The 72,089-nt window shown below is 36.7% G+C and overlaps 4 protein-coding genes across 4 annotated transcripts; 2 read left to right on the forward strand and 2 right to left on the reverse strand.

The window, feature by feature from the left end:
- Positions 1 to 17,526: 17,526 nt before the first annotated feature.
- Positions 17,527 to 18,358, reverse strand: LOC110866359 (transcription factor MYB73). The gene has a single exon (XM_022115528.2). It carries the CDS (start codon positions 18,350 to 18,352, stop codon positions 17,612 to 17,614), a length of 741 nt encoding a protein of 246 aa, XP_021971220.1. The 5' UTR covers positions 18,353 to 18,358; the 3' UTR covers positions 17,527 to 17,611.
- A 16,530-nt stretch (positions 18,359 to 34,888) lies between these two features.
- LOC110869443 lies at positions 34,889 to 38,215 on the forward strand. The gene is made up of 8 exons (XM_035974954.1): positions 34,889 to 34,925; positions 35,013 to 35,126; positions 35,788 to 35,955; positions 36,047 to 36,214; positions 36,305 to 36,430; positions 36,513 to 37,306; positions 37,723 to 38,160; positions 38,207 to 38,215. The coding sequence occupies exons 1-8, from the start codon at positions 34,889 to 34,891 to the stop codon at positions 38,213 to 38,215; spliced, it is 1,854 nt and encodes a 617-aa protein (XP_035830847.1).
- A 1,159-nt stretch (positions 38,216 to 39,374) lies between these two features.
- Positions 39,375 to 41,411, forward strand: LOC118480222. Its single transcript, XM_035974955.1, has 4 exons — positions 39,375 to 39,757; positions 39,904 to 40,084; positions 40,165 to 40,413; positions 41,001 to 41,411. The coding sequence occupies exons 1-4, from the start codon at positions 39,375 to 39,377 to the stop codon at positions 41,409 to 41,411; spliced, it is 1,224 nt and encodes a 407-aa protein (XP_035830848.1).
- Positions 41,412 to 42,683: 1,272 nt separating this feature from the next.
- Positions 42,684 to 46,567, reverse strand: LOC110871826 (protein FAR1-RELATED SEQUENCE 5-like). Its single transcript, XM_035974956.1, has 6 exons — positions 46,534 to 46,567; positions 45,335 to 45,440; positions 44,640 to 45,284; positions 44,274 to 44,532; positions 43,600 to 44,163; positions 42,684 to 43,508 (listed from the first exon to the last, which is right to left on the reverse strand). Exons 1-6 carry the CDS (start codon positions 46,565 to 46,567, stop codon positions 42,750 to 42,752), a joined length of 2,367 nt encoding a protein of 788 aa, XP_035830849.1. The 3' UTR covers positions 42,684 to 42,749.
- Between the last annotated feature and the right edge of the window lie 25,522 nt (positions 46,568 to 72,089).

Genomic DNA, 72,089 nt, shown 5'->3' on the forward strand with positions numbered 1-72,089 from the left:
AGTAAAAGGCAACATAGATTCATAAGTTTAAAATTTATTCATTTATTCATGACATTCAAAGTCCAATAATTACATCACATACTGAACAACATTAAAGTTCAAATCTAACAATAACAGCAAGAATGAAGAAACTTTAGCTTCAACTCCATCGATTGCTGAACCTCTCGATGTATGTCCTTCAGCATCGCCATGAACTCCACGTCTCTATCACCGCACTCTATATTACTAACAACACAAAGCTCACGAACGGAAGTTGAAGGCATGCGCATAAGATCTTTGGAAACCTGCTCTCTAGTGAACAGGCCAACCTGCAATCCATCAAAACATCTATTCAACTCTTGAAGAGTAGCCCTGTCTTCATACACCTGTTCCTTGATTTGCCTGACAAAACGCTGCTTGAAATCGGATGATTTTTCATCTGTGAATGAGGCCATTTGAATAAACTATATTACTCGACTTTCCTGAAAGTATGATATCTTCTTAGGAAAACGTGATGAAAAACAGGTGAAGTGACTATGAGTTTATATACTGAACTTTGTAATTATGAAAACGTGTAGATTTAATATATATAAACATATTAATGTAAAATTCAAAACAGCAGTCTTTTAATGCAAAAACCTTTTCAAAACCCCAACTTTTATGGGAAAACCGTAAAATTAAATACCAAGAAACCCAAGGGACAAAATATCGAAATTCAAAGAACAAAAGCAGATTATGAAAATTACAATTAAACGATTCATTTTCCATGTAAACGCGTTTTTTAAACTCTATAAAAAACCGATGATTAGTTTTGATTCAAAACATCAGCAACTCGTCCTACAAATCACTTTCTGTCAAAAATAGTTCCAAATTAGAAAACCTACAAAAAACCTACATGGCAAAGTTCAGTTTCGACCACTGGTCAGACACCAGCGATCTTAAAACACAATTCTCGATGTGGTCACTCAAAGAACAAAGAACAGACCAAGAACTAAACAGGAAAGTCGACATAATCAACAATACTAATAACAACAAAACCTGGAACAGCATAGCATTGCTCGATGAAGTCCTCCATTCTCCTCCATCAGACTTCCAGAAGAATATAGAAGAGTTTCTTACACAACTTCTAGAACAGGATCAGAAAATCTGCAACATGCTAACTGACCTGAAATTAAAAAGAGAGCATGAAATCACATGGAGAAAGGCTAGAGTCTACGAAATCTTAGCAAGTGTTAACCCTAGCGTGTAATACTTTATAAATATTTCATTAAATTCCTATTTTTCTCTGTAGTACTTCATTTTAATAATATAAACATGCATCTTAACAGTTAATAAAAAATAAGAAACAAACCTATTGCAACTTTTCACGATGTTGCAACTCTCCCATCAAAGAATGTAACACATTACAACTTCTCACGATGTTGCAACAATTATATTGCAACATCGATATTGAAAGGTTGATGTGTGATGGCCAACATCATTGAAACGACGATGTTGGAACAATCATACCGGAACAATAACATGTAAACAGAATCATCAAACATTCGAACAAAGAAGTGTAATCGGAGAATAGCCGCTGAATCACGAGAAACATGCATTTGAGAGAGAGCGATACGCTTGCAGATATCAGCGAGAGAGATTTGAATGTGGAGCCAGATAATTATCTCTTATTTATAGAATTTTGAATATGGTTTGAATTTTGAATGTGGAGCCAGAATTTGAATTGGGAACAAATGTTGATTAGAGAGAGTAATTGATTGAAGAAGATGATATGTTATATATATGGAGCCACTGTAATTTTGAATTTTGAATTTGGAGCCATAAAAATATTGAATCGTCAGAGGTTTTGAAGTTTGAAATTTTAATCATCAGTGGTTTGGTTACAGTGGTTTGGTTACATTCATTTGAATGGGCAGACCTTTGAATGGACATTGGTTTTGATTACAGTGGTTTGAATGAACAGTGTTTCGTATTATAACATAGATTTTGAATGGGCAGACGTTTGTAATCTAAATGTGGGCCAACTTTGAATTTTAAACTCTTTTAATATTAGGCTTTATGATGTAATAATGAGATAAAAAAAAGTCTTGTTGGACACCCTCTCCTGCTGACACATCAGCTTTTCTTATGTCACTTGGATTTCTTCTTTTATAGAAAGTATAGATAACCAAATGAGATGTATTTATGTTATATTTAAAATCTATCGTTATACCAAATAATAATAATAATAATAATAATAATAATAATAATAATAAAATATGAAATAACTAATAAATAATAGACTAGCCGCTCAAGCCGAGCTTAAAATTAAAAAAGTACTCGCAAATGAAACTCGAACTCTCAACAAATATAGAACCTAGACAAGCACACCTCCATTCTCATTTCAAAATCATAGTCTCTTCTTCGTAATTTTCTTTCAGCACTCATTTTCACTAATTTCCGCAATATTAATGTAGTATACTTTTTTTTAACAGCTAATGTTACCCCCACTATATTTTACACTAAATACACCCTTTGCCTAAATTTGAACTTAGGACCTCTCACTTAAGAGGCATAAACCTCTACCAAGTGGACTAACCCACATTGGCTAGTATACTTCTTTTGCCGTGTTCAGTAGTCTCAACATGATATTTTATGCTTTCATGCTACAAATAAATAAAACAAAACAATTGATTAAAGGTTTAATTACAATTTAAACAAGTTAATTAGTTAAATCTCAATTTTATTGTAGATGTTAACTAAATAATAACAGTAAATCATATCTTATCATATCATATATCTAATAAACGATCCTAATTAATGATATGTGACACTTTCTCTTTCAACCTCGAAATTTGTACTTATATTTTATTATAATATATTTTTAATAGTTAATACATGGATATCACATATTATAAATGTTAAAATAGTTTTTTTCTCTGATTTATAATAATAAATAAGGAAATTTTTGATAAATCAAATATTCAATATTTTATGGTGATTGATTTAATATCAAATTTAAATTCATACCTAAATTATCTCCAAACTAATTTTCATTATTACTATTTAATTTCATAAAATGTTTAGATTATATAAAAAATAATATAACTTAAGAAAAATGAATTTAATTTGTTTTATAAATAATAATTTTTTTTTCATTTTATGTTGTATCATTTATTCAGCCTCAGTGTAATACACGAGATCAAGGAATACAGTTTTCTATCTTTGTATGTTTCGCGATAACAATAATTAAAAATTTAAGGATAATCGCTATCTAGAGTAATTTTATTTTAAAAATAACCGGTTTTTTCACATGGTTTGTACGTAGCTAGTTCCAAAATCGAAAGTAGAGATGGACTTAAACTGTTATTTGTTGATAAAAATGATATTCTTTCACATATGACATTCAATGTTGTTTATAAAGATGTTTTATAGATTTGTAATGTAACATTATTTTTTAAATTTTTATTATTGCATGTAATGCAATATGTAGTTATTTAATATAATTTTTTATTATATTATTTATTACACTCAACCTTGTAGTACACGACCTATAACACAGTTAAAATAATAAAGTTGTTAGAATACTATTGTATGTATTAATAGTTTATTTATGTTGTATTCAATTCAAAAATTAAAATATTGAAATACACCCGATAAAATACCTATAAACTTTTAAAGATGGTAGTGTTTTTCATTTAATATTTTTTTTAGAATATGAACGCACACATTTTATTTATTTATTTATTTTTTTGAACGGTTAATTTCTTTAATCCCTGTCGTCTGTGAGACTTGAACCCAAGATCTTCTCCTTCCCAACCTTGGTGATTTAAAGGCTTTGCCTTTGCCAATGGACCACCACCCCATTGATCGCACACATTTTAATTATATATCACTTAAAATTCGTCTAATTATCTATAATGAGATATGAATGCTCACAATTTGATTAAGTGAAATTCACTAATGCCAAATATTTAAATTTCATGAGTCCAAAATAGATGCAAATATTCTGAAGAAAATGGCTTGCTACAAGTTATTTGGCGTAACAATATTTTTATTTTTATTTTAAAGAATGTATCATACAGTGTTTAAAAAGGAAGGTTATTTATTAAGTAATTAAGAGGGTGTTTGGGATTACGTTTTGAATCGATTATTTGATTATTGCGTTTGTAAAACATAAATAATCTAAAAAGGTATTTTGATGAAAAAGTGATTATCTGCCTCCAAAACGCAGTTTTGTAGAAGCATGTACCTACATGCTTTTTCAAAACACAGTTTTGAAAACGCAAAATCTATTTTGAAAACGCATAATCTATTTTGAAAATGCAATACCAAACACCACCTAAATACGAGGTTATATAAGGGTGTGGGGGTCATGATTGGGACATGATTCGTCACCCAGAAACATGAATGAAAGGCTACACCACCCCCTTGTTTGATCCACCATGGTTTGCATGGATTAAACCATGGCAACCATGGTCCTCCTTTCCATTTTTCAAGAGATCATTTTCTTTTTCTTTAGACAAAGATAAATTAAAACAAATAAGGTGCTAGTGGTTTGGGTCATGACCACACCTTTAGGGTAGTGGTTTTAGATGGTGGATTAGAGGTAGGTTACATGACACTGACGTGGAGGGGCATGGTGGTCACGAAGGTCATGACCACACCCTATAGCCTTATAGTGGTATAGTTATTGAACAAATCATAACCACGCACTAGAACAGGACACAAGGTGTTGTTCGGCGAAAGAAGAAACATAAAGTCTTCATGCCAAAAAGGAAGGAAACAAACTGCACATGTACGGATAGAAATTATAACGTCATTGTAATAATGATAGAACAAAACTTGGTGGTTACATGTTCGGCGGAAGGAGAAATATCTTTCCTTCTGACATGTTAGAAAAAATATTTGCGTCACTGTATGATCAAAGAACAATACGAAGCATGCACGTCATGATATAAAGGTCATGCGTTAGAGAAATATGTATATTCTTTGTGTGACGTGTTAGAAAATATAACGTCACATTTTATTGTTTGGGTTAAAATTATGTGTTATGTTAGAAATACTTTGTATTCTTCCAGTTTCATATTTTTCTTTTAATCATGTTTGTTTATTTTTATAACACGTATTGATGAGGCTGGACTTGTAGCGGCTTGGATGGTTGTTGGGCTTGGAAGCTTCTTGGGCTTGTAGCAGATAGAAGAATGGGCCAGGCTGATTTCCAAATTTTTCGCATATGCTGATCAACTATCAAGTCAGTTCAAGAATTTATCTGGGTGCTATTTAAATGAATTCAGATATTTTCTAAAGTCATTTAGTCAAAATCATTTTGACTCTGTGTAGAATTTTCTCTCTCTAGGATTTTGCCTCGATCACTCTTGATTTAGGGTTGTTGGTCATTTTTTCTTCCTAACATGTTAGACTAGATTTAGAGAGTGTACAGATCATCGAGTTGATAATTTGTAGTGTGAGATTGTGAGAGTTTACAGTTATTTTTGTTCAAAATTGTTTGAATAAGAGTTTGTGGTATTTTTGGTCTTGAAGTTATGTTATAGCTGTTTGAATTACCATGTTTTGACATATAAATACTTTTACCATTATCAATCCACTTTAGTTGGGAATTTGGAAAGAAATTTTAGCAACAAAATCGGAAGCGAGGAGTGTAACAATGCCAAGAAGAGATTTAAGTTGTATAATTAACAATGAAGTTCATTACTAATTAAAGATTTGAAGTAATCATATTTGTTTTCAATGAGGCCTTCTGAAACTTAAAGTGTATGTTAAGTCTGCTATTGCTAGCGAGAGTGTCACATGAGTTTTCTTATGTTTTTTCTAAGTTCGGATTGGAATACATGTAATGTTGATTGGTTAAGCAAGATATGTACGTAAAGTATATTTTTGCATGTTACTAAAAAGTTTTGTTCATTCCACGTATATACGTAAAGTATATTAATGCATTAAGTAGTGATAGTATTAGCGGACTTTCATGTAAGGACCAAGTGTGGAGGGTTATATGTATGTGGCGAATATGGATAAGTTGAAAAAAAAACTTAAAGAGTAAGAAATGTGCCTGTATCAGGTTACAAAGTCCATGAATCAAGGATACCGATATTCCTTTCATTATCATATGTAAAAATAACATTCCTATATTCATTATATTCTTTTTGTCTCGGTCAAAATAATGTTTCAGTACCGTATCTCTTATGTTCATACAATTTAAATGCAAGTAGAAAGAAACTATAATGACAAAAGAAGAAGTTAGTTAACTAATGTAGCGGCGATGTCAAGAAGGGACTTAACTTGCATGATTAAGGAGCACCTCCAAAGCTTAAAGTCGACGTTAAGTTCGCACGTGGGTATTATGTGCTTTTTCCTAGTTTATGTTGGAATACATGCAATGTTGTTTAGTGAAACATGTTTTATATGTAAAGAATACTCATGCATGTCATCAGAAAGTTTTATTCAGGCAAAATATATATGTAAAGAATATTCATGCATTGAAGAGTAGTAATAGTGTTAGTGAACTTCCATGTGAGCATGTGTGTAAGGACCAGGCTAGGAGGGTTAGGGTTACAGGTATGTAACTGAATGCGGATAAGTTGAAACACTTGTGCATGCATCATGTTATATTTCCATGGGTCAAGGAAGCAAATGTTCATTTAATTCAGGAAAAATAACCCCACTACAATGATTATATTTCTTTTGATACAATTTAACTGGAAAGTATAAAGAAATCAACAGAAGGGGAAAACAAAGAAAAAGTTAAATGATGTCAACAAGGGATTCAAGTTGCATGATTATTAATGAAGTTTTAGATGACTAAAACATCTGAGTAAATATATTCCATTTTATAGTGGCGCTCGTATGCTTAAAATGGATGTTAAGTCTGCTAGTGAGAGTGCCACGTGAGTATTAATATGTTTTTCCTAATTTGGGTTGCGTTGGAATGCATGCAAAGTTGTTTAGTGAAAAATAAATTTATGCAAAAAGAATATGCAAGCATCTTTTAGGAAATTTGTGTTCATTCAAAGTATATACCTAAACAAATTCATGTATTAATAAGTAGTGATAGTATTAGTAACAGACTTTGTAACAAGTTACGTTGATGGTTCCGCTTCTTAAAAGAATGTTTTTATTCTTTTTATTTGTTCTTTGTCACGACTATGCGATTGTGTTGTTGAAAAATTACAAAACAAAAAAAATTGAAAATAACAAACTTTATAACATTTTATTTACGGTTTTAGGCGTTACATAGCAGGTGATTAGAACATATTTTATCACGTGAAGGGTAAGACACATGTGCGGCAGTCAACATTAACTGTCAACTTAAAATGTTTAATCCTTATTTTTTTTAAACGTTAACTTTTTTTAGTCTGAGTCATCTATAAGGCTTAATCCAAGACCTTTCTCTCTTAAACTTAAATGTTTAAAGACTTAGTATTTACTAAGTCAAAATGTTTTTTTTTTTGAAAGATGTGATTATTCGCGAATTTCGAGAGGTCTAGCATATGTTTTCTTAACGGGGTCCGCGCTAGAGAGCCCCTCGCACAATAGATTCCCAATTTAAACACTTAATGAGAAACCCCTATCACACAGACTCAAACTTGAGACCTGAAGGGGAAAACTCATCCGAACCCACCATAGGTGGAACTTAAATACCTATGGCCACCACTAGAGCACTAGTGATGGCTTAGTAACTTAAATGTTTAATTCTTATCTAGGGTAGTTGTTTGGGTTTGGCGGGGATAAAGTAATTCTACATAATCTTAAAGCACAAAGTCGGTGCCTTTGCCACCGACCAAACCAACTGCTTCAGTCTTATTGGTCCACGTCGCGCCTTCACATGAAAGCCATCTCCAAATCAGTTTCTACAGAGGCAGAGAACGAGAGATGGTCGGATTAGCTCTGTTCATCAAAAACCCTTAGCGGTCGTCCAGTGGAAGTTAGATGTTTTCCTCCAAAGCATTTACAAGAAAATCTCTGTTCATGAAAAACCCTCAGTTCAACCACCGCCTCCACCGAAGAAGAGACGAGACAGACAAATCGTCATCACTCTTCACTTACCAAACCGGTGTCGGCAGAGGTAAATCTAGGGTTCCGGGGATTGGGTCTCCGATGTAAATGTTGCGATTTTGGTTGTTCTAAAGAGATTTTTTTGTTGAAATTGGGAGCTCCATCTACATTCATCACAATCTTTGCAGGTATTCACATCGTTTTTTTTATTCCGGTAGTTGTGCTAATGCATGTAGTTGTCTTTCTTCATATATGTGTATATTGTTTATGCAACAAATATCTTTGCAAATGGTTAAGTGTGTATGACATGTATCATTGGCATCATTAGCGGCAATTAATCAATGTGCCAGATTCCCTACTGTATCCATGTTTGGCAACAAATTTGATCCCTAATTTTGGGTATTTCAATTAACTCTCTGGTTCAGATAAGATATTAAATGGCTTATATGCAATCCTCTTTGTTTTTCTGTGATAAATCCTTTGAAGAATGTTTAGGGAAATGATTTTACCGTTTCAGTTGAAATGGTAATGTCACTAATTCATTTTGTTTGAGAAATCAAAAAGAAGTTGATTTAACTTTATTGTGTTTTAGTTAATGTTCACTGAATTGTAGACTTGATAATTTGGGATTGTGTTTGAATTTATTTTTTTCTTTTACCTGTCTATTTCATGTCATTCATCGGAATTTGAGAATTTATTTGTTTAATTAGGGCTTTGGTCTTTTGTTGACAGGATTATCTACAGAAATAGAATAGGAGTTTGGTTCAGAAATTTTGCTACAGTGATGTTCAGGTAATTAATCTATGGTCTAATCTTCCTTTATAGCTATAGATGAACTAGGTTAGTAATTAAGGTTAAAAAAAGGGATTCAATTCATAATCGGGTCTTGACCCAAATGGTAAATCCAGCCAAGTATTGCCAGCGGTCTGTTGGTAGTTCGCTGCTGGTTTGGCTTATATAAGAACCTTATTTCCATTTAAAATAATAGAAACGTCTTTAGATTTAATTTTCCTTTTTATGTTGACCTTAAATTTTAGGTGTATACGGGTTGAAACTTGAAAACCAATGAATGTGCGAGAAAGGGAAATGAGCATTACATTTAAATAATAACAACTATAATAGCAAATTATTTGGGTTCAGGTTCTAGGATATTTCCTACAAATATAACAAAAATATATATAACTGATCTTTTTTATCTTAAACCTTTACTATAATTTAAAACTATTTTACCAAAGTAATAAGGACATTTTATTGAGCTGTAAAACTGAAATTGGATGATTTGGATGACAAATGGGAGGAAACTTTCGGTGAATTTGAAGAATTTTTGTTTGTGAATCTGTCGTGTGGGTGTGCCTGCGAGTTCTATAGGTTTGTGTTTTATGAAAACAAGGATTTCCCAAAGTGCAAATTTCCAGAAACTATAATGAGCTTTACCAAAATAATTATTTCATGTGCATGCTTTTAAACTTACTGTTCAATGTAATGAACTTACATAGCATCATCCGTGACCGCCTAACGCCCATGCCATGTGGTATGCGTGGCCGGCATTCTCAGCCAACATACAAACAACATGTCATACACTCTATACAATTATATTATGGTGGTATTTGATATGTATATTTCTTATGTTTGGTGGGCCAATCATAATACCACTCTAAATATTTGTGCTCGAACCTTGGAAGTTGTTTTTCGGGACGTCAAAAAAGATCCGACCTTTAGATAGGAACACAATGGAGTCAGACTAAATAAATTATGTGTACAATACATATTATTTTCTTAGTTTCTTATCTTGAAATGTGATAAATATTGACTGTTCAAACATTGCAGTTGTGACGGAGGGTCACTAGGTGGTTGGGGAGCATGTGTAAAGGTACCGAAAATAGAATACTCTATTTTGTTGGTTTTGTCTAAAAGATTCACCGGATTTATCTAGGTTTTTCCCAAATTCGTTGCTACACAAAATACAACAGATATTTTTTAACTTTTATGTTGTAGGTTTTTAGCTTAGCCATCCGATCAGGATAGTATACATTATGTTTTGTATACGTGTTGATCTTTATTTAAGTTATCTAATTGTTGATGCATTAGTACGTAGGGTTTTTTGTTAGTTAGAACCTTAGTAGATTCAGTATCTACTGTATCACATGCTGATGGTTTTTGCATTTATGTTGTTCTTTAGTAACAATTCCATATGCATCTAACTTTCAAGTACACAAAATACCGTATCGCTTATACAATTATCATTTTTTATGCAACATATTAAGCAATTTCTCTTAAGTATATATGCAGTGATAGATTTCGGCCCACAACAAGAATATGACATGGTTGGCGTTCAAAGAAGCATTAGCAACATACTACATTTTCGCTATCAACACAAATGGGACCGACTACAAAGGAAACTAACAAAACCAACAACTTTTGTATTAAAAAAATAACCTAACAAATTTGATGTTAAAAAAAAGGTAAGTTGTAATACCACCGAGTCAAGTTATCTGTTCGATGTTTACAATGTACCTGTGCCGCAATGTGCGCGGGTCTAATAACTAGTTTTATATGAAACGGAGAAATCCTGGTAGCATTTTTGACTTTTTAAGATTTTGTGGTTGTCTTGTACGGTGCTTCTAACATCCAATTGGATTACATTATTCCCTTTTATTTATTTTTAATTTAATTAATTATTTACAGTTGGAAATATTAAATATTTTACTTAGCAGTCCATATTATTTAAAAAAAACATGTGTATTTGAAATGATGTAGATTTGTTGATTAAACTTATTTTACAACAACGGTTGTACATTTTTTTTAATCAAGAGATTAAAAGATGCATATATGATATAATTTGTATGAGTCACGTTAAATGGATAACCACTTTTAAATTTACTAATACGAGAATTCAGAATTGTATAATATACTTTTATATAGTGTATGTTTGATTAATGAATAGCTTAAAAATGATATCTATTATGGTATAAGTAGCTTAAAAATGATATCTATGGTATAAACAAAGTTAACAATAACAATAATATACTATATTTATGTTTTGCGTGTATCATGCTAGAGACCTGACACGACCTAAAACACACCGAAACACAATAGGAGAAAAACCAAGGTTTTAGATCGGCTAACACAAACCGTTTTTTAAACAAGTCAACCCGAACACGACCCCTTTATAATATCGAACTCGACAAACTTAATAGATGGGTTGACTCGTTATCCCATTTTAAGGTCTTTTAAGAAGTTCATATTTAGATTTAGCGATAAAAAGTAAAAAAAAAAAAAAAAAAGTTAAATATTTTGTTTCCTAGAATTTTCCTTAACCCTTACTTCTAAAAGTAGAATTAATTTTTCCTGTTGAACTAATTCATCAACTTTTCATTTTTAACAATTTTATTTATTAGTTCTAGCTACATATGCTTCAGTTTTTCCTATTTATTCTTCTGATATCCCGCTATAAACATAAATGCAGGTGTATTAATTGGGAAGGAGAGATAAAAAAATAAAAACAATTGAAACAATTAGGTTTTATTTGAGCAGAGTAATTAATTATTTAAATTCTTACTAAGTCATAAATAAACATTAAATGAGTCAATATGAACACGACATAAATTTAAGTAGCTTTGACGCGACACGAATAAATATATGAGTTGGGTTAAAGTTGAAGAGTTCAACTCGATACAATTGATTCCTTATTGATCACGCAAAAACTTATGACTTATGAATACATAAAAACGATCAATTTGTTGTTCATATAAAAAATAATCGCTTCGGATTTAGATTAGATGATAATTCATATCCCTTTTTAGTACGTTTAGATTAGATAACTGTCATTTTAGCTTTAGAAATTTTCATATAATAAGTTTCCAAATGGGTCAGCAACCTGAACCATCCGGTAGAAGCTAGTTAACTTTGTATGATCTTAGCAGGAGAATATTAAAAATTAAAAAATATATAAAAAAACCGCTTTAGCAGCTTCCAAAACGACATGTTTCCCGAAAATGGACGGTATAACGCATTAACATGTATGTTTTTTTTTGAAATTTTAATAAATAAATTAGTAAAAAATACTCGCAAAGCTCCGAAATAGTTAAAGGTGTTGTTAGATGTACCTCCTTTTTTACTGAAGGTACCCTCTCCTTTAACTTTTACATTAATACAATTCAAACCCTTTTGTTTTTTTGTCATTTTGTTATCTTTAATTATTATTATTGCTAGTATTTTTTTTTTAAAATGTTATTTTATTTAAAATGAAGTTTTTGGGTTATTTGAAAAAAAAAATCATTTTCTTACGTTTTAAACTGAAGTGAGCCATTTTAATTTTGAAGTGGGATTTTTTTGTTCATAACTGTTTGAAGTGGGCATTCGAATTCAGTTTGTATAAACAATAATACACAAAAAATTAAGCGAAGCTTTGAAGCTAACCAACTTAATATAGTTTTTGGAGTTAAAAGTAGATAAATACATTTGAGAATCACCACTGACAATTTGTAGATAATGATTTTAATTAGTCAATAAGATACCCTCACAATAATTAAATTTCAACTTATATCGATTATTAATTGATATTACATGCTCTGATCAAATCATTTTCCTAACTAATATGCTAGTTAACGTTTTATTTTCTTTCTTTGCATTTTATTACTTTTAATAAATAAAAGATGTTAAATTTATTATAAAAACATTTTAGTATAATAATAATAACACTAATAAAAATAGAAATAGAAAGATAAGAGAACTAAAATACGAAATAAATAATATAAAATCAACTGTTTTTTTTTTCAAAAGAAGTTCTTAAACTTTTTTTTTTTTAATATTTTTTATCAATGACGTTTTATAGAAACATAATAAAATACTAGTCAGAGAAAGTGTCTTAAAAAAATATTTGAATTGTATAGAGGTGTAAAATTTGACAACTTTTAAATTGTATTTTTAGAGAGGGAGTATGACTAGTAAAAAAGATAATGCATTTAGCCAACCCCAATAGTTAATCATAGATTTTATCATATCGTCTTATACAAAAAATATGTTAGGGAGCATTCACATCTATCCCGCCATATTTTCACCTTAATTAATTACACTAAAAAACACTATATTTTCTTTCTTCTTTTCAATTAAATAATATTTTTTATACCTTTATCATTACCTTTTCTCTCTCCTCTACGCACAACCACTTTCAAAATATATTAAAAAAATTATAGTGGGTAAACAGTGTCCCCTCAAATATACAGATGAACAATAACATTTTCTCTTTGCTCCACTCACAACCACTTTTTATACTCTTTATATTTAAAAACACCACACACAGAATTTGAAGCCATAGATGTGAATGCTCTAACGGGTTCATGCCTAATGAGATTAGGTAAACTTTCCCTCACCCAATTATATTGTGTCATGTCATTTCTCCTCTCATTGTTGCCTCTTGCCCAAAAAACATAAAGAGTGCATGCTTAAAATGAGATTAGGCAAATTATTTTTTTAAATACTTAATTAATAAAAGTACAATAAATTAAATAAAACCATTACATTAAATTAAAAATAAAAAAACATTACATTAAATTAAAAATAAGGAGTGCATGCCTAGACGTGCCCGTGTCTTGTAGTTCGACTCCGTCGATGAGTTTTTAGAAAAAAAAAACTTATGCTACTATCGGATGAATCACTGCTATCGGGTGGGAATAAAACATGTATTTCTTCCACCATTTTTTGAATAAAATAGAGGCAGAGATTTATAGATTTGGAGTAATGAGGATGAGGATGAGGGTTGGTGCGAATTTGTTTAAAATGAGTATGGTTTATATAGATTTATAAAAAATCTTTTTTATATGTAACGACTATAATGTCGTTTGAAAAAACAAGTCCCAACGGTCACATCATGGTTTCCCAAAGCGGCATACTCTCCCCGATTTACCTAGTCCCCGTGCGGCAAAGATCCTTGGCGGTGGTGTTTGCCGATCGGCAAAGGGGTTGCCGAATCCCCTTGTCGCGACCACCCCGTACACCCTTAGTCAGATAACAAGTATCTAAATGGAGGTCCCCATTATGTTAAAGTCACTATCACCGGTTAGTTTGATGTGAGGATATATTTTTGTAGAAACATATAGGGATGAGCACGATACCCGTTTGGTACCGAAAGTATTCGTACTGAAAAATGGGGAAAAGTGGTACCGGTATTTTACCAGTTATACTGGTACCGGAAAAACCAGGAAAATGGAAACCGGTACCGAATATACCCGGTATGGATCAATACCGGTACCCGATACCAAATGCTCATCCCTACATACATACTTATCATTGTCCTCCGGTGAATCTGACCAATCAAATGTTAGTTTATTTATAGAAAATTATTAATGAGACATATTTGAGTCGTGAAAACAACCTATTGCGAAGGTAAGAACGCATATATCTGACCTAAATTGATCTGACACCCTACCCCCTCCCCACACATACAGGAGCTTTGCACACTAGATTTGCCTTTTTAGTATAATATATGTGATCTCGAAGGCTTGTAACATTTTCGCAATCAGTGCATTGATTCGTTCCTTGCATAAACGATTCATCTGGTCTATTTAACACACAATCAGATAATTAGTTTTTTCACATAAAAGAACGCCTCGTTCTTGAGAAATCATTTATGTCTTATCCGATTAAGGATTTCGTAAATCCACGAAACTCTTTTATGAAAACGAGATTATGTGTTTCAAAAGGTTATCCCAAATCATAAGAAATACTTAACCTACGCTTTTCACGGACATCGCACTCGCTCTACTTTCCCATTCTCACAATATATGTTCCTATCAGCTCTTACATAAGGATTTTACCTAGGGGTGGTAAGTGGTAACAAGACCAGCCCGGCAGAAATACAAGAAACGTGAAACATCTGGAACGGGTATTCTTGTTCTCGATTAAAACATATATATTTTGCGGGTACTGGATGGGTATGGAATTTGATGATACTCAACCTGATTACCGAAAATCATATAACCATATACCCGAATCATATATCCCTACATTTTGGTCTAGGAATATTTCATTTCTAATAATTTCATTATGTGAAATTAAACATTTTAGGATATTTTATATTTGTACAATTATCTTTTTAAGATGACCATTGTTATAAAATCTTGACGTGTTTTTATATTTCGTGTAAACATGTTGCAAGTGTTAAGAAGATAAACTTATATAAATGATTTTACAATTAACTATGAATCTAGAGTTACAAATATCAGTTCCATTGTAGTTCCTTATTTCACCTCATTGAACTTTATTGCAGCCCTTTGAAAACACTCTACACGTAGGCAAAATGCATGCCTAAAGTACACATGTATTGAAGATCGTTGTATATTATATAATTAACATGTAATATAACACATACTATTATCATCCATTGGGTACTCGGTGTGTAGGAGGATAGTCCTTAAATGATGCGCTGCTACGTAAGATGGGTGTGACAATGGGCTGGAAGGAAATAGACCTAGAGAAATGGAGGATGGGCTTATATATTTCTATATTAATAATTATATATATATATATATATATATATATATATATATATATATATAGGGAGCCGCTAGAATGAAAACCACCTCGAGTTGTAAGAACCGCGAGAACTACACCCCACGGAGCGCCGTTCGCCATGATTTTTTTTTTACAAGTAGATGTGTATATTATAAACACAGCCGTAAAAAATCATGGCGAACGGCGCTCCGTGGGGTGTAGTTTTTTACACCACAAGTTTGGTGAAAAAAAAAAGAAAAAAGAAAAAAAATTAAAAAACACCAAACTTGTGGTGTAAAAAACTACACCCCACGGAGCGCCGTTCGCCATGATTTTTTACGGCTGTGTTTATAATACACATATCTACTTGTAAAAAAAATCATGGCGAACGGCGCTCCGTGGGGTGTAGTTCTCGCGGTTCTTACAACTCGGGGTGGTTTTCATTCTAGCAGCCCCCTATATATATATATATATATATATAGGGTTGAGTTCATTTCAGAACTCTAAATAACTACAGAACTTTCATAACTCCTAATAAACAATCATTTTATATATAAGTTTTTATATTTAGGATCTTTGTATCATCTATTATATGTATTTCTTTGATTACATAAACGTTAAAAGTGGTTTACATATGTTTAATTGCCAAAATTATATATATATGTCATAACTAATTACATATACGTAAAAAAACTAGTTTACATATGTGTAATTATAAAATTACATATAAAAATGATAAAATTACTCTTAACATGTATGTAATCGTGAAAATACACATAATAAATAATAAAATTATACTAAACATAAAATTATATAAATAAAAAGATTGTTTATTAGGAGTTCTGCGAGTTCTGTAAATATTATATGGTTCTGAAATGATCCTGGCTATATATATATATATATATATATATATATATATATATATATATATATATGAGAAGGATCCGTTAGGAACCACCATTTATTGCGAGAATCAATGTGAACACAACCAAAAATACCTAAAAAAATCTAAAAAACACACAATTATTTTTAATATTTTTATGGTAAAATCGCTACATTTCGTTATTAAAAAAATTTTAATTTTTTTTAAATAATTATTTTTTGGCTACTAAAAGTAGCGATTTTACAATAAAAAATATTTAAAAAATTTGTGTGTTTTTTTAGATCTTTTAAGATTTTTTTAGTTTTTTTGGGGGTTTAGTTTTTAGCATTTAGCTTGGGTACGGGGTGGGTGTTAGGGTTTTTTTTTTTTTTTTTTTTTTTTTGGTGGCGGGGGGGGGGGGGGGGGAGGGGTTAGGTTTTTGGTGGTGTAGTGAGTTTATTTTGTTGTTTTCACATTAACCCTACCCTATATATATAGGGGAAGATTCTATGCAAAACACTAAATATTACGAGAACACGCAAAACAAAATGGATCACTCATTTTTTCAATCTTAAAACCTAAAAAGTAAATGAAAATGTTTTAAATGTAAGATTCATTGTTTCTCACACTAGAATTTAAAACAAAATATGAAAAATATTCAGTTTTTAAATAACATACAGACATGAAGGTTATGTGTAGACTAAATCAGCTACATGTATGTACATTATGTGTAGGAAAAAATATATGATTTTTTTTATTTATAACAGACATGTGAATGTAAGAAACATGAAATATAAGAAATATGAGCCTTAAATCCTAAAATTTGGTGATTTAGAGTTGTTCTTTTCGTTCTCGCAGTAATTAGTGATCTGTAATAATCCTTATCCTATATACATATATATATATATGTGTGTGTGTGTTGTATGCATATGTGTGTGAGAAGAAGGGACGGAAAAAAAGTCTGCAGGCCGATGATCTCGACGTCGACGTCCCTGTGGAAACGGTGTGCAGGCCCGATGACGGTCTAAGACGGGGCGGGACGTCCCACGTAACATTTAGCCTTATTAATAGTTTTCATATCAAATTGGTATTAGTTTGTAAAATCTTTGCGACCAGATATTTGTTTCATATCAAATATATTTAAACATAAAACTTATGAACTTTTTCCATTAACTACTCCTTGCTAAACCTTAAACTTATAAAACTTATAACATAAAACATAAAACTACTCTTTTATATCTATATACAATTTTATTCTTTATTCCTCACATTCTTCATATCACTTCACTACTCTTCCTTGTTGATTCCGACACCGTTTACCACCGCTCCGCCACCCATAAAACAGCTACACATTCCGCCGCCTGCCATGTACTCCGCGGCCGGAGGGTTGGGCTTCGACCCCTCACCTTCCGAGGGTTTAACCCCCCGAACCGACTTCTTCCGGTTCGGGCGGTTAACATGAGTCATTTCTAGATTCAACGTCAATGAAACCATCTGTACCGCATGAATGGGTACCTGCGATGCAGATGATCCGGGTGGCGCGAGGCTCAACCACGTAGCAGGGTCGTTATCCTGCTCGCCACCCAGATTATAAATAATACTCGAATCCAAAACCGGAACCATAATTGAAACGGGGACGGTTTGGCCCATGCTAACCGACCGTTTCAACTCCGGCTGTTCCACCGTGGGCGAACATTTACGTTTCAACGTCGAGTTCCAGTGGTTTTTAACCTCTTTATCGGTTCGACGGGTTAAAAGGCGGGCAATGGTGGCCCATTTGTTACCCAACTGGGCTTGGGCCCGGATGATGGTGTCGTCTTCTTCCGGCGTGAAAGCACGGTATTGCACGGGTGGTGAGAGGTGGTTGCACCACCGTAATCTGCATGAGTTGGTGGATCTACCGGGTATTGATCGGCTGAGGTAAGACCAGTTTCTGGCCCCATGTGTTTCAACGAGGTGTTTCAGTAATGCATCTTCTTGTGGGCTCCATGGGACTCTGATCCGATCATCTGAATTGTTATTAGCCATGTTGGTTAAAACTTAAAAGAAAGTTTTTCTTTAAAAAAAAAAGAAAAAAAGTTGATGGTTTTTGTTATATGATCATGATGTGAAAACGTGATATTTGATATGTGTTTTTGTGAAGAAGTGAAGGTGATAGAAAAGTGGTGAATGGTGAGGTGATTTTATAGAGTGGGGCCAGTGAAGAAATAAAGAGTTGGATGAAGGTATGTGAGATGATCAAGCGGTTGCATATGGAGTACAGCTGGCTAACGGACACGCGTCACATCAAAACCTTGTGTTCATACGTACTTTCACTCTCTTGACTAGATGAGTAAATACAAAGGGGTTGCAAAAGATACCCCTCCAACTCATCACTCAATGTTAAGACGGAGGGGTATCTTTAGTAACACCTGTAACTAAAAGGTTTTAAGTTTATAATTTATTAAGGGCTATTTGTTTACCTTTTAATGCGACTCTTAATGGTTTAGATTTTTTTACTAGTTTAGACTGTTTGTTTCATGAGCAGATGTCTGAATGGTTCAGGCATTTGCCTCTGAATGGTTAAGATTTATACAGAGTCTAAATAGTTAAGACCTCTAATCTGAATTGGTCAGATATTTGCCTCTGAATGGTTAAGCATTATACAGGCTCTTAATTGTTCAGACCTCTTACTGGTTCAGCACTTAATGGTTCAGACCTCTTACAGATTCAGCACTTAACTATTCAAATGTTACCAAATAGCCCCTAAAATGTGTAATAGAGTTGTGTTTAATATTTTGAGATTTAAATCTTATGATGGATGTATATGTAGATTAAGTAGTAGGATTTAAAAATTATGAGTTAATTGTTTAAGAAAAAAAATTATAAGTTAGACGAGCCAATAGCTTAAGGTTAAAAAACTACTCACAAATGAAACTTGAACTCTCATAAATTAAATGAGAAGATTTAGAACCTAAGCAAGCTTAGCTCGAATCTGACTCATTTCAAAATCATACTCTCGTCTTCTTAAGTTTTCTTTCAGCACTCTTTTATACTAATTTCCGCAACGCTACATGTAGCACAGTTCTTTTGTCGTGTTCAGTAGTTTCAACATGATAATTCATGTTTTCATTTTACGGATAAATAAAACAAAACAATTTTAAACATGTAGGTTTGGGAGGGAGATGTTTTGGGTTCAAGTCCAACAGACAGTAAGGGTTAAAAGAAATTTATCGTTAAAAAAGGTTTGATTACAATTTAAACAAGATAATTTAGTTAAATCTTTTTGATATTGTAGATGTTAGATAATTAATAAACAGTAACGGAAAGGTTCATTTGAGAAAAAATTTAATATGAGAATAAAAAGATAAAGGGCATATTAGTAAAATAATATTTCATTTATAACCCATGTCAATAATTTTAACTCTTTAATTAATTAGTCAACTAATCATTAATTATTCTACATATAATCTACAAAACCTACACAGATAAAATTTTTCCTACATTACCCTACACATTATAGAATTTTATCCTACACACTCGAAATTTATCCTACACACCCCGAAATATATCCTACACAACTCGTGATTTATCCTACACAACTAGTAATTTATTCTACACTTGCAATAAAGTTGTTTTTTTTTTAATTTGGAAAAAGTATATATTTTGAAAAAGAGTTACAAATTTAATTTAGTTAGTTATTAAAGTAGAAAAATACAAATTGATGATTTTTGTAAGTTTACCAATATACCCTTATATTAAAATCAAAATGCAAATATTAAATGAAGTAAAATGAAGCATTCTTATTGGTTGAAACTTCTTCTTTTCTCTTCTTACAAAAAAGTTCTTCTTATTTGAACCCTCCACTAAACAGTAAATCATATCATATCTCATCCTTCTCCCAATAAAAGATTATAATTAATGTCACATGACGTTTTCGCCTTTACTCTCACAATCTTTACTTATATTTTTTAATAGTACATATATGGGTATCACTTATTAAAAATGTAGAAATAGGTCTGCTGAATTATAATAATGAAAACAAATTTTTTTTATAAATCAAATATTCCATATCCAAATTATTTATGATGATTAATATAATTTCACATTTAAATTATTACCTAAATAAAATTATAAAAGAACTAAAAAAACTATATATTATTATAATATTAAAATCACTATTCATTTCAATCCGTTTACTAATAATATATCATATATAGTTGTATGGTAACGATGTTGTTCATATAGAACCTCTGGTCAGAGATGAGCAAATTATTTAGGTACCGGTACCAAATCTGTGGAACCGAAAGATCTTAAGCACCAATTCGGTACCGACTTTTTGCGTTCCTGTTACCGTTTCGCTACCGTTTTTTACCTTCATTATACCAGTACCGTAACCGGTATTTTCGGTATCAGTACCGATTCTGTATCGGTTGGCACCGATGTCACACCCCCAAAATCCCACCTGCGGAGTACTACCGCTTGGAGGCGTGACTGACCAGGATCCAGCCACCAATCATACTGAACAAGCATATAAATAATTATAAAAGTTTAACCATCATGATTGGTGTTTCAAAACAACAAGTTTAAGTTGCAAGCGGAAGCATAAGTTTTAAAGTTATAACATAAGTTCCAAAAGTTTCAAGTTTAACATAGCATGTAGCAATCCCTGTCCCACAACGGTCCTCCTCCATGCAAGCTCCAGTTGAGTACCTATGGTCCTGCAAAGCATGTAGTAACGAGTCAACAACTAGTTGAGTGAGTTCACGGGTGGGCGTTCGTTTTAGTTGTTTCGAAAACAGTTTACTTTATCAGGCATCCTGCCGTGGGGGTTACCCCATAGTTTAAAAAGACGTGACCAGTTCATTCCCAGTTACTCCGGCACTCCGGCCGTGGGGGCTACCCCATGTAGTTATCAGGCATTTCGGCCGTGGGGGCTACCCCATGTACATCATCTGGCTCTCCAGCCGTGGGGGCTACCCCATGTGTATCATCTGGCTCTCCAGCCGTGGGGGCTACCCCATGTGTATACTAGACTCGTTACCGTATCGATTGCTGACTGTAGTCATGTTTATGTGCCCTGAAAACATCAATGTCTATCATCATTGACGTGCCCCAGATCCATTAGTTCACGCCCGTCCTCTGCGGCACGGTGTGAGGCTTGTCAGACCTAAATAGCGCTATCTAACTAATGACCCGCTCGCCATTGGCCCGGCGATTAGTCGATACAAAAAGGAGGGACTTCGTGATAGAGTTTTAGTCTAGTACGTTTATCCGTCCATCCGGACGAGGAATCACATTCCTGAACCACTGACGTCCTACCCAAAGGTAGACGAGGAACCCACGTTCCTGAATCCCGTCCCCAACCCAGGGAATCCCATGCTTTGTAAAGGGTGTGAACTCACCTTGGTTTGCTCGGCAGTCAAACACAGAAAGTCAATCAAGTCGCAAGTAGTCAATAACGTCCTATCACGGTTATCACGTATAATCAGAGTCGAACCAAGTAGTGCACAAATGTTCAGTACGTTTGGCAATCACGTATAATCAGTAACAGTTAACAGTCAATAGAAGCACATACGGTTCACAAGTTCAGCCCAACTACTTAGGCCCAAACACGTAAAAGCAGTTAACACAGAAGCCCATCAGTCTGGCCCATTAACTAAGGCCCAAAAGTGTGGTCTCGAGTCGCAACCGGACTCGCAAGCATGGTCTCGAGTCATGCTGTGTGTTGATCATGGATGGTTGCGAGTCGCAACCGGTGTCGCAACCGTAGTCTCGGTTCATCATGCTAAGGTCTCGAGTCGCAACCGGACTCGTAACCTGTGGTTTCGGCTTGTCCTGTTATGGTTGCGAGTCGCAACCGCGTGGTCTCGAGTCATCACGCTGTGGTTGCGAGTCGCAACGGGTGATTGCGAGTCGGTAAGCTGTCATTTTCACGTTCACGTGTTGATGCAGGTGTAATCAGCCAAATAGTACAATATAATCAGGCCCAAATTCGGAAATGACCAATAGAATTTCACTAACATATTTCCTAATCAGGCTATTAGTCAAATGTGGATCAAAATCACAAGGGTTTTCAATCTTCAACTATCATTCAAAGTGTTCTTCAAATATTCAAACCCATCTTCATCAAGTTCATAACATTTTAACCACTTATTCAATCAACACTATGAACAAGCATCAAAACACTAAGCATAACACACAACTCGGTTTTTATATATGTCCGATTTCATGAGAAATGCAAATCCGATTTCATGTATCATCAAGATCTAGTAGTTTAACTCTATTTAACACAAGATGTCATGAGTTCTTTAGCAACACATTCCAACACTATAACTTGTTAACATACATAAAACTTCATCTCATTCATGCATCCATTTAAACACAAACATAACATAAACTAACAATAATCATCAAGAAATACTAACAATAAACATCCTCTCATGCATTTTATCATTTAACATGATTAACATAAATCCATAAACATTAAAAGCACTAACCGGTTAATGAAGTGTGTGTGTGTGTCGATCCGAAGTTCCAAGCCCGAGAGTTCTTGTGCTAACCGATTAGATCCGAGAGTCTTGGAGGTGGGTTTGTGTGCTTAAGGCTTAGAGAGAAAAGTAGGAGAGTGTGTGGGTGTAATGTTCAACAAATGGTAAAAACTAACTAAGGCATGGTATATATAGTCAAGTTCCAAGAGTGTGCACCCTTAGTGGGTTTCGAGTGGGGGTTCACGGCCCAATGGCCCAACCGGCCACAAGGTTCTCGGCCCAAAGGCCTATTCGGTCACTATTCACTCGAGACCTCTTGGTCTCGAGTCGGGTCCGTTGTTTCGTGTCGGGTTCTCGGTTCACATATAACACGTACACACATATATATATACAATACACGCGTAACAAAGCACTTATCACATAAAAAGATTCACGTTATCATTTTAACTAGTCACATAACGTACAAGTAAGTTACAACGAAAGGTTCTAAATTTCGAGTTGTCACATCATCCCCAAGTTGAAAGAAATTTCGTCCCGAAATTTGATGGCACTCACTGAGGAAGCTAGTTAAGTTGTAAGGTTTTCCCGGTTTTCCTGGGGTGTCACATCCACCCCCCGTTGATCTGGAATTTCGTCCCGAAATTCCGTAGCTTCAGCCTCAGTAGCGTTAGTACTGTTCTCAAACAGTTGGGGATACTTTTGTTTCATCCGATCTTCGCGCTCCCAGGTAAACTCTGGGCCGCGACGTGAGTTCCAACGAACTCGAACAAGAGGTATTCTAGTGTTCTTGAGGACCTTAACATCCCGGTCCGTGATCTCGACAGGTTCTTCGACGAATTTCAACTGTTCGTCGATCGTAAGTTCCTTCAGAGGAACTACGTGCGTCTCATCTGACAGACACTTCTTCAGATTCGACACATGGAAAACGTTGTGAACTGCACCGAGTTCTGTTGGTAATTTCAGTCGGTAGGCCACCTTGCCTATTTTCTCAAGAATTTCGAAAGGTCCAACGTACCGTGGGTTGAGTTTCCCTCGTTTACCAAAACGAACCACACCCTTCCAGGGTGAAACTTTGAGTAATACCCGCTCCCCAACCTGGAGCTCAAGTGGTTTCCTGCCCTTATCGGCGTATGCCTTCTGACGGTCACGAGCGGCCGCCATGCGTTGTCGTATTTGAGCAATCCGCTCAGTAGTGTCTACCACATGTTCTGGACCAGTGATCTGACTATCCCCCACCTCTGCCCAACAGAGGGGTGACCGGCATTTACGTCCGTACAATGCCTCAAACGGAGCAGCTTTAATGCTGGTGTGGTAGCTGTTATTGTACGAGAATTCTACGAGTGGCAGATGCTTTTCCCAGCTGTTGCCAAAGTCGATTACACAAGCGCGAAGCATGTCTTCTAGTGTTTGGATAGTACGCTCGGACTGCCCGTCCGTCTGCGGGTGATACGCTGTGCTCATATCAAGACGTGAGCCAAAAGACTTGTGCATTGCCTGCCACAGTTCCGAAGTAAAACGTGCATCTCGATCAGAGATAATAGAAGTGGGCACCCCGTGCCTCGAAACAACTTCCTTGAGGTATATTTCTGCTAAAGTGGAGAATTTATCCGTCTCCTTGATTGCCAAAAAGTGTGCGGATTTTGTGAGTCGATCCACGATCACCCAAATAGTATCGTTTCCGCGCTGTGATCTAGGTAGGCCAGTAACGAAATCCATGGAAATTTGCTCCCATTTCCATTGTGGTATCTCTGGTTGCTGAAGTAGGCCTGAGGGTTTCTGATATTCCGTCTTGACTCGCGCACAAGTCAAACACTTGCTGACATACGTTGCTATGTGGGCCTTCATGCTAGGCCACCAATACGTGGTTTTAATATCGTGGTACATCTTGTCCGAACCAGGGTGTACCGAGTAGCGAGATTTGTGCGCTTCATCCATCACAAGTTCTCGTAAATCGCCATAGAGTGGGACCCAAATGCGTCCTGTTACATAATAAGCACCGTCTTCCTTCTGTTCTAAGCGTTGCCTTGACCCGCGTAGAGCTTCAGCTCTAACGTTTTCTGGTTTCAGTGCTTCTATCTGAGCAGCTCGTATTTGCGAAGGTAGACTAGAATGGATCGTGAGTTGTAAAGCTCTTACGCGCTTAGGCGTAGTGTCCTTTCGACTGAGGGCGTCTGCCACAACATTGGCCTTGCCCGGGTGATACCTGATAGAGCACTCGTAATCATTCAGCAGCTCGACCCATCGTCGCTGCCGCATATTCAGTTCCTTCTGCTTGAATATGTGTTCTAAACTTCTGTGGTCGGTGTAGATGGCGCACTTGGTTCCGTACAGGTAATGCCGCCATAACTTAAGTGCGAAAACAACCGCTCCCAGCTCTAAATCATGTGTCGTGTAGTTCTTCTCGTGAACTTTAAGTTGTCGTGAGGCGTAAGCTATGACTTTATCTCGTTGCATCAATACACAACCAAGACCTTGAATTGATGCATCACAGTAAACCACAAAATCGTCTGTGCCTTCTGGCAGTGAAAGGATAGGTGCACTGCAAAGTCTATCCTTTAGATGCTGAAAAGCTAACTCTTGTGCATTTCCCCAATGATAAACAACGCCTTTCTGTGTTAGTAAGGTGAGAGGCTGCGCGATCTTAGAAAAATCCTTAATGAATCTCCTGTAATATCCTGCCAATCCCAAAAATTGGCGAATTTCCTTTGGTGTGCGAGGCGCAGGCCAGTTCTTAATAGAGTCCACTTTGGATGGATCAACGTGGATCCCATCCTTGTTCACCACATGCCCTAGGAAATGGACTTCACGAAGCCAGAAGTCGCATTTCGAGAATTTTGCGTAAAGCTGTTCCTTCCGAAGGAGTTCCAGAATAAGTCGTAGATGTTGTTCGTGCTCTTCTTTGCTCTTAGAATAGATCAGGATGTCGTCGATAAAGACTATAACAAACTTATCCAGGTACGGTTTGCACACTCGATTCATCAAATCCATAAAAACTGCCGGTGCGTTCGTCAGCCCAAACGGCATGACCAGAAACTCATAGTGCCCATATCGAGTTCTAAAGGCCGTCTTGGAAACATCCTCTTCTCGAACTCTCAGCTGGTGATATCCCGATCTCAGATCGATCTTTGAGTAGTAGCTCGACCCCTGCAACTGGTCGAACAAGTCGTCAATGCGCGGTAGAGGATAACGATTCTTCACGGTCACCTTGTTGGGTTCGCGATAGTCGATACACATTCTGAAGGTACCGTCCTTCTTCTTCACAAATAACACTGGAGCTCCCCAAGGCGATGAGCTAGGACGAATAAAACCCTTATCCAAGAGTTCTTGTAGTTGCGTGGAGAGTTCTTCCAACTCTGATGGCGCTAAACGATAAGGTGCACGGGCTACAGGCGCGGCTCCAGGAGCTAGATCAATCTGAAACTCGACTTGGCGATGGGGCGGAAGACCAGGTAATTCCTCAGGGAATACCTCAGGATAATCGCGTACAACCGGAAAATCTTCTAACTTCTTCTCCTTCTCTGTGGTATCAGTAACTAGAGCCAAAATCGCAGTGTGGCCCTTTCGTAAGCATTTCTGGGCTTTAAGAAGAGAGATAATGTTCTCAACAGCGCTTTTCTTGTCGCCACGAATCATGAGAGGTTCACCACCTAAACCAGGAATACGAACGATCTTCTCGTTGCAAAGAATCTCTGCTCGGTGTTGGGATAACCAATCCATCCCAATGACAACGTCGAAACTACCCAAGACAATAGGAATAAGGTCAATAGAGAAGGTCTGGTTAGCGAGAGTAAGCTGGCAACCCTTGACTACGTGTGAGGCTTCCAAACTTTTACCATTAGCTAGCTCTACGGTGTGCTTGTCGCTCAGGGGTGTAGGAATACGCTTAAGCATCTTACTAACTTCTAGTGACACATAGCTAGTATCGGCACCCGAATCAAATAAGACTGTAACATAAAAGTCGTCGAGAAGGAACTTACCCGTCACCACGTTGGGATCATTCCTTGCTTCACCTTGACCAATCACGAACACTCGTCCCCTAGCACCATTGTTGTTGTTGTTGTTCCCATTGTTACCATTCCCCTGATTGTTGTTGTTGTTCTGGTTCAGTTGGGGACAATCCTTCTTGAAATGACCTTCAGCTCCACACTGAAAGCACCCTTTGTTGTTACCCTGCTGCTGTCGCTGGTTCTGCTGAGGTTGCTGACGATTCTGGTTGACGGGATATGCGCTCCTGCAATCCTTCGCAACATGACCAGGCTTGTTGCACCGATGACAGTTGCCCCTGGTGCATGGCCCACTGTGGTGTAGGCTACAACGATTGCACTTGGGGTGATTCCCCTTGTATCCACCATGACTTTGACCACCAGACGACTGCTGACTGGGGCTCTTGTGATCATCCGTCTTTCTCTGCTGAGACTGAGTTTGCACTGAAGTTGAACCCCTGCTTGAAGTTCCATCCCATTTCCGTTTATCCCCACTAGAAGCACCAGAAGTAGTTGCAGCACCTATACGCTTCGGTAACTTGTTCTGCTCCACCGCTTGGTCAGTGAGACGGTGAGCCAACTGTACAACCTGCTGGATAGTAGTCAACCTCGCTGAAGTCACATGACTTTGGATCTCTGGCACCAAGCCCTTGAGATAGAGTTCAATTCGCTTGTAGGGAGGATCCACCATAGTAGGACACAACAAAGCAAGCTCATGCGATCTCTTAGTGTATGCCTCAATTTCTGACCCCGACATCTTAAGATTGTAGAACTCATCTTCCAGTTTGTGAATGTCGTCACGACTGCAGTATTCCTCCCTGATCATTTCCTTGAAAGTTTCCCATGGGGTGGCGTTGGCAGCAACCAACCCTAACATCTGCACCTGAGCATTCCACCACGTGAGAGCCAAACCCTCGAGAGTACCAGTAGCATACTTCACCCTGCGCGCTTCAGGGCATTCGCACATTTCGAACACAGACTCCAGTTTCTCAAACCAGTGTAGGAGACCTACTGCTCCTTCAGTGCCGCTAAAAGTTGTGGGTCGACAGTCCATAAAGGTCTTAAAAGTGCACACCGGTGCCTGACCTAAGGTAGGTGAAAGAAAAGACAGAGTTTAACACAAAGGTTGGTTCACGAGAGTAGGATCCAAACGATCCTAGAACAATTTCGGACTGCAGGATATACCTCCTGCGTGTGCAGCTGCGAGCGCTGCGGCAACTCGTTCGTTGATCAAAGCCGTCAACTGGGCTTGTGTCATGTTAACGCGTCCAGACATGGTTCTTCATAATAAGAGTAATACGTGTGAGAGAGGTTCGCGAAAGCACGATAGTAGGACAGAGTAAGCACGCACGTGTTCAAACAACAGTAGCTATACTAATCAAGCATACCATGAGCAGTGTACTACGCAACTAACAAGTAGGCAATATACATACATCATATTACCTAGAACGTCGAGCCTTGCATGAGGAGCGAAGTGTCGTTGTGGACCGTTGAGCACTAAACCGGTTATAGTCTGGTTTTAACAAAAACGTTTCTCCTTTATTAAAACCAAGTTCACTATAACCAATGGCTCTGATACCAATCTGTCACACCCCCAAAATCCCACCTGCGGAGTACTACCGCTTGGAGGCGTGACTGACCAGGATCCAGCCACCAATCATACTGAACAAGCATATAAATAATTATAAAAGTTTAACCATCATGATTGGTGTTTCAAAACAACAAGTTTAAGTTGCAAGCGGAAGCATAAGTTTTAAAGTTATAACATAAGTTCCAAAAGTTTCAAGTTTAACATAGCATGTAGCAATCCCTGTCCCACAACGGTCCTCCTCCATGCAAGCTCCAGTTGAGTACCTATGGTCCTGCAAAGCATGTAGTAACGAGTCAACAACTAGTTGAGTGAGTTCACGGGTGGGCGTTCGTTTTAGTTGTTTCGAAAACAGTTTACTTTATCAGGCATCCTGCCGTGGGGGTTACCCCATAGTTTAAAAAGACGTGACCAGTTCATTCCCAGTTACTCCGGCACTCCGGCCGTGGGGGCTACCCCATGTAGTTATCAGGCATTTCGGCCGTGGGGGCTACCCCATGTACATCATCTGGCTCTCCAGCCGTGGGGGCTACCCCATGTGTATCATCTGGCTCTCCAGCCGTGGGGGCTACCCCATGTGTATACTAGACTCGTTACCGTATCGATTGCTGACTGTAGTCATGTTTATGTGCCCTGAAAACATCAATGTCTATCATCATTGACGTGCCCCAGATCCATTAGTTCACGCCCGTCCTCTGCGGCACGGTGTGAGGCTTGTCAGACCTAAATAGCGCTATCTAACTAATGACCCGCTCGCCATTGGCCCGGCGATTAGTCGATACAAAAAGGAGGGACTTCGTGATAGAGTTTTAGTCTAGTACGTTTATCCGTCCATCCGGACGAGGAATCACATTCCTGAACCACTGACGTCCTACCCAAAGGTAGACGAGGAACCCACGTTCCTGAATCCCGTCCCCAACCCAGGGAATCCCATGCTTTGTAAAGGGTGTGAACTCACCTTGGTTTGCTCGGCAGTCAAACACAGAAAGTCAATCAAGTCGCAAGTAGTCAATAACGTCCTATCACGGTTATCACGTATAATCAGAGTCGAACCAAGTAGTGCACAAATGTTCAGTACGTTTGGCAATCACGTATAATCAGTAACAGTTAACAGTCAATAGAAGCACATACGGTTCACAAGTTCAGCCCAACTACTTAGGCCCAAACACGTAAAAGCAGTTAACACAGAAGCCCATCAGTCTGGCCCATTAACTAAGGCCCAAAAGTGTGGTCTCGAGTCGCAACCGGACTCGCAAGCATGGTCTCGAGTCATGCTGTGTGTTGATCATGGATGGTTGCGAGTCGCAACCGGTGTCGCAACCGTAGTCTCGGTTCATCATGCTAAGGTCTCGAGTCGCAACCGGACTCGTAACCTGTGGTTTCGGCTTGTCCTGTTATGGTTGCGAGTCGCAACCGCGTGGTCTCGAGTCATCACGCTGTGGTTGCGAGTCGCAACGGGTGATTGCGAGTCGGTAAGCTGTCATTTTCACGTTCACGTGTTGATGCAGGTGTAATCAGCCAAATAGTACAATATAATCAGGCCCAAATTCGGAAATGACCAATAGAATTTCACTAACATATTTCCTAATCAGGCTATTAGTCAAATGTGGATCAAAATCACAAGGGTTTTCAATCTTCAACTATCATTCAAAGTGTTCTTCAAATATTCAAACCCATCTTCATCAAGTTCATAACATTTTAACCACTTATTCAATCAACACTATGAACAAGCATCAAAACACTAAGCATAACACACAACTCGGTTTTTATATATGTCCGATTTCATGAGAAATGCAAATCCGATTTCATGTATCATCAAGATCTAGTAGTTTAACTCTATTTAACACAAGATGTCATGAGTTCTTTAGCAACACATTCCAACACTATAACTTGTTAACATACATAAAACTTCATCTCATTCATGCATCCATTTAAACACAAACATAACATAAACTAACAATAATCATCAAGAAATACTAACAATAAACATCCTCTCATGCATTTTATCATTTAACATGATTAACATAAATCCATAAACATTAAAAGCACTAACCGGTTAATGAAGTGTGTGTGTGTGTCGATCCGAAGTTCCAAGCCCGAGAGTTCTTGTGCTAACCGATTAGATCCGAGAGTCTTGGAGGTGGGTTTGTGTGCTTAAGGCTTAGAGAGAAAAGTAGGAGAGTGTGTGGGTGTAATGTTCAACAAATGGTAAAAACTAACTAAGGCATGGTATATATAGTCAAGTTCCAAGAGTGTGCACCCTTAGTGGGTTTCGAGTGGGGGTTCACGGCCCAATGGCCCAACCGGCCACAAGGTTCTCGGCCCAAAGGCCTATTCGGTCACTATTCACTCGAGACCTCTTGGTCTCGAGTCGGGTCCGTTGTTTCGTGTCGGGTTCTCGGTTCACATATAACACGTACACACATATATATATACAATACACGCGTAACAAAGCACTTATCACATAAAAAGATTCACGTTATCATTTTAACTAGTCACATAACGTACAAGTAAGTTACAACGAAAGGTTCTAAATTTCGAGTTGTCACAACCGAGCTCATCCCTACCCCTGAAACTAAAAAAAGAAAAAATTAAAAGTCGAAGAAAATCAACAAAAAAGTTGTACGATACCGTTGTTCGTACGGTAACCGTGATCAAGGATGAACATATGGTACCGGGTAGCAGCACTGAATTTCCCGAACCAAAAGATTTCCAATATCAATTCGGCACAAACTGTTGGCGTTTTCTGTATTAGTGCCGGTTTTTTTACTTTCATGTACTGATACCGAAAAGGATCGTATCGGTATTTTCGATACCAGTACTCGTTCGATACCGGTTGACGCCAAGCTTATCCCAACCACTGATATTAAAAAAGGATTAAAGTTAAAAAGTAAAGAAAATAATTGTTATTATAGTATTAAAATAATAAAAGTATCAAAATAACTATGTATTATTATAATATTAAAATCACTATTCATTTCAATTCGTTTATTAATATAGAGTAATATACAGTAATAATATATAGTAATAATTATTTCCAGACTACATCTAAAATTTTAATTGTATGATTAGATTACTTAAAAAATAATATAATTTAAGAAAAACTCAATTAAAAAAAATAAATATATATATATAGATATATATATATATATATATATATATGGTAAGGTTTATAACCTTTATAGCGAGAACTAATGTAAACACAAAAAAACAAACACACTACACCACCAAAAATTTAAAAAAACCTAACACCCCCCTCCCCACACCCTAGCTAAATGTTAAAAACTAAACCATAAACCTAAACCCAAAAAAAATCTTAAAAAATAAAAAAAAAACACAAAAAAAATCTTAAAAAATCAAAAAGACACAAAAAAATTAATATTTTTTTTACTCTAATCGCTACTTTTAGTATTCAAAAAAAAAATTTTAGATTTTTTTATTAACGAAAAGTAGCGATTTTAATAAAAAAATATTAAAAAAATATTTTTGTGTGTTTTTTAGATTTTTAGGTATTGTTTGTTGTGTTCATATTGGTTATCGCAATAAAGGGTGGTTTCTAACGGATCCTACTCATATATATATATATATATATATATATATATATATATAGGACAAAGATCCGTTATGAACCACCCTTTATGGCGAGAACCAATGTGAACACAACAAAAAATGCCTAAAAATAGCTAAAAAACACACAAATTTTTTTTTAATGTTTTTTTATAAAAAAAAATCGCTACTTTTAGTAGCAAAAAAAAATTAAAAAAATTTTGGCTACTAAAAGTAACGATTTTAACATAAAAAATATTAAAAAAATTTTGAGATTTTTTTTTGATTTTTTGAGGGTTTAGTTTTTAGCATTTTAGCTTCGGGGGGGGGGGTTGGGGTGGGGGGGTTAGGTTTTTTGGGGGTTTTAGTTTTTAGCATTAAGCTTGTGTTCACATTTGGTTATCGAGGTTCTCGCATGAACCTTACCCTATATATATATATATATATATATATATATATATATATATATATATATATAGAGGGTACGGATAGTGTAAAAAGGGCCTAAAGTGTGATAAGTGTATTATAACACTATTTATAATACTATATAACACCATATAAAACCTATAACAATATGTAACACCATATAATACCATATAACACTAGTGGAGGGTTCAAATGAGAAGAAAAATTTTGTAAGAATAAAAAGAATAAGTTATAAACCAATAGAAATGCTCCATTTTACTTCATTTAATAGGTGTATTTAATGTTATTAATAAGGGCATATAAGTAAATTTCTAATTGTAATTAATTAGCTAACTAATTAAACTTGTAACTCACTTTTAAATATATACTATTTCAAGAAAAAATAATTTAGGGTGAAAGACAATTTTCGACATGTGTAGGATAAATTTTAGTATGTGTAGGATATATTCTTAAATGTGTATGATAAATTTAGATATGCGTAGGGTAAATTTCGGTAAGTGTAAGATATATGTATGATAAATTTTGACAATGTGTAGGATAAAATGTTTTTTGTTTTATTAATGAGAGATAACATAATTAATGGGAGGAGTTATAAACTATTTAATATTTTACCATTATGTCCTTTCTTCTTTTTCTTCTCACATTAAATTTCTTCTCAAATGAACCTTCCCCTATAACACTATGTAACACTATATAACATTATATAACAAATATAACACTATACATCTATCATAGACATGCTATCAGACAAACTATAGTGTAATATTTGTTATATAATGTTATATAGTGTTATATAGTGTTATATGGTATTATATGGTGTTACATATTGTTATACTGTGTTTATATGGTGTTATATAGTATTATATATAGTGTTATAATACACTTCTCACATTTTGAGCACTTTTTACAGGATCCTCTACCTATATATATATATATATATAGGGTTGATTCATTTCAGAACTTTAAATAACTACAGAACTCCTAATAAACAATCATTTTATATATAAGTTTTTGTATTTAGGATATTTTTATCATCTATTATATGTATTTCTTTAATTACATACATGTTAAAAGTAGTTTACATATGTTTAATTGCCAAAATTAGATATATGTGTCATAACTAATTACATATATGTAAAAAAACTGGTTTACATATGTGTAATTATAAAATTACATATAAAAAATGATAAAATTACTCTTAACATGTATGTAATCGTAAAAATACACATAATAAATGATAAAATTATCCTAAACATAAAAATATATAAATAAAAAGATTGTTTATTAGGAGTTCTGCGAGTTCTGTAAATATTTATGGTTCTGAAATGATCCTGACCCTGTATATATATATATATATATATATATATATATATATATATATAGGGTTAAGTTAACGTACAAATGCCCTTATCGTACATTACGTACGCTACAATCTCAGCCGTCCGATCATCTTCTCGCATTGAATTCGCATGTTGTTTTTTTGTAACAATTTCGCATGTTGGTTTTTTAACATGCGATTTCATCAAAATTATCACATGCGAAATTGTTATAAAAAAAACAACATGCTATTTCATCAAAATTATCACATGCGAAATTGGTACAAAAAACAACATGCGAATTCATCAAAAAATATCACATGCGAAATTGTTATAAAAAACAACATGCTATTTCTTCAAAATTATCACATGCGAAATTGGTAGAAAAAACAACATGCGAATTCATCAAAAAATATCACATGCGAAATTGTTATAAAAAAACAACATGCGATTTTAAAATGCGGGAAGATGATCTGACGGCTGAGATTGAAGTGTACGTAATGTACGATAACCAATATTGTACAGTACTCTTCACACATATATATATATATATATATATATATAGGGGATGGTTCAAATGGAAACCACTTTTATTGCGAAAACTCAAAAACTAACTAAAAAACCTAAAAAAACCCCAATTTTTTTTTTACAATTTTTTATTAAAAATCGCTAGTTTTTATATATAAAAAAACTTTTTTTCAAAAAAAAAAAATTGTAGTGCACATGTGTAATAATTCACATGTGTAGTACTATTACACATGTGCACTACAATTTTTTTTTGAAAAAAAAGTTTTTTTTATATAATTTAAATAGCAAAAATTGGTATGCAAAAAAAATTGGTATGTTTTTTAGGATTTTTTAGTTAGTTTTCGAGTTTTCATGATAATTAGTGATTTTCATTTGAACCTTCCCCTATATATATATATATATATAGAGTAGGGTTCGCACGGAAAGTGTGTTTTTCCTAGAAAGCCTAGGAAGCGATCTTGTCCATTGGATTGGTGTGTTTAATGGTTGAGATCAAATCAATGGCAAGATTGTAATATTCAATAAAATTTAATAGAATGTTTTAAATGATGAGGGGCAAAATCGTCTTAACAGTGTTTTAAAACAATCAAGTATAACCGTCAACACATCGCATCTCCTTAATACACGCGAATTTCCCTCTCTCTCACTTTCTCTCTCTAAACCCTCGAAGAAGTCAGAAAATATTCATACCAAAAATACCGAGAATCATGGATGAAGATAAGAGATTTTCAATCTTTTATATACGTAAGATCAATTGGACATCGGTTGCTGTGTTTTAGAAGGCGATTAGGGTTCGATAGTTCTCTACATTGAAGTGTTTTATGTTTGCAGGTAAGAAATTCAAAAAAAAAGAGGATTTAAACAAGATGGAATCCAGCAAAATCAAAGTGGGTGAAAGTGAAAACAGACTATCCGGGAGCAAAGTTGTAGTAGCGAGAACCTCAGGTATGTGTTTTAGAGTAAAAAAAGGTGAGTATGATTTACGATTGTTTGGGATGACTGTGTTTTTTTTTTGTTTTAATTTTTTTGTTGTTGGTTATGTGTGATATGGAATGTTTATATAGGTTTTACACTATGTATAGACCAATTCTCTGTGTTAATGAGTTTGCCCCAAATGTGTTTTATGGGTGTGTTTCCGATGATGTGTTTTAAACACAGGTAGTTAGATGGTTTCAATGGACAAATGTGTTTTATGTACCTTTTTTTTGAACATACATCTGTTATGGGATAGGTGTAAATATAATGTGTTTTATGGATAGGTTGTGTGGTGGGTTCTCCATAAACTGTGTTTGTTAATGGTTAGGGTACTGAAAATGTGTTTTAATGTCAGCCTTTTACTTGAACAGTGCAGATGTGTTTTACTGTCAGCCTGTAAGTGCTTTATTCGTATTAAAAATAGGTTTGATGTACACTTTTTGAACAAAATGTGTTTTATTGTAATGTATTAGCATGCTGTGTTTTACTGTTAGGGTAATGATGTGTTGTCCAAAAAACTGTTTTTGTTAATGGGTTTTTTATTAGATGTGGGTGTAAAGCATATGTGTTTTAAGGTCATTTTGGTCATAAGTTTACGGTGAACATGTTTGTTTTAAGGTTAATTTATTAGATAAGGCAGTAGAAATGTGTTTTATAAATAACAAAGATGTGTTTTCAGTCAAACGGAGAAAAAGTGAGAGAATAAAAGGAAAATGGCTTTCAAGGGTACCCGGAAACCCACCGGACAAGCCAATAATACTGGATGAATCGGACACAGAAGAAGGATCACCTTTACAGGGTACGGTTAGTTGTGGCAGTTAAAGGTGGGGGGGGGGGTAACTTATATGGCCACCTGTCTGATAAGTTGTGTTAATTTTTGTTACAAACAGTTGAGCGTGTTAAAAAACATAAAGAAACAATAGACAGCAAAGTATCGTCCACACAACAACCGCCTGCCGGTACCCTTCTGTCTGACATTGCACATCTCTTTCCGAACGTAATGGATAAAGATGTCGTATTACAGTCGGAACCAAACGAAAAAAGTGAAATTCCCATATGTAAGTTAAACGAACGAACGTGAAACCATATGTTCAATGAGTTAAAACACAACAGCATAGTACTAACAAATTTTATGGGCTTTAAATCAGCCGCCACAAACAAAAAGGGAAACGAAACCGGTAAGAAGAGGAAGCACAAAGAGGCTGGAATCATACCGGAAGAAAAGAAAGCTGCGACTGTACAAACGGTTAAGCCGATTAAAGAAGCAGCACACGGTAAAGTTAATATTAAGGACTAAATTTCAGATACTTAAAAGACTGACTTGCTGACCGGCTTGGTATATTGGTGTTTTGTCAGGTACGACAATAGACGATTCTGATGATGATTTTGACAACCCACCTTGGAAAAAAACAAGGTCAGGTGCGGGTCAAAAAGTAGTTGAAAAAACACAACAACCCGCATATGCTACATCAATCAAAGACTCTAAAACACACAAGAAGCGACAACCGGTAAAGAATTACATACCACTTGCTGATGGGAAACTAACTATGCGATTGGCTCTTAAACACATGGGGGAGTTAATGGAATCTTTGAACGAAAATCAACGGGGGGCTGTCCGAAACATAGGTTTCGGGTCAATACTTAGCTTTCGAATGGGTCCGATTCCCTCAACTCTGAGTTGGTGGTTGGTAAATAATTACGACACTAAAACACGGGTCTTGAATTGCGGTAGCCACCACATTCAAATAACAGAGGAATTGGTGCACGATGTGTTCGGAGTACCGAGAGGGAACGAAGAAATAAAGGAAGTAGCGAGGGCAAGGGCTGATTTCCACGAGGTTGTGGCAGAATGGAAAGCACAATTCGAAAGTGATCCTGCACGCTTGACGCCTGTTCAGTTCAAAACATACATGCAGGGGCAACAAGCGAGCGGACGGATCTTTGTGTTGAACTTTTTGTTGTTCTACAACACACTTCTGGGAGAGACAACTACGAATTCATCAATTAATATGAAGTTTTTACCAGCATTGCATCGAGGGAAGGATATCAAAAGTTTTAACTGGTGTGAGTACATGATCAGGTGTCTGGATCGAACGGTGGAAGCATGGACACCAAAGGAGCCCTTCCTTGGACCAATGCCATTGCTAGTGGTATGTTCTAAATAGATATGTAATTTCCTAATATAAAACAAAGAGTAATGTGCTTTAAAACACATATGTTTTGGTAAAAACACATCTGTTCTAGTAAAACACAGTATGTATATAAAAACCATCAACACACATTCTAATAATAGTTAAACAGTATTATAGGTGATATAACACAACCTGAAGTATACCAAACCTTTAAAACACATCTGTTTTGGTAAAACACATTAATGTTGTATTCGAAAAAATAGAAATGCACCGATAGACTCAAAACTTATTTTGAAGACCATTATGTATATAAAAACCATCAACACACATTCTAAGAATAGTTAAACAGTATTATAGGTGATGTAACACAACCTGGAGTATACCAAACCTTTAAAACACATCTGACGTTAGTTTCGTTATTTGGTTTTTTACAGGCTGCGTTGATACGTGACCAGAAGATATACAAAGAAGGTGAACAAAGAGCAGCGCATCTCATCGAAGATATCAATGATGACGATATCGAGGCAGTGAGCATAAAGTTGGACTCGGTCAGATTAGATCAAATCTTAGTGGAAGAGTACGAGTTGCAACCGGAACAAAGGTATCCATTTGCAAAAAAGAGTGATGATGACATCGAAGCAGAAGTAGTGAAAACAAAGAAAAAAGATGAACCGAAGGCTGAAAAACACATTACCAAGTGTGTTCCGGAAAAAAAGAAAAAAACATTCGTAAAGCCGGCCGGTAAAGCACATGGTAAACCTCCGGTCTCACCGTCACCGAAAAAAAAACAGACTGAAAAGAAGCTGCCGAAAGCCGGAGAGGCTGGGAAGAAGAAAATTTTAAATGAAAGTGGTCCGGAAAATGCGCGTGTTGTAGAAGAAATACCGGTTAATGCGGGTTTCCAAGCCGATTTCGTAGATTGCATGAATGAAGAAGCTGGCCAGGAACGAGTGCCTATTATAGATACATCCGATATAGAAAGATACTACCGAGAAACCGGCGAGTGGGGACAAACACAACAAAGTCAGCCGGGAATTAGCTCATCTATGGCATCTCAATATGGATCGACACCAGCGACACAAAGCGACGAGGTAATCTTTTAATTTTCCAATTATTTACACTTAACATCTTAAACCACACAATCATACTACCTAAAAACCATATTTCGTATTAGTAAAACACACTGCTAAATGTTAAAACACACATTTATGTTATTGGTAAACCACTTTACGAATGGTAAAACACATTAAAGTATTAACAGCCTGATCATTTAACACACATATTCTGTTTGCTAATAACACATTCAGAATACCAAAAAACTTAAACTGGAATTATTAAAACACACTAATTATTTGGTAAAAACAGAATACTGATGCTGATTTAATAATTATTTGGTAAAAACACACTAATAATAAAAAAACAAACTAATGATTGGAAAATAACATTTTCCAAAAAGGTAAAACACTTTTAATAATGGTAAAAACATAGTGCAGGGTTTGGAAGTAGCACCAATGCTGATTTAATACACCTTGTGATTGCTAAAACACACTGCTGCTAAACCATATTTGGTATTAGTAAAACACACTGCTAAATGTTAAAACACACATTTATGTGATTGGTAAACCACTTTACGAATGGTAAAACACATTAAAGTATTAACAGCCTGATCATTTAAAACACATATTCTGTTTGCTAATAAAACACACTGCTGGTAGGTAAAACACAAACAACATAAAAAATTAAAAAAGAACCACAAATATTGATAGGGAAAACACATTATAACCTGGTAAAAACACGTTGCGTAATTGGAGAAATAAGAATATGATAAAGTGTGTATGATGTAATTCAGGTACATGCGGGAATGTTGGAGGTTTTCTTGAATCAATTCGACGAATGTGTAAAAAGGATAACCGACACTTTTACAGAAGGTTTCCAATTGTACCCCCAAAGTGAAAAAATCAAAGAAGTACACAAATTGTGGACAGATAAGTTGAAAAAGGTCGGATCAACGTCTACGACAACCGAACAACCACAAACTCCTGATGATAAAACACCGGAAAAAGAGGCAAATAAGGAGAATTTGGATATGTCACAGTTGTCGCAGTGGACACCTTCATTGGCCGAAGAGGTATGCAAGACGGTTGACAAGACAACCACGCAGACGACTCAGCTTGCAGTAATTGAGCCGCCCGCACAGAAGACTCAGGTTGAAGAAATGGAGAAGACCGCACTCGCCGTCACACCAATCTCCCAGAAAACACAGGAAGAGTACAAATATACAATTAGACGTGGGCGGCTAATACACGATCTGGACCTTGGAAAGCCGAAAATAAGACCGGAAAGACAAACAGAGTTGACCGATGCTCTAAGGTCACCTTACGTGAAGCGGGCAGTGTCGATTAAGGCAAAGCTTGAAAACGCTGAGCTCTCCGTCAGCTCATACATGTTTTCAGCCTGGGGTTCAATGTGGTATGTTAAAACACATCTGTTTTGGTAAAACACATTAATATTGTATTCGAAAAAATAGTAATGCACCGATATACTCACAACAGTTTGAAACTGATTCTGATGAATAAATTGTAAAACATTTAATAAAACACATTTGTATACATTAGGGATGTTGTCTTCAGAACTAAGAAAGGAGTGCCGGTGATGAGATCTCCGCTCGAATCATTATTGCCGGGAATCGAGGTGCACATATTGGTAATAAGCGCGTGGGCGGATTTGTTGAATTACGAAGAAAAATTCAAGCTAAAGGGAAGCATCGCACGCCTGTTCTGTTCAGTCAATATGTTGGTAAGGCTGATCATATTGGAATTGCAATTTAAGTTGTCAACTTTAGTAATATTGTTTAACACGATTAATTTGAAATGCAGAATGAAGACGACTACATTAAAAATGCAAAATCAAGAGCAAAAACGTTCGGAGACAACATGGAACCGGTTTTAGTTTCAGCTGATGTCAAAAAGATACCTGAACATGCCCTCATCTTTGTACCAGTCTTACACGAAGCTCATTTCTATTGTGTATGCTTTAATTTAAAGGACATGAAGGTAGAAGTTTTGGACAACAGCGCTAAGGATGTCTCAATGCAAGCGAAATACAAAAAAAGGCCGGAAAAATTGGTACGCCCGTCTGTATATAAAATACAAAAGTCCTGTGTTATGTAAATGCATGTCATTTGGATTACAATTTTTTTATAAACACAAAAAATTAAAAACTGCAAAAAAAATGTTTACAAAATATATATGAATAAGGTTTGATGTTAAAACACATGTGATAATAAAATGACTCTAAATGATGATATTATAAGTTTAGTGTGCTAAAACACATTAAAATGTTACTTAAACTGTTACTTAATGTGTTAAAACCCACTTCATGATAAGTATAAGTTTAGTGTGCTAAAACACACTTGATAAAATGAATGATACGTTAGCAGCACTAGTGAATCTTTAAAACACAGTGTAGAACATAATAACATATAAATATTAAATTAAAACACACTGTTACTTAATTCTACGTTGTATTGTGCCTCTACATGTGTATTACTTTATTACTTTACTACAGTATTGTGCCTATACTTAATAACGGTATTAAGAGCTTAAAACACACTGAGTCAGAACTTTAAATTTATCTCTTTGTTAATTACGTTGATCATTATAATGCATTCAGTTTAAAACACAAGCGCTGATTTAAACTGTTTATCGTGCAGCGTGATGCTTTATCGGTGTACTTGGAAAAAAATGGGCATCCGGCGGGCGGGGTGATCGATAAGGTTGAGCCGGTACGATTGGAAATGCCATGGCGTACAAAAAATAATGTAATCGATTGTGGCGTCTTCCTGATGCGCCATATGGAAACATACAAGGGCGTATCTGGAAAAGGTTGGGAATGCGGATTCTCAAATGAGTGCACTGATGCGGGTGAGATTTCATACAAGCAGAGCAAAGAGATTGATGATCTCCGGCGTAAGTACATTACGAAGATGCTCCTAAGTGAAGGAAACGAGTACAGAGGTTTTGTTAAAGCCGAGGTTGCTAAATATAACAAGTTGTCGGCGGATGAAAAAAAGAGGCTAGAATCAAAAGCCTATGACACAATCCTTGCAAGATTGGATAACTAGCTTAAAATGACATGTTCTCGAAAAAAACTTTGTTAGCGGTAGTTTGTTGACGTATTGTGCACTGATTTTCTTAAAACCCAGTTAGTTTGTTTTGTTCAGTTATCTCAATGACTTTAACAAGTACAAATATGTTAACTTTGAACCTCTTGAACCTTGTGAATTTGTGGCTATATTATTACTTTGTTTCAATCTACAAAAGATATACAGTGCTATGACCTATTAAAACACAGTCTAGATACTTAAAACACAGTGCCAATAATGTGATCTGGGAACCAACCTATCTATGTCATCAAGCATCTGTACCTTAAAACAAACTTAAAACACATTAATATCAATACAGAAACTAAAGAGTTTACAAAAACCTTCAAGTATTAAAAAGATTGACTTCAACTTCGAATATCTGTGAAAACACATTACATATAACAGGCTGATGGATCCTAAGGAATATAAGCCAAATTAAAATTGTTAAAACACATTAACATTTAAAGAGGCTGATGGTTTGTCTGGAAAAGGCATTGTTACAGTTGTGTGACCCCTTAAAACACAGTCTACATACTTAGTGCCAATAATGAAATCTGGTAAGCAACCTATCTATATCATCAAGTGTCTATGCCTTAAAACGAAGTTAAAACACTTTAAATATCAAATACAAAAACTAAATAGTTTACAACAACCTTCAAGTATACAAAGGATTGACTTCAGATTCGAATATCTGTGAAAACATACATTAAAACAAGTTAACGCACTTTAACATCAATAACATAAACTAAATAGTTGAAAAAACCTTCAAGTATACAAAAGAATGACTTCAGGTTCGAATATCTGTGAAAACACATTACGTATAACAGGCGGATGGATTCTAAGGAACATAATCCAAATCAAAAATGTTAAAACACATTAACATTTAAAAGGCTTGTGTTTTGTCTGGAACAAAGTTAACATTTAACATTTATAGTATGCTAAAACACATATGACTACTAAAACACATTAACATTTAAAAAGTATGCTCGTTACTCTGGAACAAAGTGAGTACTTAAGACACAGTTGAAAACTGCACTTTATGGACTAAAACAAGTTTAAAACACATTTTTAACGAAGTAAACAAATATGCCAAACCCACGAACAAATCCAGAATCCCGTAAAACAGATATGGCTACTACATAAAGAGCTTAAAACTAAAACACTAAAGCAAGTATTTTCATAAAATGTTTTCATACAAATCAGTCTTAAAATCACCAAAACCAAATCTCAACACAAACATACAATAAAAAAATAAAACTAAAAAACGGATAGTTCAGCAAAAAGTACTTAGAAAAATATTGATAAAAAAAGATCCTACTATGCCATCTCCTCATCGTCCATATCTGCATCGTTTCCAGATGTGTAAAACACATCATCATCATCGTTCAAACCAGTACCATCACCTTGAACAACCATAGCAGCATCTCCTTCAGGAATTGTGTCTTCATTACCACCAGCATTCCGCGAAGAACCTGCCTCAGCCCCAGCCACGTTGTATTTCCAGCACGTTACTCTGTTATGACCGTATTTTTTACATACTGAACATTGACGACGTTTACTTCCAGACTGACTTACGGCTCGCTCCTTTTGAGATTTAAGGCGTTTATGAGAACCACAGCCCTTGAACCTGGTACCAACTGGAACACGGATAGTGGCCGTGCTCTCTGGAGCAACTCCTAGCAGTTCAGCAAATCGGTTACGTCGTGTCTTGGGAGGTGCATTTATTTGAGCTTCATCCGCGGCTGACATAAACTGCTTGATATGGTCTCGAAAATCAGACAACTTATCAAAATTTGAAATCAGCTTGTTAACGACATACTCCGTTGCGTGACTAATCTCCCGAACACACCGGTTAACCTCGTCACTACGATCTGGATTTCCACCATCCGTAAGAATGGACCCGGGGGAACTATTTGGAACAGCTTCACGCGTCCAACGCCTCAATATATATTGTTTAGGAAACTCCCTTATATCAAGAATCCGTAACACGCAAAAAATGTGACTACAAAACAGCCCAAACTGCTCAAACCTGTTGCATGTACACTTAACAGTAACATCCTCCTCGCGTATCATAACCTGTAACATTTAATATCAATAAAACACAGTTCATAAAAAAATAAATAATAGACAAAAAATAAGACCACATAAAGAAAAAATAAACAATCACCTCAAAGTACGAAGAACATGGCTGATCGAGATCCTTTATAAAAAACTTAATGAAATCACCGACGTGATCTAATCTGATACTCGCACAACGATGAATAGCATGTTGAATCTCGAGTTGAACATCAAAAAATAAAGTTCTAGTATATATTTGAGCTGCTTGCTTCTCGAGAACAAAATCACTCCACTCTCCAGGGTTGGTGTATCGAGTGTCATGATCGTTTTTTCGGTGCTCATGCCTTTGCGCTTCAATAGCCGTATCAAAGTGGCTAAGAAATTCAACCAACGTGCACTTTGGATTGCTAATTTTTCCAAAAAAGTGGTTCTCGCTTTCGGACCTAGATGATGTCCGCATAAGACCAGACATTTCTTCTTCACGATAGTAAGCTGGAATCCATGATTCACGTAGCCCATATATATACGTCAGCCATTCATGGTCGGTTAACCCGAAATCATGAATAATAGCGGCCCATTCAGCCTCAAAAGCTTCGGGCAATAGAGAATCAGTCCAAACAACTGCAGACAATCTTTTCCTGAAATCTGTATTTGAACATAAGGCAGCCCCAACCTAAAATGGCACATTGTATCGTGAATGACAAAAAAAAATTAATTTTAAAACACAGAACAAATCACACAAAAAATAAAAAAAAATAAAACCCTGCCATATAAAACACATACCTTTGTAGTGAGTTTATCCATGATATGCCACATACATAACCGATGCCTCGACTCAGGCCAAACATCAGCTATAGCCCTTTTCATCGCAGGGTCTTGGTCAGTAACGATTACAGGAGGCGCGTACCCGTATGCGTTCTTGATCGCCCTAAGTAACCAGCTATACGTCTCTGCCGTTTCCGAACCGAGAATTGCAGCACCAAGTGTCACGTTCCTATTATGATTATCAATCCCAGTAAAAGGGACAAACATCATGTTATACCTTTAAAAAAACACACAATCAGCGATGAAAAAACAAATCATGATGTATTTATAACACAGTAAGATTTAAAACACAATAAATATGTAAAAAAATAAACTCATAGTTACTTGTTACGCTTGTATGTAGCATCAAATGATATAACGTCCCCAAACATATAATAATTTCTCTTCATATCCTCGTCGGCCCAAAAAATGCACTTCAACACACCTTCGTCTGTGGTTTCATATTCACAAGAGAAGTTCGGTAAAAACTCCTTTTTTCTCATCAAACGCTTGACAAACATTTCCGCATCAAACTCTCCGATAAAAAGATTTAACTCCTTCTTGAAATTTTTAAAATCGACTTTGGTAGCACCGACTTTGTCGAACCCACCATACACTTCCTTCATAATGTTAAATGCACGAACAGGCCCGATGTTGAGATGTGACATCTTGTTTATCATCTCTTCGTGTGCACGATTAATACCCCTGTTTTCCTTGAGAAGATGTAAATCTTCTTCATGCACAAAATCGTGGTTGTGCGCCTCTATAAAATGATAAAGCAAATACTTCTTAGCATCGGTAAGTTTTATTCTGATCGCAGCCTGGCATCCGGTCCTTTTTGATGGTACCCTACGTACCCACCTATCGGACGGCTGATCTACTAAAGTATCAACTGGTCGAAAGTCTTTTTGACCCTCCTTTGAACAGAAAAAGTAACAATACCACGGTTCTCGTGCTGTGTGCCCTTCCTTACAGTCCAACCTCCCGCTTCTGCGTAAGTTTTATAAAAGTTATACGCGTCATCAACTGTGTCGAATAACATTCCCTCTGCTGGCGTCAACGAAGAGGGTGAATCCGGAATATATCTCTTCGTTCCGGTGTTTGGAGAAACTTGTTCAACACCACGTAATTGGTAATTAGGTGCATCTACAAGACATGACAAAAAAAGGGTATAAAACACATAACTAACCAAACATAACGCAACTTAAAAAACAGCGATTCAATGATAAGAGGTGAACCTATAAAAAAACATTCACATCAAACTCAACAACTGTTGAAAACACATCACATATAACAAACTGATGTTTACACATAAAGAGTTTAAAATAAACATGAACAAAAAACTGCAACTATGGAATTTAAAACACAACATTCAACTATGTAAAAAAAAGGGGTGACCTTCATACTACAAACAATCATCCAACTCATGTGAAACAATGAACAAAAACACCCTGAACATGTATGACTGTTAAAACACAACACCAATAACATGATGATGGTTTGGCACAACCTCAGCATCTGTTGAAACAAGTAATTGGTAAAACACATTACAGTTAAAAAAAACATCATTTAATAAGAAACTACAAAAAAGAACTCATAACTAGTAAAACACATTACTTTTAAAACACAACATCCAATAATAACACGTAACTAGTAAAACACAGTACATTTAGAACACATCATTCAATAAGAAACTACATTAGAACACATAACTAGTAAAACACAGTCAATTTAGAACACATCATTCAATAAGAAACTAAAATAGAACACATAACTAGTAAAACACATTACTTTTAAAACACAACATCCACTCTGGAACATTAAAAAAAAATTGTCTTCAGGCTCAATAACTGTTAAAACACAACACTATTTAACAGACAACATTAACATGATTTATATAAAAGGTTGACTACAACCTCAATATCTGTTGCAACAGGAAACTTGTTAAACACAATACGGTTAAAACACAGACAAATAAGAATCTGTATAACTGTTAAAACACATCACCAACAACAAAGCTTGATGGTCTTGCTCGTAAAAAAAAACTGTGGATTTTAACAAGGTGACCTCTGCTGTTAAAACACATCATCAAGGTTATGAAAACAATGTGTAATCTTTATGTACTTAATACAGCTCGACAACTCTGCTGTTAAAACACAGCATCAAGAACAATCTGAATATTTTGAATAAAGGTTATAGTAAAACAATACAAAAATGCTAAAAAGGTAACTGCAATTACCATCTGCAACATCAGCGAGGGTGTTCGAAGCCATGATCTTTCAGACTTAAAAAATATAGAATAAGAACTTTGCTGATGAATAATAGGATGATCGGATTATAATATATAGATGTGTGTTTCGTGTTCGTGGAATTTGGAATAGATTTGGATTGAAAAGAAACTACAATCCCGAATTTGATGCATAGAAATCAGTTACAAAACGAAACATGCAAAAATATATAAATTGAGATAATTACCAAAAATAAAAAAATATATGCAATTACATGTTTGCCCTTCTAGTTAAAATACATCCATGCGACATGTCACTATACTATTGCTTCCTAGACTTTCTAGGAAAATAGGACTTTCCACACAACTCCTACTATATATATATATATATATATATATATATATATATATATATATATATATATATATATATATATAGGGGATGGATCATGAGAAAACTAGTTTAAATGAGAAAACTAAAAAACTAACTAAAAAAACCCAAAAAACATACCAATTTTTTTTAATTTCTATAAAAAAATCGCAGGTTTTTATACCCGGAAAAAAATTTTCAAAAAAAAAAATTTTTGTTGTATTGCACATGTGCACTATTACGGATATAGTGCACATGTGTAGTACATGTGTAGTACACATATATTGCACATGTGCAATACAACAATTTTTTTTTTCTTTTGAAATTATTTTTTATGTATAAAAAGTAGCGATTTTTTGTTAAAAAATTGTAAAAAAAAAATTGGTATGTTTTTTTAGCTTTTTTTTAGTTTTTTAGTTTTCTCATTTATATGTAGTTTTCTCATGATCCTCTCCATATATATATATATATATATATATATTCAATTCACGTTATATCATTTAGTTAGCCCTGGTGTAATACACGAGAACAAAGAAGATAATTCTGTCATTGTATGTTTCACGATGACCATAAATAAAATTGAAGAGCAATTGCTATATGGAGTTGGTTTGTTTTTAAAATAGTTAGTATTTTCATATGATTTGTATGTAGCTATTTCTAAAGTCAAAAGTAGAAATGGACTTAAACCGTTAATTGTTGATAAAGATAATAATTTCCGTAAAGGACATCAAATGTTCTCTAGAAAAATGTTTTCAGAGATTTGCATTAATAAATTTGTAAACTGCAAATGTAACATTATTTTCTAAATCTTTATTATTACGCGTAATGTGATATGTAATTATTTATTATAAATATTTATTTATGTTGTATTCAATTCAAAAACTAAAATGTTGTAATATACCCTATAAATTACCTATAAACTTTTGAAGACATGTTTTTTTTTTTCATTTAATATTTTTTAGAGTGTGAACGCACACTTTTTAAATGTACTATCACCTAAAATCCACCTAATTACTTATAATGAGATTTGAATTCTTACAAGAACGTCATTATTTGAATTCTTATAATTTAGTGAAGAGAAATTCACTGATCCCAAGTACATAAATTTCATGTGTCCAAAACAAATAAAAATATTTTAAAGAAAATGGCTTGCTACAAGATTATTTGGTGTAACAATATTTTATTAACAATATAATGTTAATAAAAAGGGAAGGTTATTTATTAAGTAACCAAAGATGAGGTTATAAGTAACCTTTTCAAAGTAATAATCACTTAAGCTATATGGTGTGATCATGGGTGTGGTCATTATCCAAATCACTATCCTCTTATTTGTTTTATTTTATATTGTCTAAAGAAAAAAGAAAGGAAATCTTGGGAAATGGAAAAGAGGACCATGGTTGCCATGGTTTAATCCATGTGATCCATGGCAGATCAGGCAAGGGGATTGTTTAGCCTTTCATTCATATTCCTACGTGACGAATCATCTCTCAACCATGACCCCCACACTCTTCAGCGGGATAATTATTGAACAAACCATAATCGTGCGCTAGAACGGAAACACAAGATGGTTACCTATTCGTCGGAAGAAGAAACATAAAGTCTTCGTTAAAAAAAGGGAACGGAACAAAGTGCGCATGTATGGATAGAAATTATAACATAATTGTAATAATTAAAGAACAAAACTTGGTGGTTACATGTTCGGCGGAAGGAAAAAGTATCTTTCCTTCTGAAAATTTTAGAAAAAAAATTGCGTCACGATAATGATCAAAAACAATATGAGGTGTACACGTCATGATGTAAAGGTCATGCGTTAGGCAGGGGAGGATCTTAGAGGAGGCCGGACCGGGCCTTGGCCCGTGCGGTTTTTTCGCTCAGTAGTGTTAAATTTCAGGTTTTCGAGAATTTTTTTAAATGTGTATTGGTTCGGTCCAGGATGATTTTATCTCCAAAAAACATCGGCCCATGCTGAGTTTTCGGTTAAGACTCCGCCACTGGCGTTAGAGAAATAAGTATATTTTTGTGTGACGTATTAGAAAAATAACGTCACTTTCTTTTGTTTCAGGTTAAGATTATGTACACATACTTTCACTCTTATCGTTTTTCCACTTTAGTTGGAAATTAGAAAGAAACTTTAGCAATAAATCCGGAAGAGAGGAGTGTAACAATGTCAAGAAAAGATTCAAGTTGTATAATTAAGAATGACGTCTATCGCTAATTAAAGATTTAAGTAACTAGATTTGTTTTAAATGAGGCCTTTCTAAACTTAAAGTGGATGTTAAGTTCGCTAGTGACACTGTCATGTGAGTTTTCTTGTGTTTTTTCTAAGTTTGAGTTGAAATACATGTACTATTGGTGGAGTAAGTTTTGTACGTAAAGTATATTCTTGCATGTTACTGAAAAGTTCTCTTCATGCAAAAGTATATACGTAAATATATTCATGCATTAAGTAGGGCAAGTATTAGCAGACTTTCATATAAGGAACAAGTGTGGAGGGTTACATGTATGTGGTCGAATGTTGATAAGTTGAAAAGAAAAATACCTGAGAGTAAGAAATGTGTCTATATTAAGATATAAAGTCCAAGAAACCAAGGATACATATTTCTTTCATTATCATATGTCAAAAATAACGTTACTATACATTATGTTCCTTATGTCGTGGTCAAAAATATGTTTAAGTATTGTTTCTCTTATCTTTGTACACTTGAATGGAGAGTAGAAAGAAACTTTAGCAAAAAAAGAGAAAATAGTTAACTATGTAACGACGACCTCAATAAGGGAATTAACTAGCATGGTTAAGGAGTACATCCAAAGCTTAAAGTGGACGTTAAGTTTGTATGTGAGTGTTATGTGCTTTTCCTAGTTTTTGAAATACATGCAATTTTGTTTAGTGAAACATGTTTTATATGTAAAGAATACTCCTACATGTTATCAGAAAGTTTTATTTAGGAAAAGTATATATGTAAAGCATATTCGAGCATTGATAATAGTGATAATATTAGTGGACTTCCATGTAAGGACTAGGCAATGAGGGTTAGGGTTAGATGTGTGTAAGTGAATGTGGATAAGTTGAAACACTTAGGGTAAATAATTTAAAGTTGATGATTTTTGTGTGTTAATTGATGGTTTTTAGTTGGGAACGCATTTACTTTGGCTGTGTACATGATTTGCAGGTCAAAGTGCAAGAAAGGAGAATAAAAGAGTGTTGGAAGAAGTTTGGGGACTAAAAATGACAAACATGGAAAATTGAAAAAAAATTGGAAACTAAAAATGGGGGAGTCCGTAAATTATAGATTCTAGTCTGTAATTTACGAAGTAGGTTGGGTCCGTAAGTTGACCGTTAGAAGACCCTAGGACAGAGCAAGTAGTCCGTACATTTCAGGGAGCACTCAAATCGAGAGAAATCTAGAAATTCGTAAATGTAAGATCTATTTAAAGATCAAACTTAGGGTTTCGGTTTCTATCTTCCCTTGGATGAGCTCTGGACACGATGAAGCGATTTTGGGCACCAAAGATAATTTAATTCACATCTTTATTCATATTTCAAGAATCGAAGATCCAATGACGACCATGCGAGGCTAAATTACATGTGACTATCTCCGGGTGTAGGGTTTATGTTAATAGATGGTTTTGACTCTTTTTTTACCTAGTTGGGATTGGATTTTGTTAGCACCTTAAGTTATAACAGGATTCAATTGTTACTTTGTTTCGTTAAATGGCTTGGTTTGATATAAACTTTGATTCAACAATCATCAATTCTTGGTTTCATTACATCAGAATAATTTTGGGTTAGGTTCTGTCTAGCAAAGGTAAATTGGTGGTTTGGGAATGGATCCGTTTATAATCTGTTCTTTAACCATCACGAGAATCGAGTAAACCATATAAATCATGTCTATGTGATTTTCGATGAGGTGAAACTAGGTCATACATCTTATTATCCAAACGTGTAACCTTCCCATATTGTTTACAACTCAATTTAAGTTTATTAAGTTTTCACAATTCAATCAATCAATCAATCAGTTTCTTTATTTTTTAAGTTTAATGTTTAATTCACCGAAACAATTGACCTATGACGCTTTTCACTAATTCCCCCTATGGAATTGACACACTACTTACCCTTACTAGTAAAGATGATTAGGAAACTCTTCTCATATATATTTTTTTTATTGGACTTTTGATATCAATCAACATTATGTAATGTCAAGGAAGAAATGCTCGTTTTATTCAGACTTATTAGGAAAACTAACCTCATTTAATGATTATACTTATTTTGTTCCACTTTAACCGGAAAGTATACAGAAATCAACATAAGGGAAAAACAGAGGAAGAGTTAAGTAACGTCAAGAATGGATTCAATGTAAGCAATGTGGATAACACACACAAAAGTTACATATGTGTGGTACTCAAAGTAAGAAATGTGGATAACACAAAAGTTACATTACTAGAAGACTAAGTATCAATGATACCACTCCACTTCGTTGATAGTCGTAGTGCGTTGGTACTTAACAACAAGTCCGAAAAAGAGACTTTCACCAAGTATTTACCGAGAACCACTGAATGGACTGAATCCAAATTTTGTCGTTGACGGTGGGAACTATTTTTGACAGATTTGCCACTAATACTAATGATAAGATCTCACATAAGCTTCATGCCTAGGCTTTAGGTGATTGTTGTGTGGGAAGAATTTCTCGCTGGATTTTCAAACAATAAGTTGATTTTAAAGACAAGATTTTGATTAATTCTTTCGCACGATTTTAGTAGTTTGTCGGTAGTGCCTATTTTGCGACATATATTTCCAACGAGAAAAAAAACCTATAAATGGTAAAAAAACACCAAAAATTTCCAAACCTATAAATGGCAACCAAGCGTCAATCTTTCTCATTCTATACTTATAAGTACACTAGGTTATCACCCGGGATTGCTTCCCGGGTTGGAGAAAATTATTTAGATAAACATTAAGTGTAATAAAAAAAATATAAACAAAGTGCCATGTTATATAAACTAAGTGACAAAGTGGAAATACAATTTAAGGATAGTCGAGTCCAATTGAAGATGCAGATCCTTCGAATTGCCAAAACATTTCCCTTAGTAAATCGAGTCACCTCTACAAAAGAATCAACCAAATTATAAGGGTTTAAAAATATAAAATATACATTGGTGTCGATACTATGCCTTTACTAAAATTAAGTGCATACTTCAACATGGCTGTATATTCATAAAACCAAACCACTTTTTGCAATGGAAAAAGGCAAAGTAATTTATATTTCTCCAAACAAATGTTTTGGACAACCAATAGTAAAATACAAATCCTATATACACTCATAAAAAACATCCTACAATAACAGGAATTTTAAGTGTAAATAACTTACTTGTCCCAGGTAGTAAAATGGTACTCATACTGTAAGAAGAAAACGTAAAATAAGTAAGAAACGATAAGATTAATCTATATCAGTTGCATTATACCAATCAAAACAGAAAAACCGATCTTAACATTCCCTCTTTTCCTCCTACCCGGAAAATAATCTTGATCATATTGTATTAACATCACCACTATAATCAGTACATATAAACACAAATCACTTGAAATTAGATAGTATAATATATTTAGCTATAAATCTTATAAAATTGATAGAATCTAATGAGCACATGAATAATGAGATTTCACATGCTCAATTCCAGATGTTCTAAATATCTATAAGAAAGATGTTTTTTTAACACTCGTAAGAAAAATAATACTCAAGTACTGTTACATAAGCTATCACTACATTCATTAAGTTATCCCTTAACATACTACAAACTTACAAGTTGTACCTTAAAATGGTACCTGAGATCGGATCCTCTGGCTTTGCAAGCTGATCAACGTACACATTAATGTAAAAAAATCAATTAGTATACCTATATCTCAAAATAAATACAATCTTATTACTAAAATTACGTATTACATATAATAATGAAAACCTATCAATCAGAGTCGTAAACGGGTCAAATGGGTAATAATAATATGTTTCATCCATATGTCAATGAATAGTGAAAAAGAGTAACCTTTTTCTCTTTGCATTAATAGAATATACTATTATGTGAACACATATTATGAACTTAATGTAATAAAAAGCAGTTTTCAACTTTTTATGAGATTCATGTACACAGTATTGTCCAATAAATTTAGAGTAAAAAATATTACCATCTCTATATCCACTGTTTTCCAAAATACCAACATATCTCGTGCCAGTGTTCGTGTACGGATTGAAGCACCCCTCATCAATTTAGAGTAAAAAATATTACCATCTTTATATCCAATCTTTTCCAAAATACCAACATATCTCGTGCCAGTTTTCGTGTATGGATTGAAGCACCCCTCATCAACTTAAGTGATCCGCTCACCTTTATTTTTACCTAAAAAAAATTTAAGCATACTAAATGGTGATAATATCTTAATTCTAAATGGCCAACACTTAAAACTATTGACTGAATGTTGACATATTCCACGCTTAACGAATATGCTCTTATATTTTCCCCAAACTTTATAGTAATAAAGTAATACACACATTCAATTCACTCAGGATAATATATATAAGTAGACTTTGTTACACTTAGTAGCATATCAATATATTCTATCCAACTTTGCATGCAAGACTGAATATAAGAATCCCATCTTACCAAAATTCCCAGCGGGTCAGTTGAAGCTGAATGTTGTGCTACAACCCAATCTGCTAATTGGCTATGAATAGGTAAGTTCCCATACACTAACAAAGATCTTACTAAAGAACAAAATAATATATACAATATTTAGGTAAAATTTATTAAGTTTCTAGGACTTACTTAGAAGGTAGGCAACATCTAAAAACAAACAACTATTCGCGAACTCTTCAATCGGATAGCCTATGTATCTCAGGATACCTTCATCCCCATCAATGTAGCAGATCGATGTACGAACAGGAGTATTGTTAAGTTAACCTAGATCATAAAGCTTCAAACTATTATCATTGCTTTCAGTTGTAATCTGTAACAATTTACACCTTTAGCCTCATAACAGAGCTAACTTCATTCTCAAAACTATCAAATTCATATCCTAGATTTATATGTTGCTCCAGAATGAGTTATTAAAGTTTATTACTCCCCACTGTACACATAAGGGTCACATGTAACAAACTCCTATTAAATTTTTTTAATTAAACTAAAAGTATTCATAAGGTCTTGAAGACCTGTGTTTGTTCTCTATGATGCACCAAATTGATATTATAAAATAAGCTTGTAGGTATTGTCTTGTTTACACATATTCAACCACTATTCAGGAGGTATTATTGTAAATTGTTGTACAGTAGCTAAATACATAAGTTGTAGCTCAATACATAAACTCAATGTGTACCACCTATAATATGAAACTTAAGGCACTTATTCTCAACAACACCATCGAGATTGCTAATTTTTTGAAACACAAAGAAAACTACAAGTCTTTACTGCTGCCAATTCATAAGACACATAATGATTCAGTAATACACAAATAAGAACATAAGTCAATTTCATTTGGCCATTCACAATTTCAACATCTAACTCTTTCAAAAACATTATTTCAAATTATAAATCTGAACTTGACGTTTATCTTCCAAGTGGGTGTAAACAAAATAAGAGTTTCACCACAAAATTTTTAACAACTTTGATAATTAGGGCAAATTGGTAGCTCAGTGTGGCTGTATACCAGTTACCATATAAAGGCATAAATGACTTCACATTGCCATCACGGATGCCTTGCCAAAACAACGAGAACCGCACATTTATGTGCATCATCACCGCCCCAAATGTCATCATCAAGGCTTCCGAATTGTTCAAGTTAAACTAATGGAAGTAACAAACTTTAACAGGTGTCAAATGAGCACCAACAACACCAACTATTTTAACATAAAACCCTAGCCTCTTGACAATTGTTAGTGTCCAGTGCCGCTACTGTCACACCCCCAAAATCCCACACGCGGAGTACCACCGCTTGGAGGCGTGACTGACCAGGATCAAGCCATCAATCATATCAAACATAGCATTTAATAATAAAAGTAATGAATGTAAATCATCATGACATGAATTGATGTTCCAAAACCAATCATTGTTTAAATAGCGGAAGCATAGTATGTAATCTCAAAATACTTATAAGTTCGAATAACGTTCATGATCCATCTGCCACAACGACCTGCTCCTTCCTTGTGCAAGCTCCATAAAGTACCTAAGGTCCTGCAAGGCATGCAGCAAATAATCAACAAACTAGTTGAGCGAGTTCACAGAAAGTAAGTTCATAACATAGTGCATAAGAATAGCTAGTGGGGGCTTCCCATACTAGTGTGTACTAAAGGTGGGGGCTTCCCATGTTTATCCTGGCTAATGAGGGCTTCTCATTAACGGTACTTACTAGACTAACTTCCGACCATGTGTTCTTCTTTACCAAGAACAGGAAAACGTACAGGGTCACGTAGGCTTTACGTGACGTGCCCTTCCCCGAGGACAGTGGTACGCGTGGGGGCTACGTAGGCTTTACGCAGCGTGGCCTTCCGACCTGGAAGCCAGTAGATGGTATTGGGTTACGTAGGCTTTACGTAACGTGTCCTCCCGACCCGGGAGACATATGGCAAGTATACTGGGTTACGTAGGCTTTACGTAACGTGTCCTGACTAACCTGAGGACGATGGTCTATAGTCTGGTATATGCGTAAGTACGAGTAATCATTCCATATTCAATACATCCAACCCAATTCCCAACCCGGGAATCCCATGCCTTGGCTGTGTGAACTCACCTTGGTTTGCTCGGCAGATACACAAGAGAACAGGTAGCAAGTAATTGATCAATCACGTCCTATCATGTATTTATTCAAGTCAGGTTCGATTCACGTATAGCACGTAGGGTTACACAGAGTTACAAGTTGCAAGCATACAAATCATGGCCCAAACAAAACTAATCAAATCGTGCGAGTGGTAACCCATCCGTCCGGATGGGCATTCCGTGCGGGTGGCATTTCGTGCGGATGGCCACTGGTCCATCCGGATAGAAATCCGTACGAGTGGCACTCATCCGGGTGACAGTTCGTGCGGACTGCCAGTTGGTCCGGATGTGGTTTAACAATTCGTGCGGATTGACCATCCGTGCGGGTAGTCAGTCCGTCCGGATTGACAGTTCGTGCGGATTGTCAATCCGTGCTGACTGTTGGTTCGTGCGGATGTCAGTCCGGGTGATAGTTCAGTTCGTGCGAGTGAGCAGTTCCGCTCGTGCGGACAGTGGGTATGGACAGTCCGTGTTACTCGGTCCATTCTATCACTCGTGTGATCCAGTTCATGCTTACCCTTGTGCGATCGGTTGAATATCCGGATATTAAGCATTCGGTTACAACTAATTAGTGGTTTCCAAACTTAGCACTTATCAATTAACATAATTCCACAAATCAATTAACCAGAACATCGATCAAACAGGCAATTGCATCATAAATTCGTATGAACCCTAATCTGAATAACAAGACCATTCAAGCTATCCGATTTATTAACACTTGCACATAGGAGCCGATTACATAAACATGTCCGATTACAACTGTCCGATTATCATGCAAACAAGCCAAACACAACACCACATAACCGGTTATCGTACAACCAATCCGAACGTAGGACTTGGTGACCGATTAACATGCTATGAACCCTAATGTCATATTATCATCTAACAATCAAAATCAATCGACCAATCTATCATTATCATAACGTAAATCGAATCATGGAATCGCACATAATCAACATGTCATAAACAATAATTCCGATTAACAACATATCCGGCCGGTTAATAATACGTTCGGCCGATCGAACAAAGCTTAATTAAACATAGAATTATTCAAGGCATGCGATCATATAACATGGTGGCCGAACAACAATCCAATTAACATCAACATAGTTCAATCAATTCAATAATCACAACAATACAAACACTAACCGGTCGAGATAACGAATAGGGTTTTGATCCGAACGATAAAAGTCCCGAGGTTCTTGGCCGCCCTTGATTCGCGAATGAGAGGGAGAGAAAGAGTTAGGGTTTTGTGTGTGTGTGGAATGTTTTTGGTAACCAATGAGAACAAGCAAGTCCCTCATGTGTTTAATTTGGTGCGCATAAAGGAGTGGGCCGGCCCATCCGCTTGGGCTGCCCTTGGGCCGTGTGTGTTGTGCAATTCGATTTCATTAACAAACAAACACATTAAATACGCAATACACGTAGCACATGATAACATAACATTCATTTAAATCAAAGCTCGCAATCATAACACGTTCACATACGTTACACAAGGTAGGTCTAAAGTCCGAGTTGTCACATTATCCCCAACTAATTGGAAATTTCGTCCCGAAATTTGGTATGCACTCACTGAGGAAGCTAGGTAAACTGTACTGTTCACTGATTTTCCTGGGGTGTCACATCCTCCCCCCGTTGATCTGGAATTTCGTCCCGAAATTCCGAAGTAGTAGCTTCAGTCTCAGTAGTGGTTGCCTTGTTCCCGAATAACTGGGGGTACTTTTCTGTCATCCTGTCTTCGCGTTCCCAGGTGTACTCTGGGCCACGTTTGGAGTTCCAACGAACTCGAACAAGAGGGATTCTCTTGTGTTTGAGGACCTTCACATCACGGTCCGTGATTTCAACTGGTTCCTCGACGAACTGCAACCGCTCGTCGATCGTGAGTTCCTTAAAAGGAATGATGAGATTTTCATCTGATAGGCACTTCTTTAAGTTCGATACATGAAAGACATTGTGAACTGCCCCGAGTTCAGCTGGTAAATTCAACTTGTAGGCTACCTTGCCAATCTTTTCTATAATTTCGAATGGTCCGACGTATCGCGGATTCAGTTTACCCCGTTTGCCAAAACGAACCACACCCTTCCAGGGTGAAACTTTCAATAAAACCCGGTCCCCGACCTCGAATTCCAATGGCTTTCTACGCTTGTCCGCGTAGGCTTTCTGACGGTCGCGTGCTGCCGCCATGCGTTGTCGTATCTGTGCAATCTTTTCTGTGGCGTCCACTACAATCTCTGGACCCGTAATTTGACTATCCCCCCACCTCTGCCCAGCAGAGTGGTGACCGGCATTTACGTCCGTACAATGCCTCGAAAGGAGCGGCTTGAATGCTGGTGTGATAACTATTATTGTAAGAGAACTCCACCAAAGGGAGATGCTTTTCCCAGCCGTTGCCGAAATCAATGACGCATGCTCTAAGCATGTCTTCGAGCGTCTGGATCGTTCGCTCAGACTGCCCGTCCGTCTGAGGATGATATGCTGTGCTCATGTCTAACCGTGAGCCGAAAGATTTGTGCATTGCTTGCCAAAGCTCTGACGTGAATCGTGCATCGCGATCCGAAATGATGGACGTGGGCACCCCGTGCCTCGAAACAACTTCTTTGAGGTATACGTCTGCGAGAGTGGAGAACTTGTCCGTTTCCTTAATCGGCAGGAAGTGTGCAGACTTGGTGAGTCGATCCACGATCACCCATATGGTATCATTCCCACGCTGGGATCTAGGTAAGCCCGTAACAAAATCCATGGAAATTTCTTCCCATTTCCACTGTGGTATCTTAGGCTGCTGAAGTAGGCCAGCTGGTTTCTGGTATTCGACCTTGACTCTCGCACAGGTCAAGCATTTTCCAACATACGTAGCAATGTGGGCCTTCATACTAGGCCACCAATAGGTAGTGCTGATGTCGTGGTACATTTTATCCGACCCTGGATGTACCGAATAGCGAGACTTGTGAGCTTCATCCATTACAAGTTCGCGTAAACCGCCATAAAGTGGGACCCAAATCCGGCCCGTTACATAGTAGGCGCCGTCTGCCTTCTGTTCCATCTGTTGTCGTGAGCCGCGTAAGGCTTCAGCCTTGACATTTTCGGGCTTCAATGCCTCTATCTGAGCATCTCGTATCTGTGCTGGAAGGCTAGACTGAATCGTGAGCTGTAGCGCTCGCACGCGCCGTGGTAGAGTGTCTTTCCGACTGAGAGCGTCAGCCACAACATTGGCTTTGCCTGGATGGTACTTGATAGCGCATTCGTAGTCGTTCAGTAACTCGACCCATCGTCGTTGACGCATGTTCAAATCCTTCTGCTTAAGAATATGCTCGAGACTCCTGTGATCGGTGTAAATCGTGCACCTGGTACCGTACAGGTAGTGTCGCCATATTTTAAGCGCGAAAACAACAGCTCCCAGCTCTAAGTCGTGCGTCGTGTAGTTCCGTTCATGAACCTTTAGCTGACGAGAGGCGTAGGCAATAACTTTATCTCTCTGCATCAATACGCAACCCAGACCCTGTATTGATGCGTCACAATATACTACGAAGTCATCTGTGCCCTCTGGCAATGAAAGAATAGGTGCGCTGCAAAGCCTATCCTTCAGATACTGAAAAGCAGTTTCCTGCGGGTTGCCCCAACGGTAGGTGACACCCTTCTGTGTCAGTAGTGTAAGTGGTTGTGCAATCTTCGAGAAATCCTTGATAAATCGTCTGTAGTAACCTGCCAGACCCAAGAATTGTCGTATTTCTGTCGGTGTACGCGGTGCAGGCCAGCTTCTGATCGAATCTACCTTGGATGGATCGACGTGAATCCCATCCTTGTTCACCACGTGGCCTAAGAAGTGGACTTCTCGAAGCCAGAAGTCGCATTTAGAAAGCTTGGCGTACAGCTGTTCCTTCCGAAGGAGTTCCAAAATAATGCGAAGATGCTGCTCGTGTTCCTCCTGACTCTTGGAGTAAATCAGAATGTCGTCGATGAAAACAATGACGAACTTGTCGAGATAGGGTTTGCACACCCTGTTCATCAGATCCATAAATACTGCAGGCGCGTTCGTTAACCCGAATGGCATGACCAGAAACTCGTAGTGACCATAACGAGTTCTGAAGGCTGTCTTGGAGACGTCCTCATCCCGGACTCTCAGCTGATGGTACCCTGACCTCAAATCTATCTTCGAATAGTAACACGACCCTTGCAACTGGTCGAATAAGTCGTCGATGCGCGGAAGAGGATAACGGTTCTTCACCGTCACCTTGTTGAGTTCACGGTAGTCGATGCACATCCTGAACGTACCGTCCTTCTTCTTTACGAAAAGTACTGGAGCTCCCCAAGGCGAAGAGCTTGGACGTATGAAACCCTTTTCCAAGAGTTCTTGCAGTTGCTTTGACAATTCCTCCAATTCCGATGGAGCTAGACGATATGGTGCGCGAGCTATGGGTGCTGCTCCTGGAGCGAGCTCGATTTGAAATTCAACCTGACGATGAGGCGGTAAGCCAGGCAAGTCTTCAGGAAACACCTGAGGGTAATCTCGTACAATTGGAATATCCTCCAATTTCTTTTCCTTTGCTGATGCATCTGAAACAAGAGCCAAAATGGCTGTGTGACCTTTACGTAAGCACTTCTGAGCCTTCAAGAAAGAGATGATGCCAACCACTGCACCACTCTTGTCGCCTTGAACTTCTAGAGGTTCCTGACCCAAACGAGGAATGCGAATAACCTTTTCGCTGCATAAAATTTCTGCCTGGTGTTGAGATAACCAATCCATCCCAATCACGACGTCGAAGCTACTCAAAACTATGGGAATGAGATCAATAGAGAAGGCTTGACCAGCTAAGATAAGAGTACAACCCTGAACTACGTGCGTGGCTTCTAAACTTTTACCGTTAGCTAACTCGACTACATGTTTGGTGGGTAAAAGTGTTGGTGCACGTTTTAGTAGTTGACACATTTTCACAGACATATAGCTTGTATCCGCACCCGAATCAAATAAAACAGTAACGTAAATATTGTCGAGGAGAAACTTACCCATAACAACGTTGGGATCGTTCACTGCATCGCCTCGACCTAGCACAAAAGCACGACCACGAGCTTCATTGCCGTTGTTGTTGTTGTTCCCGCCGTTATTGTTGCCGTTGCCCTGGTTGTTATTGTTGTTGCGGTTCTGGTTCAACTGGGGGCAATCGCGTTTGAAGTGACCTTCAGCCCCACACTGGAAACATCCCCGGTTTCCACGCTGTGGCTGCTGCTGCTGATTCTGGTTCTGTGGAGCTGGTTGCTGAGGCTGCTGATTCTGATTCGCAGGCCGTGGACTCCTACAGTCTTTGGCCTCGTGCCCCATCTTAAGGCACCTTTGACAACGACCCTTGTTACACGGGCCGTGGTGATGCCTGTTGCAGTTGTGGCACCTGGGTTGACTACCCTGATATCTCCTCTGTCTGTGACCACTAGAGGATTGCTGACTGGGACTCTGATAGTGATCGATCTTCTGCTGCTGAGCTTGTGGCTGAACAGATGCTGAACCTTTGCTAGAATCTCCATCCCATTTTCTTTTACTGTCACCAGATGTAGCAGGAGTAACTGAGGTGGTGACGTTAGCAGTAGCATTAACACGCTTGGGCAGTCTATTCTGATCCACTGCCTGATCAGTGATGCGATGAGCGAGGCGCTGGATTTCCTGGATGTTTTCGAGGTTAGCCGACGTCACGTGGCTCTGAATCTCTGGCGCCAATCCCTTGAGATACAACTCAATGCGCTTGTATGGAGGGTCCACCATAGTAGGACACAGAACGGCCAGCTCATTGGACCGTTTGGTATACGCTTCGATTTCCGATCCAACCATTTTCAAGTTATAAAGCTCGTCTTCCAGCTTGTGTATGTCTTCCCGCGTGCAATACTCACGCTTGATGAGTTCCTTAAAGTCGTTCCATGGGGTGGCGTTAGCAGCTGCCAACCCTAAGATCTGGACTTGGGCGTTCCACCAAGTCAATGCTATCCCCTCCAAAGTGCCGGTGGCAAACTTGACCTTGCGAGCCTCAGGGCACTCGCACATTTCAAAGACTGATTCTAGCTTCTCGAACCAGTGGAGTAGTCCCACTGCTCCTTCCGTGCCGCTGAAGGTGTTTGGACGACAGTCCATGAAATTCTTAAATGTGCAGACAGGCTGCTGCGCGTGTTGACCTATTGTGTACGAGTAGGGCAAAGTTTAAATACAAGAGCTAGTTTAGGAGTGTAGGATCTAAAGATCCTAGCGTAAGTTATGACTGCAGGTTATCCTACCTGCTTGAGCAGCCGCAAGTGCCGCTGTGACTTGGGCTTGAACGAGAGCCTCTAGCTGGGCTTGTGTCATGTTGATTCTTCCAGACATGATCTTCATTGTAACAAGTAGCATAGGTAAGAATGGTTCGCGAATAGGGCGATGACAGAAAAGTATAGGCATATAGGTGTTCTCATGTAATCAAAGCATGTGTATCTAAGCGTAATGCGAGCAAAGTTCTAAGCAATTCTAGCAAACAGGCAATAAACATAACCTTATTACCTAGGATGTCGAGTCTTGCACGTGGAGCGAAGCGTCGTTGTGGATCGTTGAGAGCACTGTCCTGGTTATAGTCCGGTTTTAATAAAAACGTTTTCCCATATTAAAACCAAGTTCTCTATAACCAATGGCTCTGATACCAATCTGTCACACCCCCAAAATCCCACACGCGGAGTACCACCGCTTGGAGGCGTGACTGACCAGGATCAAGCCATCAATCATATCAAACATAGCATTTAATAATAAAAGTAATGAATGTAAATCATCATGACATGAATTGATGTTCCAAAACCAATCATTGTTTAAATAGCGGAAGCATAGTATGTAATCTCAAAATACTTATAAGTTCGAATAACGTTCATGATCCATCTGCCACAACGACCTGCTCCTTCCTTGTGCAAGCTCCATAAAGTACCTAAGGTCCTGCAAGGCATGCAGCAAATAATCAACAAACTAGTTGAGCGAGTTCACAGAAAGTAAGTTCATAACATAGTGCATAAGAATAGCTAGTGGGGGCTTCCCATACTAGTGTGTACTAAAGGTGGGGGCTTCCCATGTTTATCCTGGCTAATGAGGGCTTCTCATTAACGGTACTTACTAGACTAACTTCCGACCATGTGTTCTTCTTTACCAAGAACAGGAAAACGTACAGGGTCACGTAGGCTTTACGTGACGTGCCCTTCCCCGAGGACAGTGGTACGCGTGGGGGCTACGTAGGCTTTACGCAGCGTGGCCTTCCGACCTGGAAGCCAGTAGATGGTATTGGGTTACGTAGGCTTTACGTAACGTGTCCTCCCGACCCGGGAGACATATGGCAAGTATACTGGGTTACGTAGGCTTTACGTAACGTGTCCTGACTAACCTGAGGACGATGGTCTATAGTCTGGTATATGCGTAAGTACGAGTAATCATTCCATATTCAATACATCCAACCCAATTCCCAACCCGGGAATCCCATGCCTTGGCTGTGTGAACTCACCTTGGTTTGCTCGGCAGATACACAAGAGAACAGGTAGCAAGTAATTGATCAATCACGTCCTATCATGTATTTATTCAAGTCAGGTTCGATTCACGTATAGCACGTAGGGTTACACAGAGTTACAAGTTGCAAGCATACAAATCATGGCCCAAACAAAACTAATCAAATCGTGCGAGTGGTAACCCATCCGTCCGGATGGGCATTCCGTGCGGGTGGCATTTCGTGCGGATGGCCACTGGTCCATCCGGATAGAAATCCGTACGAGTGGCACTCATCCGGGTGACAGTTCGTGCGGACTGCCAGTTGGTCCGGATGTGGTTTAACAATTCGTGCGGATTGACCATCCGTGCGGGTAGTCAGTCCGTCCGGATTGACAGTTCGTGCGGATTGTCAATCCGTGCTGACTGTTGGTTCGTGCGGATGTCAGTCCGGGTGATAGTTCAGTTCGTGCGAGTGAGCAGTTCCGCTCGTGCGGACAGTGGGTATGGACAGTCCGTGTTACTCGGTCCATTCTATCACTCGTGTGATCCAGTTCATGCTTACCCTTGTGCGATCGGTTGAATATCCGGATATTAAGCATTCGGTTACAACTAATTAGTGGTTTCCAAACTTAGCACTTATCAATTAACATAATTCCACAAATCAATTAACCAGAACATCGATCAAACAGGCAATTGCATCATAAATTCGTATGAACCCTAATCTGAATAACAAGACCATTCAAGCTATCCGATTTATTAACACTTGCACATAGGAGCCGATTACATAAACATGTCCGATTACAACTGTCCGATTATCATGCAAACAAGCCAAACACAACACCACATAACCGGTTATCGTACAACCAATCCGAACGTAGGACTTGGTGACCGATTAACATGCTATGAACCCTAATGTCATATTATCATCTAACAATCAAAATCAATCGACCAATCTATCATTATCATAACGTAAATCGAATCATGGAATCGCACATAATCAACATGTCATAAACAATAATTCCGATTAACAACATATCCGGCCGGTTAATAATACGTTCGGCCGATCGAACAAAGCTTAATTAAACATAGAATTATTCAAGGCATGCGATCATATAACATGGTGGCCGAACAACAATCCAATTAACATCAACATAGTTCAATCAATTCAATAATCACAACAATACAAACACTAACCGGTCGAGATAACGAATAGGGTTTTGATCCGAACGATAAAAGTCCCGAGGTTCTTGGCCGCCCTTGATTCGCGAATGAGAGGGAGAGAAAGAGTTAGGGTTTTGTGTGTGTGTGGAATGTTTTTGGTAACCAATGAGAACAAGCAAGTCCCTCATGTGTTTAATTTGGTGCGCATAAAGGAGTGGGCCGGCCCATCCGCTTGGGCTGCCCTTGGGCCGTGTGTGTTGTGCAATTCGATTTCATTAACAAACAAACACATTAAATACGCAATACACGTAGCACATGATAACATAACATTCATTTAAATCAAAGCTCGCAATCATAACACGTTCACATACGTTACACAAGGTAGGTCTAAAGTCCGAGTTGTCACAGCTACGGCTGCAAACAAATGAAGTTGCAATGCCAAGCAGCAAGCCATCATCATCGCCGGTCTACGTTTCAAATCCGAAACAAATTGACATACAATTGCATATGTATTAAGAATTTAAGATATGTTTAACCACAATCACAATCTTTACTTTTCCCCACAAACATAAAGTATGTTTCTTCACTACCATTGTCATAACCACTACCACCAATATCACAACCAAAACAACGACAACCACCAACATCACAGCCAAAACCACAATCACAACCACTACCACGACCAAAATATCCGACCACCATTATAACACAACCATCATCACAAAGTTTCAACTCCACCACTAACACAATCATTTCAACAATCTCAAGAAACGAAGCAAACCAAAAACGAAATCACCAACATCAATCGACTTAGATCCAAAAAGATCCTCATCGTCGTTGAAATACGGAAAAGGGTCAGGAGCACACTTCCTCATCATCTTCAAGAACAGCCCGCTCAGTGGTGCTACGGTTGCAACCAGACTTGCCATACCGAGTACCAAGCTGACATCGTCGAATCCATTCAGATCTAAAAATATCATAATTGTCGTAACAAAACAAAGAAGGCTCATTATCGCAATGAAGAAAGTGGTTGGGGTTTCTGTAGGTTTTGGAAATAGGAAACAATAAGGAAGAGAACAATAGTGTCGCCAGTAGGTTTATAAATCGTGAAAAAAATGAGCAATAATAAAGGTGTACCTGATGGTTGAATCGATTTGATTGCAGAGGTTGATGGATTACAGAGCTTGAAGGAGAAGAAGGATGAACAAATGGAAGTCTAGGGTTGATGGATTATGACTTGAATAGGGAGAAGAGAAAAGAAGTACAAGAGAAGGAGATACAAATCTAGGGTTTTACAAATGAAACTTATATGCGGGTCACAAAAACAGAATAAGGATCCCGTGTCAACCCACATACCAAAAACTTTGACCCAAATTTTGGAGCCAAATGTGAGGCTCTAATATTGTGCCACATCAGCCCGAATATTTTCATTTATTATATATGTAAGATAAGATTTGGTTTTCTTTGTTTCTCCAACCTCCTTGTTATTTGTGCGTATTATATGAACCTCTTTGTTAATTTGATGGTAACCATATTGTTAGAATTGATGGTTTTCAAATTAAATTGTGCCAAAGGTGGACTTACATATATGTCTCAGTTAGAACATCCTTCAACATTATAATAGTGAAATGTGTGTACTCGGGTATTATATGTTCTTTAAATGGGTTTAACATATACGAGAATTGATTTTCTTGGATTGCGAACTAGTCTTATTTTAGGATAAGTCAATTCATGGATAAGCCTACAAAGTCGCATTTACAAATAGCTTTGAGATTATTAAGATGTATAAAAGGTGCCCCAGACAGAGGAAGTGTCTTGATTCTATGCGGTAGGGTTTTGTATTTTTTTTTAATTTCGCAACACTCTAGTCTCTTGGAAAAACATGTAGGGGTTGTGTTAAGTTTCTCTGCTGAAGCTGAGTATAGTGCTATGTGTGCCGCCACATGTGAAGTACTATGTTTAATCTAACTTTACCAGTTGATCTCCCATGTGATAATAATGTTTATCTATAGCAGCAAACCTAGCGTTTCATGATCGAACTAAACATTTTGAAATAAATCTTTTCTTCTATCGGGTAAAAAAATTCGTTGGAATAGTTAAAGCTATTCCAACCGAGTCAGGAAAAACAACTTGCTAATATTTTTTACAAAGGGTTTGCTTATACACCAATATGATGTTTAAAAAAAACTAAGTATGCATGATGTGTTTAGATTATCAAATTGAGGAGGTGTTAAAATTAATGATCCAATTTTATAATTGAAGCCTAGTTTTAATACTTTTTATCTTGTTTTTTTAGTTGGGCCTCCTTCCTATTGGGCTTGACGTATTTAGGAATTTTTTTATTAGTGTCATCTTCACCAATCTTGCTTGTTTCCTTACCTGTAGACAATGGCAAAGCTTGAGATTTCCGACCAGCGGGGGGTGTAACACCCCTAAAAATATTAAATTATATATGCGTGTATACATGTATAAGTATTAATATCAAAAATAAAATAGTGAAATTAAAACTAGGAATGACTAACTTAGTTAAACTTTTGTTATAAAAGATAGGAATTAAGGGATTTTAACTATTTTTATACACTTTAAAACAAAAGGGGCTAAATTAGTCATTTAGAAAGAAGTGTTTTAAAAACACTGGATAAACATCAAACACACACTCTGTGTGTTTTACTCTGTTCGACCAACACCCCAGGAGCAAACAACATCCTTGTTCTTGAACCCTAACTCACCAATTACTACTCAAAATCAAAGAGAGAAACCAAATTGAACTCGATTCTAAGCTAAATTCGTGATCACTATAGTTAGAGGATCACAAGGTATGTTTAATTTTGATCTTTGGTGATGTTTTGACTCTTCTTGAATTCTCACAACTGAAATTATTGGAGAATTGATTGATGTTATGACTAAATTAGGATGATTATAGGTCTAAGAACAAGTCTTAGATAAGGGATTGATAAATTCATGCCATAACCTATTGATTTCAATGTTGATCATATAGGTATTATATGGATTTCGTGATAAATACTTGAATCCTTGTGATAATTGATGTTATTTGAGGGTTAGTACATAATTTTAGGTGTTCTTTGTGTATATGAGACATCTAATCTTGAATATGATGAATTAACATAATAAAAAATATTCATCATGAACTTGGTAGTATTAGTCTACTAATTTCGCCCACAAGATGTTCGACAGAATGCTTAAATAAACTTGAATTAAGTGAGAGTGAGAAAGAATCGCTTAATTAATTCGTTAGAAGCATTGTGTATCGAATATTGACTTATGAGTTCTAAGCGATATGTACAAATTGAATTCTATAGGCAATTTGGGTGGAACCTCAAGTAATCAAGGCGGAGCGGATAATCGTCTAAAGGGAAAGCTTTGAAAGGTACGTGGCTATATGCTTCGTAAATTTTGTTATTATGTTATGTTCAATTATATTGAATAATAGAAGTATCATTTTGTTAGTGCATGCATCTGTCGACTTCGTCTTGTATCAAGTCTTAGATATCATTGTATAGATCAGGGCACGTTTTACAAGAAAACAGCATGTTTAGAGTGTTAAAGAGTCTGATTTCGCTCGAAGGGATGATTTCGCTCCAAATGAACCTTTGGATGATTTCGGGCGAAATCAAAAGTATCTGATTTCGCTCCAAGAGTCTCATATGGTTTCGAGCGAAATCAAAGCCCTATATATAGTGTGCTTTAGAGCGAAATCAGTATCTATTGCCTTGTATTCCATACCGAAGTGCTGCCGGTGTGAAGACTGAGTGTATTTGCGTTCAAATCAATACAATCAGTAGTTAAAGTGAAGAGCTGTATCTAAGTCTATTTCTTGTTTTCCGCACCTGAAATAGATCAGAACCTCTCTGAACGACTCATTCGGGTCAGCAAACCGATCCTACAAGTGGTATCAGAGCTCAGGAGGAGGAGTTCTGCAGAGATTAGCTGGAATTCATCGAGATTTCTTGTTTCTACACCTTCTTTCTTCACCAGAATGAGATTTAACGGTCAAAACCTGCTCAAAATTTCACAGACTATAGAAATTTGAACATAAACAAATCCCTGAAAGTTTCACAGTAAAATTCACAGTAAAAATGGACCAAATTGACCTTCGAACTGATTTCGCTCGAACTGGACTTATCTGATTTCGCTCCTGATATCAATGTGATTTCGCTCCAAGCAGCCAAAACCTGTAATTTCGCTTCAAAGATCTTCTGATTTCGCCCCAAAACTGTTCTGATTTCGCTCCTGTCAACATTAGTCAGATTTCGCTCCTGTGAAAGTTGTGATTTCGCTTCAGAAGGACAAACAAGTGATCTCGCTCCTGTGCAAGTTCTAATTTCGCTCCAGGGTAACAACTTTGAGATTTCACTCGAATTAACAAACTGTTGATTTCGCTCTTGACAGTTATGGTGATTTCGCTTGTGACTGAAAGTTGAGATTTCGCTCGAAGCTGGTTTCTTGTTAATTTCGCTCGAAGTGATTGTTTTTGAAAAACGTACTGTCGAATCATGGATACAGAGTTTTACAATGCGTTTGCAACTCCATCTGCTCCAACTGTCATTGCTCAAGCCATGAATTTGGAAAATGAGACGGGAACTACACAAAAGCCCCCAAAACTGATGAGTATCGAAGAGTACTACGGGTGGAAAGACAGATTCGAAAACTGGGTTCAGGCAAATCGTCTTAGGTCTTGGGAATGTATTCTGAAGAAATATGTTTTGCCACGAACAGATTTGCAGGTTCTCAAAGAGCTATCAGAGTTTACCGACCAAAAACGAAATATGTACAAAGCTGAAAAGATGATGATCAGTCTGCTTCAACAAGCTATCAAAGAAGACATCTTCATACTGCTTCAGCATGACAAAACCTCAAAATCAATTTGGGATGCTCTTCGTGTGAAGTTTGAGGGTAGTGAGAACATGATTAAGAGCAAGAAGGCATTGCTCAAGAAAGAGTTTGATCTGTTCAGCAGTCTACCGGGCGAAGACACAAAGAAGCTGATTGAACGATACTGCCACTTAGTGCGATCTATGTCGATGCTGAGTATTACAAAAGATCGTGAAGAGTGGGTAGACAAATTAGCAGATGCATTACCACAGAAAGAGTGGGGAACTTATTTGATGATTCTGAAAAATACTGGGGTTTATGATGGGTTAACGATTTCTCAGTTTATCGAGAAGATTGAAAGTCAGGATTTGGAACAGCAAAAGATCGCGAGGATGAACAGTCCAAGTGGTCAACAGGATGTAAAGATGTACTACAAAGGTAGTGTTCCAGTTCCAGAAGCTGAGAGAAGTCCGAAAATCCAGACTGCGTTTAGTGCTGGGGATTCTACAGAAAAGGTTGACCAGAGTTCAACTAAAAGCGGCAGTGGATTCTCTTCATTTCCAAGTGTTAATCCGAAAGAGTCAACTACAAGTTTCCATTCTCAAAGCACGAAAACGGGAAATGGTTTTGTGATTCAGTGCAACATCTCTCTAAATCTTCCAGAGGGTTAAAGTTTTTCTGAAGAAACTGCTAAAGATCACATGGCTTTACTTGGTTCTGTGTTACTCTCGTATGAAGGTCTAGTTGCTGGTCGGATCGGGAATCCTATGCTCACAAAGGAGGATTATGATAAGATAGACGCCGAAGAGATGGAACTAATGGATATCAAATGGTGTCTTGCTAGTGTTCTTAGACGAGCTGAAAAGTTCAAGCTGATTACCGGAAGAAATGACTTTCTTGATGCACATGTTTCTACTTTAAGTTTTGATAAATCTAAAGTTACTTGTTTTCGTTGCAGGGAGAAAGACCATTTCAAGCGAGAATGCAAAAACAGGGAAGCTAGTGGAGCTCAGAATCCGTTCGGAAAAGACGATTACTACCGGAAAGCCATTTATCAGCAAGTGGGTCAGCAACAACTACAAGAACCGCAAGTGGCTCATGGTAGAAAGATCGAGGATTCTAAGAGAGCATGTTTGGTAGATTTTAACTGGAACGACTACATATCACCAGAAAGCAAAGTATGTTTAGTCAATCAGGATGATGAAAGATTACCTGAAGGCTTCAGCTGGGATATGTTTGTTGATGAAAAAGGAGAGTTCAAGGCATTCATTGCTAAGATTGTTAGAGAACCAGATATGTTTGCCACATGGATGAAGTCTATTGGTGAGACTATGAAGAATGTGGAAAAAGAGTCTGTTGCATCTGATGAAAGCTCAGAAAGTGCTGATGAAAGTTCACAGAGTTCATATGAGAGTTTACAAAATGATGCTAATTCAGAAAAAGAAGTTGTTTTTGATAAAACTCCATCTGTTACTGGATCATCGGATGATAATTCTGAAAAATCTGTAGAGTTTGATCAGTCACCTCCAGATGACAGCAGTGATGATGAGGAAGAAAAACATATTAACATTGCAAAATCTCATCTATCTCCTGAGAGTTTTCATTTCTATTTTGCAGATCGATTGGAGAAACTAAAGGAGAAACGAGCTGCAAAAGAGCAACAAGAAATGAAGACTGAAAGTGTTGTTCAAAATGAGAAAGTTGAAAGTGTTGCTGAAGAGAGTGTTGAGACAGAGCAGGTAGTTGAAACAGAAAAGGTGGCTGAAGCTGAGAAAGTTGTCAAAGTTGAGAATATAATTGAAGTTGAAAAGATTGTTGAAGTATCAAGCCTTGCACAAAGTGTTTGGAATCTTGCAAGGAATGTGCGGCAAAAGATGAGATGATAGCTGAATATGAGAAGAAAAAAGAGCAGTTGTTCAATCTCAACTATGTGAAAGAATCTTATGATATCTTGAACAAAACTGTAACTGGTCTTCAAAAGACAAATTCTGAAAGAGAACAAGCATTAATGATGATGAATGCTGTTATGATGGCAAAGCAGAAAGCTATCAACTTCTACATCGAAGAAAGTGCTAAATGGAAGCAAGAGTTGGAAACTGAGAAGATTGAGAATGAGAGAATCAGGCGTTTACTGCTAAGTTATTCTAGTTCTGATTATCTCATTGATCGAATTTACCCAACTGTTGCAGGTATGGAAGCTTTTCAAGACGACAAGCCGAAGAAAAAGGATACTGGTAAGAAAACGACTGTTAGCTATAACAAGTGTCCGCCTCCGATCTGGGAAAGGTATTCTCCTAGAAAACCAAACGAGGAGCAACTTGAAAAAGCAGTCAATATAAAGCTAAAAGCCGACACAACTAATGAATTACCAGAAAACATCGATGTCACATTTACCTCGTCTGACACTGATCATGAGTCTGAGTTAATCAAAAAGGTGGTCGATCAGGTGTTGGATACTGATGAGGAGTCTGAGTCAAAATATGAGTCTGGAGGGTCAAGTCCATCAGTCAACAGTCCAAAGTCATCGGTTAAACGGTCTTATAGTAAAGAATTTTTGCTATCAAAGAAAAATTTGGATGATGAAACATTTGAAGTTGCTTACACTTTAAATGATTCTGACAAATTATACTCTGACAAGGAGTTTCCAATAAGAAGTGTTCGTTTTGACATGATCAAAAAGGTTTTCAAAATAACAGAAATTAATATTTCTAAAATAAAAGATTTAAATCTTACTGGAAAACATAAAAAATACACTTCAAGAGTTCAACAACGTTTAAACAAGAAAAAGGGTTACAATTCTGGTTCTGGTTTTCAAAAGAAACCAAACCAAAATCGTAGCTATAAAAAGAAAGGATTAGGTTTTATTCCACCAGAAAACATTAAAAATGAAAAAAATTCTAAAACAAAAACAGAATTTGTTTCAGGAGGAAGTGCTAA

The sequence above is a fragment of the Helianthus annuus genome, chromosome 7 (assembly GCF_002127325.2).
Source record: "Helianthus annuus cultivar XRQ/B chromosome 7, HanXRQr2.0-SUNRISE, whole genome shotgun sequence".
Lineage (NCBI taxonomy): Eukaryota > Viridiplantae > Streptophyta > Magnoliopsida > Asterales > Asteraceae > Helianthus > Helianthus annuus.

What these genes read in the sequence shown, in the direction of transcription:
- LOC110866359 (XM_022115528.2), bottom strand. Translation starts at nt 18,352, where the DNA reads ATGGCTAATAACAATTCAGATGATCGGATCAGAGTCCCATGGAGCCCA.
- LOC110869443 (XM_035974954.1), top strand. Translation starts at nt 34,889, where the DNA reads ATGGATGAAGATAAGAGATTTTCAATCTTTTATATAC. An exon ending in ATTTTCAATCTTTTATATAC is followed by an intron (nt 34,926 to 35,012) that starts GTAAGATCAATT and finishes TTATGTTTGCAG; the next exon opens with GTAAGAAATTCAAAAAAAAA. An exon ending in GACCAATGCCATTGCTAGTG is followed by an intron (nt 37,307 to 37,722) that starts GTATGTTCTAAA and finishes GGTTTTTTACAG; the next exon opens with GCTGCGTTGATACGTGACCA.
- LOC118480222 (XM_035974955.1), top strand. Translation starts at nt 39,375, where the DNA reads ATGTCACAGTTGTCGCAGTGGACACCTTCATTGGCCGAAGAGGTATGC. An exon ending in TCTGTTCAGTCAATATGTTG is followed by an intron (nt 40,085 to 40,164) that starts GTAAGGCTGATC and finishes TTTGAAATGCAG; the next exon opens with AATGAAGACGACTACATTAA. An exon ending in AAAAAAGGCCGGAAAAATTG is followed by an intron (nt 40,414 to 41,000) that starts GTACGCCCGTCT and finishes TTTATCGTGCAG; the next exon opens with CGTGATGCTTTATCGGTGTA.
- LOC110871826 (XM_035974956.1), bottom strand. Translation starts at nt 46,567, where the DNA reads ATGGCTTCGAACACCCTCGCTGATGTTGCAGATG. An exon ending in GCTACATACAAGCGTAACAA is followed by an intron (nt 44,533 to 44,639) that starts GTAACTATGAGT and finishes GTTTTTTTAAAG; the next exon opens with GTATAACATGATGTTTGTCC. An exon ending in TGGATAAACTCACTACAAAG is followed by an intron (nt 44,164 to 44,273) that starts GTATGTGTTTTA and finishes GTGCCATTTTAG; the next exon opens with GTTGGGGCTGCCTTATGTTC.